The sequence below is a fragment of the Zonotrichia leucophrys genome, chromosome 1, assembly GCF_028769735.1.
Source record: "Zonotrichia leucophrys gambelii isolate GWCS_2022_RI chromosome 1, RI_Zleu_2.0, whole genome shotgun sequence".
Taxonomy (NCBI): Eukaryota; Metazoa; Chordata; class Aves; order Passeriformes; family Passerellidae; genus Zonotrichia; species Zonotrichia leucophrys.
In genome coordinates, this window is record NC_088169.1 from 97,484,857 (window position 1) to 97,555,883 (window position 71,027).

Consider the following 71,027-nt stretch of genomic DNA (forward strand, 5'->3'; position numbering starts at 1 on the left):
TATTACGACGCGCGCCGGACGCAAGACTCCCCAAAAGGGCATGCGTACCCCTGAAGATTTCAGACCTCCTTTTATCCCCTTCCAAATGCATATGCATACAGTTTCACAATAAGTTCATACATATTCATCTTGCATGACACTTAGCACTAATTCTTCTTTATCGGAGGAATTCCTAGGTCGGGGGCAGATTGACCTCGTGGTTTTTCTGTTTTTCTTTCTCTGTCTCCTCGCTGTCTCTGGAACGCGGCCTCTCCTTCAGCTTTAGCTCCACAGACCCTTCACCTCTCCCAGACACTTCACCTACTCTGTCTCATGTGCACTGAACACTGAGAGATCACAGCAAGAAAAACCTCCAAAGGGCATTTGTCACAAAGCAGGGAATGATGTAAGATGGCCCCACGTACTGATTCTTGCTTGTTTTAGTTTCAATGAACAGTGAGTTTCATGAAGAAGGAATTTTTCTCAGTATATTTTTAAAGGATTCTTTTAAAAATAAAATAAAAACAACTAAAACAAACCCTGGGTTGAAAATGCTTTTGGAGTGTGTACAGTAATTGCTTTTGTGCTTTCTTTTCCAAGAACATGAGAAACCTCATTTCAAATTCTGAGGTAGTTTTAATAATTAAAGAACCACTGATTTTTCCCAAGGGATCATTTGTGTGCACCGGCTAGAGTGTCACTGAAACACAAGTTTTTCCTTTTGTCATTTGACAGACAGAGGCACATGGAAGAGAAAACACAGTCAAATAAAAATAAAAATTAAAAACAAAAATCTGTTCTGTTAAATACCACATAGGGAAGACCAAATAATCAGATCAAACAAAGGGCAGCCTCTGGCACAATTGCAGGAACTTCTGTACTCAGTAAGTGGTATTTGACTTTATAGGAAGAATTAATACATTTAATGTTGAGCTGGTTTGGTTAGGTTTTAATGCATAAATTATGACATTCCTTAGCACTTCAATGGATACTAACTTCCCTGGAACAATCTCTAAGTCCCCCAGAAATAGGTGTATGCTGCTTTTGCTGTTATTACATGCCTATTTTCATGTAACTTTCTATTGTTTCACATTTGCTGCACATCTAAACACAAACGTAAGGTTAGCTCTAGCTGTTTTTATCATAGTGGTTGTTCAGGTAAGCATTAACATGGTAATATGTTAATGCTCAAGCATACAGAATTAGATGTCTATTTAAAATGTTCTCTCCTAAAATTTTCTCACCCTGTATACTGATCTTAAAATTGTAAACATGGTGATTAAATTTTACCGTATCTCATTTCTCAGTGAAAAGTTTTCTTGTAATTATAGACACTGGCTATATGTTTTAACATCTTCATTTTTAAACCTGTTGGTAGTTCAGAGCAAGATATGGATTTTTTTTTTTCTCCCATTGACAGAGGCTGTGTGAAATTCCAAATTCAGAAACACGTTTGGTGTGTCAGCAAGTGCTTTGGAAAAAGGCATTCATTTGCTAAACCACAAATATTTCCACTCATCTTTTAGTTCACAAATGATGATGGAGCTCATCTTCTGTAATGGTAATTTTATTACGGTGATTGGATCAACTCAGGATTAAAGCCTCTTAGATTTGTCAGTAACCTCTGCAGGTCATGCTTTTGACAAGGGTACCAGTTACATTGTTTATGGAAAGGTTTGATTCCATTAGAACAGCTCCATTTTAGAGATAGTTACTCATTGCACTTTGTTACCTTTTTTTATTCAGAACAAAAAATTAACTTTTCTTCAATTAGATTGTTCTCACATGCCCTCAAGCATCAAAAAGATAGAACCACTTTTATTTCACATGGCTGAAAACTCCACCCACACACACATCTTGAAAGATTAAAGACAGGGGAAGGGTATATGTGTGAACTAAGAAAATATCTTTGCCTTAAATAGAGACCAGGCCTCTCTTACTACAGATTTCATTCTTTATGGAAAAGGATAAGAATGGTAATGCATATACAATTGGAAAAAAACGTGGTGTTAGGGCTCCTAAAATTCACCTTGCCCCACATTTCTGTGTTGTGCTAGAACAAATAGAATGTCAGAGAGTACTAAATAAAGCTGTATGTTAATACAAGTCTAAATTATCAGGAACAGCATGAGTAATGCTTTTAGTTAAACTGGCTGGGATAAAAATGTCTTGATGCTGTCTTCATGCTTTAGGATGCACATATTGATCACGCAAAAATTTATCCCCTCCCAGCCCATTCTTCCTCCTTTCAGTGTAACTTTATGGAGTATGAGCATGACTGTTTGCATTCTGGTTTGTTTGTTTGTTTGCTTTTCCCCATTGTTGACTCCAGCTGAAGATTACAGGAAATATTGGTTTAACCTGATAAAATAATGCCTAGTCATATTAGCAGCAAGTAGTAGAGAGGCATCATGTGGCCACATGTGAACTGATTAGGCTTTTATTGGTTTTCTGATTTCCTGAAAAAGAGGTGTGTCAGATCTGTCTTAACAAGATTAACCTGTCATTAACCCAAGTGCTAAGAAAAAGAAAATGGCTTGCCAGCCAATAAGCTGTTAATAGAAAACTAATTTTTTTTTCCTATAGCAGTTAATCAGTGAAATGTAAAAGCACCCAGTTTCACTCACATTTTTCTACAAAAACTGCAAGCAGGGTGTTGCACCTGAAAATGGTGCTTTAAAGAGATGCCTCTCTCTTGAAAGCTATCCACTTAAACCAGAACTGTGAACTGGGATTTTTTAGCATGGAGTTATGTTAATTCATTTTCCAGAAATGTAATTTAAGATCTCCTCCATGCACCCCAGGCACAGAAGTGCAAGTCACACGTGGAAAGTCTTCTAACAATTTCAAGGCTTTTTCAAAAGGAAACATATTCTGCAATGTGACACAGAGAAGGAGACATCCCAGAGATTGATTTCAGATTGTGAAGGCATTCAACATGCATGTTTTTAAGGTAAAAATACCTCCAGCCTAGCTTGGCTGCTATGTAATTTTGCAGGTACCTCTTCCCAATCTCAAGGAAATCACCCATTTTGTGAACCATGGATGCAGCTAAAATTGATGTGAAAAACAGTGGTCCAGAAATTATCTGTGTGAGGAATTTCTTTAAAATGCCAGAGCAGTTCTATGGTAACAAATTGCAACAAAATTGAACACAGGGGTGATGCTAAACCTCCTGCTGCTTAAAGAAACATCTTTTAAACTGGTGTTTTATTGTGCTGTACTACCACTACAGGTTGAAAGCATTTGTGCAAAAATAGTAATTTATCATGGTTCTTGTAAACCATGACAAAAGGCTGTGCTGTGGCAGGAAAAGTAACATGGATGGACTTTCAATGTCTTAAAGCCATAATACTCTTAATATGGTGACCAAGCACTCTAAATCCCTGGCTTGGGATATCATTTGCCTTAATTACTTGTGGATCATCTGTCTTAAAGTGATGACTTGTTCTTGAAAACATAAGGTTGGTGATGCAGTGAAAGCCAACTGGCAAATCTGACATATAACTTCAATTAATATTTTCTTACAAGTAGTTACACAAATATAAACAACGTAGAAAAATGTAAAACCCTCTAAATAGCAGGTTTATCTTTTCATCTCTCTCTTTCCCCTCCTTTCCAAATTAAAAAAAAAAAGGTTAAAAAAAAGAGAAAAGTATTGATATAGTATATGAGGGCGAAAGACATTTAATACATATTAACATATGTATTAATAACATATGTATTAATATGTATACTTAATATATATTAACTTCTATTGGAAGAATGGAAATGGAAATTTTGATAGCCAAAGGCCAATATCCAAAATTATGAAGAAATGCAGGGCAAAGCATAAGAAGAAGTTAAATCAGGTAAAGCTTAGATGGTATGAGCAGGTTATATTCATTGATTTGTTGTAGTATTGGGATTTTTAGAGCACAAGGAGTATTTAAAAAAAAAAACCCTAATGTCATTTTTTAACTGAAAAAAAGAAATCTGCACCAATTTCTGGCAATTTTGGTGGAGAAAGAGAAGAACTTTCAAATCAAGGAGTAATAGCAGTATATATGGATAGCAGGTTTACATTAGGAATTAGCAATTAATTTAAGAGCAGAACATTCCTGAGTTGATTGAAAGCAAAATAATTCCATTAAGCTAAATGTCAGTAAAGCTGAGTGCTTGTAGTACACAACTGTTTCTCATAAGGGATCCAAAGTTTGGCACTGAGCAAGGCACCAAGGCTGTGTTACACCTATTATCAGACCTTGGAATTTATCCATTTTGGGGTGATATCACAGGAAACTGTTTAGGTTGCAGTCCTTTTGGTCAAGATGAACCATTGTTGTGTTAGTTTTGTTTACATTTTGTTCCATGTTTTTCCTTCAATTGAATACTTGACTATATGCAAATAAATTAATTTTTAAGGGGGAGCATGCATGATAGAATTGCAGCATAAATTAGTATCATCCAGCCCGATTCTTGCAGATCATACCAAATGTTACCAATTAAATTTCCCACCACTGTATCCTTTCTGTAATAGATGGCCTGTTCTCCTGATGTGGAAACAAAAGTTGAGTCTGTACACAGTACTTGGTGCTGTGGAGAGCGCAAAGACATCTTGAGGACACTTTTTTGTATTACACTAATTGGTTTTTTAATTGAGCAAGCATTCACCAAAACACAAGTTATACCCACCCTGCATCATTCAATCTTAATCTGTCTTTAATTCCTGCTTAAATACTATTCTGGTTGTCCTATAAATGATGAATAGCTATAAACTCACCCCAAATGGCTATGCTTTAAACATTAACTTCTCAAAATTACTGCATCATTCTCCCCAGGTATGCCATCCCCACAATGCTTATATTTTGTGATGCCGTGGGAGTTTCTTTTAGCTCTTTATCACTGCCTCAGTTTGTTACACCTCTTGCACTGCCATCTTCCATTCCTTGCCTGGTTCTCTGTACAGAGTCTTTCTCTCATTTTTATGTTTTAAGCCACACAAACTCTGGCATTTTGGCATAATAAAATAAGGTAGTAATTTTTACTACTATTAAGCCCAGACTCTTTGTGAAAACTGGCCTGGGTTTTCTTAAGTTCCTGGATATCTGGCAATTTCACATGCACTGAGATCAGTCATTTAATCTGTCACATTGAATAATGTAGGATAGGTTCGATGGATAGTTTGCAGAATACGTATTATTCCTGTTTCAGAACTAGCTGAAATGTCTGATAATCATTATACCATGCTTTACCTCATTTTTACGTGTTCAGATAGGTAGCTTATTACTTTTAACGCTTCTCAGTGTGCCTGAGTGGTGACAGTAATAGCTTCAGCACTGCTTTCTATTTGTAGGAATGTGTTGTTAAGAACTGGAGTAAGTTACATCTGTCCTGATCCTTTCCTTCCTTGGAAAGCATGACATTGCTTCCTTTCCTCATCCCTTTAATCATCTGTTGGGCCTGGTTGGCAGTAGCTGCATCAACACACTCAATGGCACAGCTAAGCCTTCTCAAAACTGGATTGAAAACTCACTGTGGCCACCAGAGAGAAACAGGAGCAGTAATTGCTCTTCCTCTTGCTGGGCCCTTTTCATCCCCTGATAGCACCCTGCTCTTCAGGAGCTCGCTCCCAGTTTTCTTTTCTTTAATTCTGGGGGATTTGAGGTGAGTTTGGTGCTGGATTTGGTTCTCTGTTGTTGTGTTTGGGGTTTTTTGGTGGGGGGCAGAGTGTTTTTTTGGTTGGGTTTTTGGGGTTTTTTGGGGCTTGTTTGTTTGTTTGGTGGGGGTTTTTGGTTGGTTGGTTGGTTTTTTTCTTTAAGGTAGAAGTTTGCCTGTCTTGTTTTGTGAATTAATTATTCTTGACTTTCCTTGACTTCTACACCACACATCTATCTCCATGATTGACTTTTGTAACCAGTCTGATTTCATTGTGTTGATAATCAACTTTCTCTTATGGCAAAAAATGTTTCAATACTGTACAAAGACACCACATAAAACTGACTTTCTGGGGCATCTCTACTGATTAGCAGCAGTGCACGTGGACAGAAGATAATCAATGCCAATTATGCTGTGAAAAAGAATCTACTATTCTCAGATGGTAACTCCTATCCCCTCTATAATAAAGGCCTGCTACTAGCCCTGTTACAAATCCCTTTTCTTCTGAAATTTGTAACAGTTCTCTAAGATAAAGTTTTGTATAATAAACCTAATATCCAAGAGCAAGTGTGAAATTACCCACTCACTTTTCGGTAGGGAATTAAACAGGGCAGTTGAAGCAGTTCTGCGCTCTACAGAAACGATGGGAAATTGTACGCCATAGGTATCTCAGATCAAACACGATTTTCAGCTTCTGTCTCCAATAGACAGCCTGCACTCCACTGACTGCTGCAAAACCAGTCTTGTTTCTGCTTCTTCCTTTTGGACTTTGCATGTCCAAGGGCAGAATGAGCAAAGAGACTGACCTGGCACTGGGAGGTTCAAGCTGCTTCTCTCAGATTTTCACAGCAGCTGTGAACACCCTCATTAGTTCAACCACATCTCTTAGATGTCTCTATATCTGCTTATGATGTTATTTAGTAACCATCAGCAGACAGATATATTTAAGATAAATCAGTCAAAGCACTTGCAAAATGTTTAATCTTTTTCACCAGATCTAGTAAAATGCTTTGTGTGTACTTACATATATATATATATATATATATTTCTTTGTTCTATATTGTGGCCAGCAACTGGGTATCCACCAGCCACTCTCTCACGCCCTCACCATGTCCATCCCCCAGAAGCTCAAGGAGAGACTAGGAAGAGAAAAAGTGAGAAAAATTTGTGGTTCAAGATAAAGACAGTGTCATAATCTGTTTTATGATAACAATGAGCTGGTGTTTGAAATGGTATTGATTGAAATGGGAAATAACGAATACACAAGTATTTATAGCTCAGCTCCACCATTTTAAACCCATTAACATCAGTGGCCCTGCTTCTGATGAAAATGGAAGCAAAGGTGAAGTAGGATGCAGTTGCACTTGATGAACCAGTAGCATCTGACTCTTGTTAGCTACAACTTTGTTTTTAATCAAAGGTAAGGTAAGTTAACACAAAGAAAACCTGAATTTATGGCATTTTATAAACTTTGCTTCAAGAGGAGTCTGAAGACTTATTTTGGAACAAGGCTTTTCCTAGATTTGAGTGTTATTTTAACTGAGTCTTATGCATGGGATTTTGCCTTCTATACCCACTGAAATGATTATTTTATTCTTTTAAAAATTTAAATCACAAGTGCAGTCAATGTTGAAAACCTAATAATAATTCTACACGCCACATTTTTTCTGTAAATAAATGCCTTTTGATATAAATTATATCTATAGAGTTCTTGTTTATTCTTATTCTTCTTCATTTGCTGGTAATTCATTTTATAAGTATTGGGTTAAGACAATAAATCTGACATTGTTGATGGAAAACAGCCTCAACTATTTTCAGAAAAAAGAGTTTAAAAGCAGTGATTAAACACCTATTTTCTACACTTTTTTTGAAAAAAAAAAAAAAAAAAGGTTATTTCTAAGACCCTGCTACTCACCTAGTGTGTTAAAATCTAGGACTTGTCCAAGGCCTCAGATCCCTTAATCATGCTTAGTTTCAGTGGTACATTTTTAGCACGTAGTTAGAACAATATAATTGCTACTTTATGCAGCTGCAAGAAAATGTAGCTGCTTAACTCCAGTGTGCCAAACGCAACACGCAGTCTTGCAAGGCTTGGAGCAACATCTGCTCTCATAAATTTGCTATAATAAGGCTCCCTAGGCCAGACTGTTAGATGTCTGACCCTACTCTTGTCACAGTGTTAAATGCAATGTAGCATTCAGCCAACTATCTTGTTCTTTTTTGAATATCCATCATCTGTGTGTAAAGACATGTAGACTGTGGCTGTGCAGAGGTAAGATAAATGGAAAAGGCACTTCAGTAACACTAATGCAGGTGCTAAAATAGTATTATATCACAATGAGGCAGTATCTGGACAAATAATTTTCCTGTAGTACCTCAATTATTTATCTTTATGGTATTTTGAACATTTTCGATTAAGCTTATTTCTCAAATAATGTAGTATTTCTGAAGATGGCAACAGTCAGAATATTAGGGTGGTACTGAAATACTAGATGTTTTAGTATAAAATATCCAGCACTTTTTTAAAATCCAAAATACAGAACACTAGGTGTTTTTTAAAAGTTTTTGTCTGTTTAACTTTATTTTTGTGCAAAAGTGCCTACTCATGAATAGTCAATGATGAATTTTGTTAATTGTTTGATTTTGCATGTTTAAGTTAATTCATTTCTAAAGTTTCACTCCACTTCTTATTTGCCCTTTAGTAAAATTTACAACTCTAATTCACTCGTCTCCCTGCTAGAAAAGCACCTATCTCCTGCTGGATGAAACAGTATGTTGAAGGATGACTTCTGCTCATCCCTGACTGATACTGAACTCCTTTGGGCAAAACAAACTATTTAATCTACATTTATCCAGCTTGCACTGTGTGTTTTACACTCTACCCTGCACAGCTAGGCTGTCAAGGATTCCATGCTTTTCCAAGGAATATATACTCTTGTTCCCAAAGCACAAGCAAACTTTTAATACCTGAGCTATTTTCACCCCACTTCTTCCAAACTCTTCCAACCCTTTCTCTTCTGGAGAAGTATTAGTACCACCATCGTTTGGAACGGCTCAAACCTACTTGAATTTAGCAAGTTTTCTGTCAGCTCTTTGCTTTCACTTGGTTGTTATGCCTAATTTTGTTCTGCCTGGCTGAAGTGGCTGGGATAGTCATCCCTTGCTCCCTGCTTTCTGGACCAGGCATGCTTTAGGGTTGTGCTGCAGGGTCGGAGAAAACCAGAGTTCCCCAGCACAGAGCCCTGGGAAGAGAACTGTCAGCCCAATGGAGGTTTCACCTGATTCCAGAGCCCTGACTCAAAAATAAGGATGGCATGGTCTCCCTGATTTCAAGTTTTATTTTGACACCAACTGCGGTAGCTGTAGCCTGTCAACAGCTAAGAAGCCATAAGAGCTGCTGAGGAAGAGAACCTCTAACTGTTGTGTTGTGTTGGTTTGTTCCGTTCCCCCTCTGTGTTAAAATGGTTCTGCCCTGGTTCTCCCTCCCCTCCCAGTTACTGCCAGTCACCCCAGTTGTTATCACAACCATTGTATCCATTTTGAATCCCTCTCCGATTTCCCTGGTACCCCAATGTAACCCTTCTTCTACCCCACCCCGGTGCTCTGCCAGTCACTCCCTGCCACCACCTTTTTCTCCAGAAGCTTCTGTCTGGAGCTCGGAGCGATTGGTTCAGAGGCCGGGGCTCCACCCTCGAGTTGTTTTCATTAGTCTTTCCTATATGTCAATCCTATGTACCCCACACCCCCGTGGATTCCCATTCACCTCCGACCTGGTTTCGCCCCTGTACTCCCTGCCCTTTATAAGTTCATGTAACCCTTCGCTCTCTCTCTTTGTTTGTTGGCCTCTTGCGATCCCTGTTAAGGCCTGGACTTGCCCCAAAGGGAGAGCACTCTCTTATTCCTGTCTCCCGCAGCCTGCTTTGGGCCTCGTCCGCGCCTGGCAAGGCCTGCAGCCATAGCGCTGGGTGCTCACCTGAGGCGCTGACCCGAAGCCCGGCTGTCGGGCTAAGTGCCCCCCGTGCTGCCAGCGGTTGCTGGCTGGCTAGCCTAGGCCATTCTGTCGAGCCCAACCACTGCATCTAACTTTGAGTTCTTCTTCTTCTTGTCTTTGCTTATTTAGTATACTGACGAAGTCTGTACCATATGGAAGCTGGTGCCATGACAGATTCATGGGATCTTGGGGTCCTCCTCTTGCATGTCTAGGAGAACACTGGAAATGCCAATCTCTCATCCAAGACAAGCTTGCTTATGCAAATATTTTAGAAATCCTGCTGTGCCCACCTTGTGTGCAGATTGTTTGCAATAATGTTCCAGTCTGCTTCAGAGCCTTGTGGGCAAATTTGAGCACTGTGAAAAATATCCAGAACATACTAAACCTCTGACCAAGTTTCTACCAGTCTAGGACATGTGCCCTACAATTTTACTCTAACCAGAAATTCTCAGGCACTCAGTGATGACTCTGGAATGTGATTTTGTAACACTATGCTTGGGTCAGAGTTAGTTTTGAGGGCTTGGCTGTTGTTTGTTTCTATAGGAGCAGTGCTGTTCATCCGTGTGAGCAGTGATGTTAATAAGGGAACTGAGAGATTCCTCCCTTCGCATGCTGAATTCCTATTTTACAGCATTATATAACTCTAATCCCTTTTCAGCACTTAGCAGGATGAAAGTGGTAGGTATTTGGCACTTGTCCTGTCGCTATCTCTATAGTGTACTGGTGGATTTAGCAGGGTGAAGTGAGGATTTTCATCTCTTACTGCCTCTTATGTACATCTCTGAAGCCAGTAATAGTCATCCCTCCTGTGGGTATTCAGGTGTTTAAGGGACAGAAGACTGTTCCTTTTTCTGGACAGTGAGTTGAATAAGCTGTAAGTAGTTTGTCCTTGGATGAGGGAGGAAATATTTAGTTTAGTGCTGAACTCAGCACTCGGGAAGTTGTGTAAATTTAATATGTAAGTTTTTGGCACGTGTTGCATTTCTACCAGATTTGGTGGAGGAATGCGGATTTGAGAGTATAGCTTTGAAACATTGCATTTAGAATTTAAAATGGGTGCATTGTGGCAGCAGCACTGTCTAAATTGTCTTTGTTACTCTCACTTTTTACTGCATTTTTAATTTGGCTTGTGATGCACTACATGTTTTACATAGGCATTGTCATGGTTTGAGCCTGGCACAGAGCCAGTGCCCCCCATGAAAATGCCCTCACCCTGGTGTCTGCTGTGAGATGTGACCAGGAATAAGCAAAACAGGCTTTAGCTTAAACATAAAGAACAATTTATTACCTAAACTACAGGAAAATAGGGAAAAACTATAAGGAAAAGAAAAAAATTGAAAACCTTACAAAAAAACCACTTTCCTCCTCCCCACTACCTGACTTTCTCAATCCGATACATTCTCCCAAATCACCAACTGCCCAGCCTGGCACCACACTTTAGTATACTCAAACTTCAGTTCATGAAGAGGAAAGGAGTCCTTCTTGTTCCATAGGCTTCCCCTGGAAACACACTGAAACCTCGTGTGCTTCCCTGTCATTTCGGCACCGCCCAGAAAAAGGTCCTTTTGCCGCTTGTGACATCTTCCTTCCATGCCCAGTGCTCTCACCACTGTGCATGGCCAGAGCTGCTTTTAGGGTTGTCTTTCAAGGATGCCTTGTCTCACTCCAAAAAGGCACAGTCTCTGCTTTGGGACATCTGTCCCCCCCATATTTTTCCAACCCCCTGGGGCCGGGGGTCCTCACGAGGAACCCTCCTGGTTCTGAGCCACTGCTTCCCCCTAAGTGCAGTCTCTGTGTCACAGGAACGAACTGAGTCCATGGCCACAAGAAAAGTCCAGCCAGAAGGCCACTCCAAATCATCTCTCCCCATTCAATCATCTCCACGTTCTTCGGGCCAGGTCCTTGTCTCATCTCATCTCTTATCTCCCTTCTTATTCAGCTTCGAGGAGGATTAGCATTTTTTGCAAGGCCCCAATCATGAAAGAAAGGGGTTAAAACTTTCAGTCTCTGTCTGTCCCGGAGCTGCGGCACTCCCATACACGCTGCCGCTCCGGCCGGGAACTCTTCCCCCCCACTTTCTCCTCCTGGGCCGGCTGCTATCACATTCGGTGTCGCCGGCTCTCTCTCTCCCTCCTGGGGGGTGATGGCTGCCCGAGGGTTGACTCCCTGGGATCTTCCACCCTTCCATCCTCGAGGGCCTTCTCACCTCCCATCTCTGTCCAGGCCCAGGGCCTACCACGTGGCTGCCCCTCCCCCGCCCAGCAGCAGCGGCTGGACAGGGGAGGGAGATCCGACTTCTTCGCCTCAACGTCCCAAGAGAACCTCCCAGGGCCAGAGCCCCCCTTTTTAACCCCTGTGTATTCTCGGAGGTGTGTCCAAACCCCACTGGCTACACCAGGTGTCAGTATCAAACTCCGAACATCCATTGGTTTGACCACAGCATCCCAGAATTCCCACTTCTTCCTGGTCAAACCACCACAGGCATAAATACCAAATTGACTCACTTGGCAGATTTGTCTCATAAGACTGTCTGGTCTGTAGTAAAAAGCAAAGTGTTAAGTTAGGTTCTGAAGACAGAAGCAGTAAGTTTTAGATGTATTTAGCCCATTTACTCCTTGTAAAGGGAGTAAAGGGGCCCTACTGCTCCTTGAAAAAAAGGAGCAGTATAATAACTTCTTAATTAAAGATTATCAACTTGTGAAATAAAAAAGTGGAGATATGAAGAAGTTTTAAATGTAGTAATGAGTAAAATCGTGACATTTCTGTTCCAGTGAATATAGCTGCTGTGGCCAGCTATTTCATTAAGATTGTTAATATAATGACTCTAAGTTATTTTCTGAGGAAGAAAAACAGTTTCTTAATTAGAAAAAAAACGTTGAAGTCACTCAAAAACATCTTAGTAATTTTGACAGAGGAAAAACTGCTGTGTTTTGTTTTGTTATTCAGTAAATGCAGTTTGTAGAAAAGTGAGAGCACGCTGCAATTGAACTGTCAGATTCTCTGTCATGCAATAAGCAGACTCTTCAAATGTGTGTTATAAGCATGATACGGCAGCCTTGTCATTATTAAGTGCCTGAAACTGAGCAGATGCCCAATAAAATTGCCAGAAACAGCAGTGGTTCCCTAAGGTGACTTTTCTGCCAATAGGGAAAAATGCACTAAACCAAGCCTTTCAACACAATTCTGTGGGGAAAAACAACAACCTTTAGGCCAGAAGCAAAGGCATCTGAAGTGCTACCAGTGTCAGACTCGTTGCAGGTAACACTAAGTTTGCACGAAGGTGATTTCCCCTGCTCTCAGAGTGCAATGGCATAATAATTCAGCGTGTAAGGCAAGGTCTCGCACAAGCTTGCAATACAGTTTCTAGGAGTGTTTAGCCTCTCTTTGTCATTTTGGTTGCACTTCATTTATTGAAATGACATCATTGACTGCTTTGCATCCGTCTTAAGGCATTCAGTAATTCAATCAGAGTTATTAGGCAATGCAGATTAGACAACATGGATATTCTGTCTGAACGAAGTTCCTCCTTCACCCCTTTTCTCTGCTGTTACTCCTACTCTCCTTGCTGAACTCACAACTACTATGCAAGCAGAGCCTTGCGTAAATACACCCTAAAAAGTCCAGTGGGAGCTGCTGCAGCCCCACAGCAGAAGGCAGCTCTTCATCACCCCTTCCAAAGATGGAGACAGAGCTGTGGGAGGGGACCTCATCCCCAGGATGACAAGTGACTAAGTCACATGTCAGATCTGCACACACTCTGGCACCAGCATGGTTTTACTGCTTTCAAATCTCTTTCTGTGCTGCAGCTTCTTATCTGAAATGAAGGAATTGTTGAAACATGAAGTCTTTCCATCATTGAAGTAAAATTAAAGTAAAAAAGCTTTCTGCACTACTGGCACTGTGTGGAAGACACATTGATGGTGTCAGATAGTACAGATCCAGTGTGAAGACACATGGCATAGCAAAAAGAGTTGGCCTGCTGTCCAGTTCTTTAATTTTAATCACAGCACATTATACACTATAGTGCCCAGATGGTTTGGTTTCACTTTATACAGCTGGTTGAAAAAAACCCAGAATTAATTATCATCAAATTGAGAAGTTTTCAGCTACTTAAAAGTGTACTAAATTAGAAACTGCCCATTAAGGACATTTTCTGCTACATCTTCTGGTGGAATGGTGTGCACTGATGACTTGTAAGCACTTTGTATGTATGATTTTAATCTTTCTCCATAAAAGCCCTGACCAAGTTAAAAGAAGTTAAAGCCTTGTGGAATATAAAAGCATTGGTTTCATTTGTTGCACAGTTTGTTTCCCTCCACTGTATGAGGGCATAGCTGCATTACAAAGTTCTTAGTGAGATGCTCTGACTGAGTGACCATGGCATGACTTTCCTGGTCTTGGTGCTTTGGAAATCTTTATTACTGATGTGTATTTGCTTTTATTGTCATTGAACTTTTCAGAGATCTGCTGTTGCTTTTTTCCAAACATAGAGAGAGAGAACTGTTAAGAGAACAGTTTTCCTGTACACCTGGAGAGGATCTTACATCTATGTTTACAGTCTGGGAACCAACAGCTACTTGATTGTATTCACTGAGAATGCAGAGCTCCTGTTTCATGGGAAACCATGGTGACCCTGACTGTGGCGTTGTCACAATTTTTCCAGTGAGTTCTATAAGGGAAGTGAGTGGTTTCTCCTGTCTTTCCATGCAGTCAGGGTCTGATTTTGTCCCCATCCTCAGCTGCACTAACACTGTGGCTGAAGCAACGTACAGGATGCTGGGGGGCTGCAGAGTGGCCTTGATGAGGAGGGCTGGGGATACCCCTTGCTGAGCATAGCCTGTTCCTGCTCATTCCTTGTGGGCTGACCACAAGGCACAGCTGAACCCTGCAGCCACAATGGCAGTGCCATGTGAGAAAGGGCCAAATGCTGCACAGGGAGTGAGGAGAGAGGGGAGGGTGCGAAAAATAGACCTGCAGACACCAAAGTCAGAAGAGGAGATGTTCTAGGTGTCCAAGCAGAGATTCTCCCTGCAGGCATCCACACTGGAGCCCATGGAAAGGACCGCATTGTGGCAGGTGGACATGCCCTGAAGGAGCCATGGTCCATGGAAAACCCATGCTGGAACAGGTTGATCCTGAAGAGCTGTAGCCCATGGGAAGGAGCCACCCTGCAGGAAAGGAAGAGAATGCAGAGGAAGGAGAGGCAAAGAGGAGCTGTTATGAACTTACCACAGTCCCCATTCCCTGCACTACTTGGAAGGAGGGAGTAGAGGCGTCAGGAAGGAGACAGTGAAGTTGAGCATGTCAAAAAGAGGGACTTTGGGGAAGGTTTTGTTTTGTCTTTCTTTCTCTGTTTGGTACTTTACTTTAATGGAGCAGAAACTAAATTAATTTTCTCCAAGTCAGGTCTGTTTTCCTCATGAGAGTAATTGGTAAGCAAACTCCCTCTCTTTAGCTTGACCCTTGAGCTTTTTCATTTTCTTTTCTCCCCGGTCCTGCTGAGTAGGTGGAATGAGAGCAGTTGGGTGGTATCTGTCAGCTGGCCACAGACAACCCACCATAATCACCGCAGAAATTGTTACGCTTGAGGAGTCACTCTGGCTAAGTACAGCTACTCAGCTGGATTATTTTTACCACTCCAAGTTACATGTGCTTAGTTGTCATGTTTTGCCTCTGTGGACAAATTGCCACCCGATTGTTTTACAACTGTGCAGATAGACAATGAACTCAGAAGACAGCACTGCAACACCGTTCAGAGAAGCTGCAGCTCACTCTGTTCCCATTAATAAATTGCTTTCCTGCAACTTCTGCAAACTGCTAATTCAATTTAGAATTAAAAGCTTTCAAATACCTTTAAGGTGAAAAATAAAGATCAGATATTTGCATGCAAAGTTTGAACTGCTTCCCTATCAAGGACTCAGGAATTTTTTTTCAGAGACCTTTACTACAGTACTGCAGACTTACTATTTTTAAATACTCCAAGGTCATCTTTAAGGCATAAGAGGACAAATCAACTATCATTATTCACCTGCTGATGATAAAGAGTTAATTTGCTCAGCTAGGGTTTCTATACCCTCCTGAATCTAATTACTGTTCTCCCTCTAATAGTTCAGTTGTTTCTTCTTTACAAATTTTTTTTATTCCTTTTATACACACACAATACCTTGTGAATGTAAATGCTAATTATTTTTCTTTCTAATTAAGATTCCTCCCGAACAGTTAAAATCATGCTATGTCCAGGTAAAAAAAATTCTTTAAAAATGTGCTACTGAATGGGTGTTACAATGCTTTGTGGATGCTCTTTCCAAGCAAAAGAGTATGATTTTATTTGTATTCTTGAATTTATTAACAAAACTGTATTTAATACTTCAAGGAGGTTTCTTAAATTATGTGAAGTAGACAAACAGGTCAAGCCTAATTCAGAAAACCTGAGCATGGCTTTAGCTTTCAGTTGTTGTTGCAAATTATTTTGGCAGTCAAAACTAGCAAAAGAGTAATGAAGACAAAATTTATTTTACTTAACTGGTTTTTGTGATTTTTTTTTTTCTTATTTGGGGCGGAGGTTGAATACATTAATTTCATTGCTAACAGCCTGGAAAATTGGTTTCAAACTCATTAATGCAAAGCAAGGACTAATTTTCAGTAACTCTTCACACTGAGAGGAATTGCTCTAAGAGGTGTATCTTCTGTTTTAGACAAATCAAATCAACATGGTGGTTTTTAAGAACTGTGATAAAAGAAAAACTAAAGGGTCTATTAAAGGGTCTGTTAAAGGGTCTTAGTTTAACAGTTGAGGGGAACCTACCTAGTTTCATAAACAGAATATGAAATGCCCACTACTTAAGCTAAAAAGTACATTTCTTTTCATGAAATTAAACTTTCAGACAGCTTCAGAACCCCAATCTGGTTCCCCCCCCCTTAGTTTCTTTTCAAATTGTGATTGCAAGTTTGAGCCAAATTTTTCACAGCTTAGAGTTCAATTGATTTGCTCTTAATAGTGAATGCTGATATTATTACCTGTTCCATGATGATAAAAGCACTTTAAAAATGAAAAAAATAAGTCTGTAATAGATCAGCAAAAATGTCTGGAAACAATGATCTTTGCATTCTAAACGCTAACAGATTTCCTTGCGTTTATTTTAATTGCACGTGTTGATTACGCTCATTAGGCACATACATTCCTCCTCTGAATACACTGGGGTTGTGCCTTCTTACTCATAGAGCCCAGCTTCTCAGTGAAAATTCTCTAATGTGTATTTTTATCAGTTTCTCAGACTAAAACACAAAGCAATACTCTTTGTCAATACTCAGTTAAAAGAACACTCGAATAAATGTTGTGCCTGCTGGTATTTTTTCATATCTTAAAGTTTGTCAAGAATTGCAGCAGCCAGGAACTACCTTGAGATTGCTGTGGCAGCATGAGACAACTTTAGAGCACAGTCAGAGCTGCATAGCACAGTAGTGACGAATTTCCTCTTGAGGAACATAAACTATAAAAGATTGAAAGACCTTTATGCATCTCTTTTTTTAAATTAAATTCCATGCTGGTGTTATTTTTGTGCATTTTCTCTCAGGATGTAATATCAAATGCTAATAGTAAGATAAAAATATATTATTTTCCTTTTTGTTTTCTTTGTCCTATCCCATTATTATACTTTGCTCTCAACTCTTCAGGGTCCTTCTAACAAAAAAATACAGGACTAACAAAAGTTACCAGATTCTTTCAGTCTGAACTCACTAATGTAAAAAATTGGCATCATGGCTGGCGAAAGGTTTTGGGTATGGTGCAAAATAAGTTACTGGAATCACACAAGTCCATTCTGCATCAGTTGCTGCTGAGCATGCATGAACCACGGAAGGACCTTACAGGCCACTCTTGCATGTCCTCTGTTGGGAATTGTTAACCATGCTGAGTTACCTGCTTGTCATTCTCTACATGCTGAAGAATATTTATAGGAGTTCTCAGTAGTTCTCACTAGACATATATTTTAAAGGGACTTTTGGGTTGCCTATATTCCAGATATAAAACAAAATGGTCTGTTTAGATTTAAAAGATCTCATACTGTTTAAAAATGAAAGAGAAAAATTCTATCCATCACCATATCCACAAAGCAGACTCTGCTTGCAAACTGCAGCAAAGCTGTGAACTGCCAACATAGCTTTTCAAGGAAAACTTAATAGTCTGAGGGGAAAGATGGCAGAATTACTGAAGTCCCTTCACAGGGTATATTACATTAAATTACATTTAATTTTGAAATATTTCTTGTTATTTAACAAAAGAAGCAAAATGTGGCTGATTCTGGGCTTCCAGAGTTAGTAGCATGTTTGGTTATAAGCACAGATGCACACAGATACCCATCTCTGGGTTTTTCATAGGGAGGCATCTTCTGCTGCACTGGATTTGAACATGCTCATGTTTCCCACTGAATCCATGAGGTTTATGAGAGAATCTGGTGCTTTGTGTGCCATGAATTCCTCTGCCTCTTCACCTTGCACTAATTTTGCCACTTAGATAATCCCTGACTCTATCCCAGGGAGGGACTGACAGATTACATGCAAATTGCTATCAAGTCAAATTGTAATGTATTAAATGTCAGAATTCATTTAAAGGTGGTGCAAGCATGTTATATATGTTCTTCAAATTGAGTTTATATAATCACTTACCAAATATTATTTGTTAAATTGTTTCATTAATTTCATTTGGTGAATTTTAAGATATTTATTTCCTTCTGAAGAAGAAAAGTTTTTTTATCCTATCTCTTTTTTTCTACTTAGGTAGAGGAAAGGGGATGATTGCCTTTTTTTTTTCTTTTTTCTTTTTTTTTTTTTTTAATACAGAGTAGTGTGTGTTGTGTAAGAGTCCCAGAAAGATTATGCTGTCACCTTAATACCTTGTAAAGGGCTTTAGTAGCATTAGAATATTACTTAAGTAACCTTAACAACAATTCAGAACCAACTTACAAAACCAATTTTAAAAGGCATCTAATGAAGTTTGAGAACCACAAGAAATTATTATTAATTATAAAAAGAGAAGAGGAAGAATTAAAGTTTAATTGCCATCTGGTCATCTCAGGGTAGGCTATCACAACAATTTGTTCTCTTACTAGTTGATATCAGTAGAACCTTGCTGTCCCTTTATGCTTCATGACTTTGATAGCAGACAGATTTCTGCATAAGTAGTTCTGTCATATAAGAAAACACATACAGGACCTAAAACAATAACAAGGCATACAGCTTTATTATTGTGTAATCAGGCTTGTGTATTTTCACATACAAGCACACTATGAAGCTTACAAGCAAATTAAATCAGAAAATGTCCTAATAAAGAAGCATTAAACCTGTGTGGAAAAATTATAGGAAGATGCAAAGAGAAGCTGTAGAGAAAATATAATTTACAGTAATGCTTTTATGGTAAATATGCAATTTGCAAATAAACCTGTTTATTTACAAATAAACCTGGGTACAGTGCAGGTTTGCCTGCATTGTACCCAGACATCCATCTAAGACATATTTCGGAACACCATAATTTTTCCAGAATGATTGATCTTTAGTCAGTCAGTCAGTCTGACCACCAGCTGGATAAAGGTAAGCCAATTAAACACTCTCTGGGTCATGTCTGGTGTAAAAATAGCCACACTTCCCTAGACAGGTCTAAGATACTCAGGTCAGCTCTCCTGTGTCTGCTCTCCTGTCTCTGGCAAAAGCCCGGAGATATGCCAAGGGAACAGGCACCCCTCAGCCACCCTCTCTGCTTCCAGCAGCCTATGGCCACTCATTCAATGAAGAGATTCAACAAATGAGTTAAATGGGCTTTTCCTGCCTGAAATTAGCTGGGTTTTTTAAACTCGTATTTACTTTTAGCCCCCCATACCACCTTGTGCTAATCAGTTCTAAATTATAATTGCACTAACATTCTTCTTTTTTTTTTTTGGTTTTTTTTTAAGAAATCTAATTCTTTCTCAAATTGTTTTGCAGGAATGTTTGAAAGAAGTCCAGAAAGGCTGCCTTGAGGTTAAAGGAAAATAAGATTTTCATTTCAGGGACCTGTGGGTTTTAGATCTACAGATGAGATCATTGCCTGTCACTGTAGTAAGGGGGTCAGATAAAACTTTTAAATGGTGCTGTCTTCCTACATATGTATCCTTCCTATGTATCTTTAAGTCCAAATGTTTTATTCCTGTGGCTTGCAGAGACTGATAGTGCTAATATATAGCAATGAGAGAGACTTAGTGTGAATTTTGCTTTGGGGAAAAGCTGGGGTCAGAGTTTAGTCTCTTGAAGCTTCTCCCTATAATAGATGTGGATTTCTGTGTACTGATATTGTTGTTCTCATCGTCTGCAATTCTTAAGTGTCAAATGCTTCATTTAACTTTCCCCTATATTTTATAGCATCATCCGTAGAAAACTTGAAATTTCCTAGATACAGCCTATCACACCCTTAAGGCTTTTTACTTCATAACCTGTGTTAGTAGCCTTGAGTCCCCATCATCACATATGAAGGTCTAAGAACCATCTGCAACAGGGCTAGGAGGTTCCAGGTGACATTTCCAGGTGGTTCTTGACAATCATATTCAGAGGCAAATAAGCACATGCCTATTTGAAAGAACCACTGCTCAATAGTGGTTCTGGGTTTCAATAGTGACAATGGGTTTCCATGTGTGTAACCATTGATACTGGGTTTAAGTAATTGGAACTAAATTTTGTTTTTTACTGTAATCATAAGTTCAGTTTTTTCTTTTCAGGCCTCACATTTCTGGCAGAATTTAATACATAATTTTTTTCATTCCTTCTTGGAGCACCTTGCATTCAGCCCTTTGACAGGTGTTGGTTTTCTTTTCCATCTGCCTTTCCTCGCTTTTGTATTACCTTGCTTGCAGATCGACAGAGTGAGTTCCCTACCTCTACATTCTCCCTCATTCCACTTCTGGGCTTTTGTTGGAGGGTAGTACACATGAAAAAATGTACTCCCCAGCTAACGTGGATGTGGACATGCAGTAGGTCTGAGAAAATTGGGCTTTAAATAGAGAAGTAACTTTTCCTCAGAGTGAAAGTGAGGATATTAAATGGCTAAAAAAACCAGTGTTGCCAGCCTAGCCCTTCTAATCTGTGTGCACTTCATCACTATAATCCCTTAGTAAAGCTATTCTGGCAGGAACATGGCCAAGAACTCCTTGAAAAGCAGCTTCTTCTCCTACTTGCACCTAATTCTGGCTTCCATGTTTCCATTTTAGTCTGGTTCATTGCACTGCTTCTTGAAGTCTTCTCATGTTTCCTTTTAATTATTTTAAATAATGAGCTTTGCTGATAAGCATGTAACACTTGTTCATATGCTTATTTTTTCAAACATTCCACATTAAAATTTGATGGGTTTTTTCAGATTCATTGATTATCATAGAGTTATTTAAATAAAATGTAGATTTTTTCTGACATTTTTACCTTGTCAGAAGGACAATAACAACAGAGTTCAGAGAGTCTTCCATGTCATCTGAAGGAAATATTTTTTTGCACATTTTCAAGGACTGAGATAGCTTATTTCTTAATATTCCCATTTATGCTGTTGCTTTTTTCAGAAGAAAGTTTGAAAATGAATATGTACAAAATAATTGTCTATGGCTTCTGAAACCTGTGGTTCAAAGCTTTGATTTTTTTTTCCTTTGAACACTGCTGTTATTTTGGGAGGGCAAGGGAGCGGGGCAAAAGAATATTGAGTAACATTTGAGTTTTTTAAAACTTCCCTTTTCATTGAACAAGAAATTTGGTAAATACACACTTGGAAAATTCTGTTTTGGCATTTCCAATTCCTAACTATTGAAATTTAAATTTTATGAAAAACAATAAAAGACTGAAGATTGCTATTTTAAGCTACCTTTCTTTTGCTTGCTGTTCTTTGTTATTTAAAGTATTAATATTTAGATTATAAATTTAGATTATTGTTTTAATATTGCATTCTTTGCCTGCTAGGGATATTTTGAAGTGACATATTTATAAATACCACTTCACATGTTTCGGATTCCAGTTCTATTCAGTATTTCATAAAGAAAATCCCTGCTGCTTCTCAGTATTGAAGGTCTTGATCTTATAACTGACAGGATGTTAGTGGGCAGCTATTTTTGCTCTGGGGAGACCATTAAAAGTGATGCAAGGAATGAGTAGAGATTAGAAAAAAAAATCACATTTTAATAATAACTACAGTTTATGTCTCTGTTGAAGTCTTCCAGGCATCCATGTGCACTTTTTTCTCCCTCCTCAGCAGCATTGCCTTGACTAGCTGCAGACTCTGGCTTATGCAACATAGGAGCAAATTTGTGCTGAAAGTCTGTTCCAGCAATAGTCCATCTTGTTGCCCTTTTACACTGAAGGCTGGTACCTGTTTCTGAAAAATATCTTGCAGTTCTGATCTTACATAAGTAGAACATCACAGCTCTTTATTTGCCTAAAAGTACTGGAGGACCACATGCCACCTGCGTGGCGTGGCCCTAAACCTTGTGTATCAGAGGCAGCCTGCCCAGCTGGCTCTGCCACCAGTGCCCACCCCATGGAGGCACCCCCACAATCTCTGCCACCAGTGCCCACCCCATGGAGGCACCCCCACAATGCTCATCACTCCTGGCACCTGAAAACCAGCACTCAGGATATGTCCAACAGTAACTAGCATTCAGTTCCTTCGCTGTCTTGAGACCAAATTTGTCTCTCCTGACTGGTGACACTGCTTTTGCAGCTGAGCAGGCAGGAGCCTTGGCCAGAGGAAGATTGATCTCACGCAGCTGCACAGCACTTGAGGGCCATGGGACTGTGCCCTGCTCTCCAGAGCAAAGCTGCTCAGGTGGTATTCAGCTTCCCCGGGTGAGACATCACTGCAGGGCCACTGCTGAGACCACCATCTTGGCAGCAGCCTTAGGTGTAACAGCTGTATTTTCATGTTCCACCAGTTTAGTTTAATTCCACTGTATGCCATAGTATCTGCTGTAGGGCTTAAATGCTGTAAACCTGTACATTGCTATGTACTGCAATACAGCACAGCCATTATGACACTACAAGTTTCCACAAACAATTTTGAAGCAGCTAAGCAGCAGTCCTGCACCCCCCCATACTGCTGGCCACCCTTTTCCACATTCACTTTTTCTGTTCTCTTGTAAAACCCACTATTGTGACACCAGGCAATGCAAAAATGTAGGCAATGTTTTCTAAAGCTAACTATATTTATTGGTATTCAATCTTATTGCAAGCTTTTCCCTGGATCTGTTCTAACACTTGTCCCCAAGTGCAACCACAAACTCTTCTGCTGGCCTGAGGGGAGGGAAGGGAAAGGATGGGATTGAAAGAGCAATGGCAGTGGGGGAGCAATTTTCAAGACAACATTGGCTTACAGGAGACTCAGTTGCTAGTAGAACTGCTGTCTAAAGACAACAAGTTTTTTGTGCTTAGTGTACAGCTACTTTCAGTTTTTTCAGGTTATCCAAGTCAAATTGTGTTGCAGTTTTGACCTGTAAGGTAAGATTTGTATCACCATATATACAGAAATAATAAAAATGAAAAGTCAGCTGCACAAAATGTATACAAGTATTAAAATGGTTCTAAGTTTTTGTTAAAACTTTATAAATTGTAAAAATGAAGGTTTAGAAACTACCCTCAAAGTTCCTGTGTGTTGCTTTTTCAATATTCATCCAGTTTAAACACCTTTAGCACCACAGATGCCAGTACAAGATGAGAACTGGTATAATCAGTTCATCTGAGGCTCTGCAGACTGACTGTGCACAAAGACTCTAATTAGCTGCTAAAACCACAGGGTACTAAAACCGGGTGCCAGTAATCTTTCTAGGGTGCTATATTTACTTAGTCTATCTTGGTAGTGATCTGTAAGAGGTTTAAAGTAGCTCTCAAAGGCAGAGTTGGTGTTTGAATGATCATTGTTGGGAAGGAAGAATCAACATTTGGATGAATTAGTACTGAAAAAGATTACCTGGTATGTTTGATGCAATGGGTGCTGCTGGATCAGCAGATGACATTAATGCTATGGAAATTCATCACTGGTACACAAAGTTTATGAAGGAATGCCCATCTGGACAGCTTTGCCTGCATGAATTTAAACATGTCCTAGATCTACATGGACTTACTCCTGAAGCTAACAACTACGTTGAACAAGTATTTCACACATTTGACATGAATAAGGTAAGAATTCATTCTTGACTTCTGGGCTTTTTTGTGGCTGTATCATTTGATGCACGTGTCTCAGGGAGCTGCAAGCTCCCTGCTCAGAGGTAATGGAAGCGATTCAATAGAAAACTCCAAGCAGATAACCAAGAATGGCTGGCAGACAATGCTGAATGCTTTGTTCCCAGTACATTTAGCCAATTTGAAAGTTTCTTACAGTCATTCTAATACATGCTAATGGTTTCTCATCTTTGAAAACCAGGTTTTTATCGTTATTTTCAGTGTGCATTAATAATTGAATTTTTTATTTATATAGCTGCTTGAAAAATCTTTCTAAGGCAGTGAGTGTTCAGCTGGATCCATAGGTATTAATGTTTTCAGTTTATGCAACACAGACACAACAAGATTCCTTCTGTCGCGGGATTCATTCTGAACACCTTCTGTGGCCTAATTCGGTATCAGTCAGTCCCCCTTTTCCAAAGGCACATCTGTTTGGTTTTGATCCATCATCCCGGTTTTGATCCATCATCCCAGTTTTAATGTTTAACATCCTAGGTCCTGCTAAGGATCTGTCCAGCAGCTGTTAGATGCATTGCTGTCTTATGTTATTGCATGGCAGCCTTCATACAGGTTCTCCTGGCCACGAGACTCACCCAGAGTTATTTTCCCCTTAAGCCACAGTAACACTTTCTACCAAATGTGACAAAAGCAGTGAAGAGTCACCTGTAATCCCTGAAGGAGTCACAGAAATTAGGTTTAGGCTGAATTGTCAATAATACAAACTAAGTTTTTAGCTAATAGAACATATCGCCCCATCTTGGTATAAAAAAATACTAAAAAAAAATAAAGCATTAATGTTCTCTACCCACATTTTTTATCTCATTGAGTTCAGAGATACAGAATTATGTAATTAATTATACTTATTCCAGAAAATGCTGAGAGTATAAGGTACTTTGTGTGTTTTTACATGCAACAGTGCCTCTATTACATGATTTTCTTGTGTTTCCATACACATCTCCACTCCCAATTCAGCTTGCTTTTTTGGAATTATGTAATTCTTCCATAATCCTCAAGGACTCTTCCTATAAAATGGTCTTCCCACTGCCAGTTACCAGATGGTTAAACATACTGAAATTTGATTAAGTAGTGTCACCTACCTCAATAAATGTGCTAATTACAGATGATGAGCAAACTTCCAGTTTGCCTGACTGGCAGAAATTGTTAATTTGGTGTGCTCTTTTGAATTAAAAATTTGATGCATTAAGTTTTCCAGAAAAGCTTTATGAATGCTAACGTTCCTGGATAGCGCACATGGACAGTGTCTGAGCTCACATAAGAGCTTTTCCAGTTTAGGTTGTTTGAGCATTTCCAGTTTGTTTAGGCATTAATGTTTAAGCATTTTTGCACTGCAAAAAGCCCTTGACACTTCAGTGATCTTGAAAAGTGGGGGGAGCTTTGGGTGTTGGGGATTTTGGCTTTTTATTTTGTGGAGGAACATCTTCTTGGTGTTGGTATTTTAGAAGTTCCTACATGCCTTTCTCCCACTACAACTAGCTTATTACCCATGGGGCAGTTTGCTCAATTCATCTGAGGAATATTAAGATGTATGCCTTAAACTTCTCAGGTTATATACAGATCAGTTAGACTCCTGCTACCAATCAGTCTCTCATCCCTTTCTCTGGTATCTCCAGAACTTTTTAATCAATTGGTATATTTCCACCGAGTTTCATAGAGTAGGCATTTCAGTTAATCACTTCCTAATGTTTTCATAAAATTTGGCAGCTGGGTAGCAGGGACACACCCAGAATGAATGCCTCATTCGTGCAGAATTAAGCTTTTATTCATTGTTTAAGGCAACAGTTGGCTGACAAAATGATCAGGCACTTGTTTTCTTTTGCCTAGAGAAAATACAGGATTGAGCTGGGGTACCAGCGTTTGGTGTTTTGGGAGACAAAAGACATAGTTTGTATGGATCAAGCCTTTTGTTTTGCTATTCCCAGAAGGGTTTTTTTTAATTAATATACCATGTTAGACAGAAAAAGATGCCTCAGTTTTTTATCAGTTTGGAACTCTTCCACCCATTTTAATGAAATTTAACAATGATTTGGCCTTTAGGGCTTCATAAAATCCACTGTAAAACTCCTTTTGCTAGGCTTAAAACCTCATTATTTAATAATGTGCTCCCACTAAATATCTGATGTTTATTTCCTATTCTGCAAGATGCTGTAACAGACCTCTACTAGCTACTGCTAATCTGAGGAATGGATTTTATTGTGTACTTTCTTAATTGAGCTGTTGCTCAGCTGCAGCGGTAGGACCAGGCAAAGTTATTTAGAAGGCAGAACAGGAATGGCACATTTAGAATTGTCAGTTAAATAAGATTGTATAGTCTATATCCATTTGGAGATGGAAATAAGATGAAGAATGGGGCTTGCATTGCCAGAAAAACGGCTGGCAAGTTTTAATCCCTGCCCAATCTATTTGTATAATTTAGTAGTTGGAAAGGCTTAAACACTTAGGAAAATGAATCAAGTGAACCAGAATATTTTATTAGAATGTTTTATGTTCTTCCTTTAAATACTAATTAAAAGGTCTTTTAAGGTTTTTATTAAATGGCAAGAGTATACCTACATTATTCAGATACAACACATAGTATCTAGATAAGATGTAGCTCAGTTTTATTCTTCTCTTGCCTTGAATAAAGTCTTGTGAAAGCCTCATTGAAAACCCTGTGGCAAACGAGAACCAGGATCTCTCAAACAACGTGCCAGGATTTCATAAGTTTCTTCTTTGGCATTTACACTGCATCTGTTTAGTTAGACATGATGTGTATATTTATCTGCTGTAATTTATGTTTTCTGTGAAGTCATTCTGTGGGGCTTCAGGCTGGCTTAGGGGACTGCTTCACATAAAAAGCAGAATGAGCTCTGTTCATTCCAGCTTGCCCAGAGAAATGCATGTGTGAGTTCCATGGCTTGGCATGGCTTTCTCAGTAACAGTATCCTCATAGTATTTTTGGTCATTCCGACTGCATCAACATTTCTAAAGAGAGCATGGCTCAGGCAGAGTACAATGGAAAAGAATTTGTCTTCTCGATTCTGGTCTTAATGCAGAAGTCCAGCTCAAGACTCCTTTCCTTGCTTAGCAGAGACAAGGAATCTTCGAGATGACTCAGCCCTTTCCAAGTTAGATGAACCAAGTCTCTCTGCCCTGCCTCATACATCAAAGGAAAAACAACTTACCTGAGTCAATGGAAACTAAGTCTTGCTTAACAGATTTTTTTTAAATCAGTTTATGAAAAAATCCTACACGTAAATCAAGGTTCTGAAGTGGCATAACACGTACAGATGTAAAAAGCCATAATGCCATTTTATTTTGACATTGAAAATTGCACCATTAGTTTTCTTTTGTTTTCTTCACCCTGTCCCGTCCAAACACACTCTGCCCTGAATTCTGCATATTAATTTTCTCTCATCGAGGATCAAATTTTCTCTGCTGCCATGGTGGTGGTAAAAATCACTGTCAGATCTATGACATTAGTGGATGAGGAAAAGAATTTGAGATTAAATTTCTTGCAGCATGCATGCATTTAGATTTTAGGAAGTGAGATTCCAAGCAAACAACAAACTTATGTGCAGGCAAGCTTCTCCCTGAACCTGAAATTGCTGAAGATGACTCTGTCAGCTTCCAGTTTCTATGATAACAAAAGTGCTATGCTTTAAATATTCAAATTTCTATCACTTAATTAACTGAAAACTCATCACTAAGCCTGTGAACAGAACATGGGTGTTAAGTGGATTATACAAATGAAGTAATATGATTACTTTTTAGTGTCTCCCCATGGCCTTGCTGTTTCAGAATTATATACATAAAGACACGTTGCTAGTTGTTTTTAACCTTGGGATTATATTAGGAAAACTACTTATACCATGCTTGGTTTAGATGGGATGTTAAATCAAAGTATGTACTTTTAATTGGACAGCCATGTGTTTTCTGTAATAAGTTCCCTTCCCAAATTTCACTTGCTCTGATTTATACCCTTTCTTCAGGTACTGTCATGTGAACTTCACCCATGTTTGTATTTAAATAACCTGATGTTTTCTGTGAGACATTTCTGTGAGATCTGAACATTTTTTCCTGATGCTAACAATGGTGTATTGTCTATTTCAAATCTAGCAAGAGTACCAAGGCTGCAAACCTGACACAAGCTCTTATACAACATAAGCATAAATGTTTTGTCTTCAAGAGAGTCCCTGCAGAAGCACCTGAGAACATGCCAAGGTCACTCCAGACAAAGAGAAGGACCCACCTATTGACAAGCTCTTAAAAAATCTCCTAAACGAGTTTGTTTCCTTGTAGGTGGGGATGGATGAGAGCCTTAAAACCCTCAGGTTTTCCCCTTTCACTACTGGTAGGTTGTGTGAATATTTTTGTCTTCACAAAATCTTTTTCAAAATTATTTTTCCCACCATTTCTAAAGTAAATTCTGTTCAGAGCTGCATTTTCAGACAGTTACAATGAACCTTTTCTGGTTTTCTTCTTTGTTTTATCATTACATTTTTATTCTTATTTAGAAAGCTTGTAAAAGACTTATGCAGCTGTTTTACTTCCCTATTCACCTCTTATAAAGAACAAATTTTAAAGCTAGGTGGTGGAAGGATATTTTTGCATAGATCAGAAAGATTTTTTTACTTCAAGAAGATAAATGGAAAGAATTTATGAGTGCAGTCAAAAAAAAAAACCAGGAATAAACAGGAATAAATAGAAAACAGCTTTTGAGGGGAGAGAGGAAACAAGTGAAATGTAAAAAAAAAGTAAAATTTACAAAATAGAGGCACAAGTATAAAGAGATTGGGAATAAATGTTCAAGGAGTGGAAGGAGGAAATAGTGCCTCACCCCTTCTTTGTACATTAATTGAAAACCTTGTGGAACTGAAATGCCAGCTATAGAGAAAAAGTGTTGAAAAGATTGTTAAAATCTTAACCAGAGATTCATTCTCCATCAGAAAGAGAGCTGACAGTTGGACAGAAACAACACGCAGGAATAAATGTGCTCGTTTGCTCACTGCAGTGAGAGAGGGCTGGCAGTGGCAGCCTCAGCATCCAGCCCCTGGAGGTGTCTCTCCACAAAGGCTCTCCAGTGTCCCAGAGAAGCGCTGGAACAGGGATTACTGAGCCCAGAAATACCAGGGCGCTCTTCAGCAAGAACACGAGCGCTTGTCTTGCGAGCCCGGGCCACTAGGAGATGCCAGCGGCTCAGCATCTGCTCACCCCGGGAAAAGGCTTCAGGCAGCAGGAAGGAAAACGTCTCCAATCAAAACAACGGCCCCTGATAAGGGAAGACAGCCTCGTCTTTGAATTAGATGTTTGCTGATGACTATTGGTTTGGCTTTCCTTTTTCCAAAATGCTTAACTCAGGGGATTCTATTGCTATAAAGAAAATAATTTAAATATAAAATTCAAATTTCTTGCAAATAGCTGTGCTGTGTAGGCAGATAAAAACAGGAAACCAGGATTTAGAGTTGTTTAAGGATCTATATGTAGCATTATTAACTGGAAAAATCCAATTTGTCTAAGTTGAAAGCCTTCACAAAAACAGCCTGTGGCATCAAAACATTGCTGGGGGTGAGAGTGTGTTTGGATCTATTACCATTAACATGAAGATTTCTGGAGATCCCCCATCTATTTCATCAGCATGGAAAAGTTCCATGATTTTTTTCTTCTTAGTTGTCCCAGTTGGAGCCAGGACATTTCATTGGCCTCTCAGATTTTCCCTGGATGTGAGGACTCTTTCATTTAATTTCTAATAAGACCAGTGAAAAGCAGCAGGTTAGCAATAGCAGGCATCGTTAGTCCCACGTGCAGTTGCCTGGAAAGAATTCTTTACAAGTGAGTTTAGGAAAACCAATGAATTCACAATAGCTATTAAAAGAAAGTATTCCTGACTTACTCTCCTGACAAAGGAGGATGCACCTCTTCGGCAGCTAGAAACTTTGATGAAAATAACAGCTTCAGCAGTGGGTCTTCATTGTAACTTATGAACTAAAAAATGGAAAATGTAAAATTGGTATCTCAGAGCACTTCCCATAATCATTGAAACTAAAGGAACGGCACTACAAATGCTTCTGTGGAAAGGGTAAGACTTGTTATTTCATTATGCTTGGTTGGCTGGTTATTTATAGGTACAGGCACACTGTAGCATGTGTGGCTAACAACACCCACAAAATTACATCTGTAACAGGTTTAATGACCAAAATAACCCTCTTAGACTGGGCTCTGCACAACTAAGATAAGCACAGTTGACTTTCTCATCACCAAGATATGTTTCACTGAGCTATAATCCTAATCTCCATGTCAGGAATAATGAAGCAGTACTACAAAAAGAAATCGGATCTAATAGGCTGAAGTATTGCTTTACAGATGTATTGCTTTAATGGTCACTGCCTTCTTTATCAGTTTTAAAGCTATACATTTTATTGCTTGTGCAACTGTGGTAGGAAGCATACAAGTAATGTGGCTGTGAACTAGCAAAGTTGGGCCAGTGCATGACCAGTGTTCTCAATGAGAGAATAATTCAGCAATTGTGTGTCCCACAATGGTGCCAGGGTTTAAACACCACAGAAAGCAGCAATGACCTCTCTTTTCCCCATCCATCCCCACTCTTGAGTTTGTAAGAATTTGTGAGTCCTCAGGCTAGGGTGTTGTGTCCTACTAGAAATTGGTCTCATTGGGGCAAAATCTTTCTGGTTTATAAAGGAGAGAAGTACAGCCCTTAAAAGCAAGCTACATTCTGATGAAGATAAAAGAAAAAAGGTCAGCTTGGTCATCCTCCTTGTATCATGCATAGAAGAAACTCAGAAGAAGCTTTTAGAAGCTAAACACTGATTCAAATTGTTAGAAAACTGTTGAGTAATCCATAGGGAGAAGACGGTGATGGTTGGGTCCTAATAGTTTGGGTCTTAAAAATCAAAAAAAGCAAACAACGAAAAAAGGAAAAACCCTTAACAGTGAAAGCCTTCAGAGGTAAATTTTCTGACTAGGATAGGTCATTTCAGCTCTTCTGGGAGGACAGCCTTCTCTCTCCAAAATGTTATGTCTTGTCCATTTGGGCTGTCTAGGTAGTCTTTCTGAAAACACCTCAACCAGATGTGCTTGAGCTGGGAGGTTGGTTGCATGTACCTTAAGAGACATAAATGGACTCTGAAGTTGGCTACAGATGATTAGTGGCCACATGCCTATGGGGAGCTGGAAGGTACTAGAGGGACATGGCAGGATAGGGGGAAGAAAACCTGCCTACTGCCAAGGTATCACTGTTTTCACAATACCCAAGAGAAAGAGAAGGTCATCGTTATTATTTTAGTTTTCTGCTTTTTTTATATTTCAAGTTAGTTCTTGATCACCCTGCTGGGAAGTCTTGTTTTGTTGTTGTTAGGAAAAATTAATCCACAAACATCAGAGGTTTATGTCCAAAAAGGAGACAGAGGAGTCCTTTTACTTTATTCAGATAAAAGCAGAAATCATGGGGCATTCCCCTGGGGTCTCTCAAATTTTTGGAGGATGCAGCCTCACTTTTTATGCTAATTCCCCAGCCGTGTTTCCCTTTCCTCTTTCCCATTGGCTGAGGTACTTGAGAGGCTCAGACTTCCCAAAACACCTGATACCGAAGATTTCTCTCTAACGTATAACCCTCCCTTTTAATTTTTAATTCTTACGGAATTTAGGGGTTTTCCCCATTGTTTCTTTCATCTTTCAATGTCCAATTTAATTTATCAGCAATCCTAAAGTTTATTTGTAAAAGCAAGTATCTTTTTCCATTCATCAATCAGTGGAATCCTTCCTATTGTTTCTTTTATCTCCCATTGCTAGTTTTACCTACCAGCAGACCCACAGCTTATTTGTAAAGACAAGTCTGCCATTTCTCTCATTGTGATGTGGGTTTTTATTTTTGAAGGCTCAACTGCTATTTTCAACCACTGTCAAAAAACTACCTTTTTCATTTGTAAAGAAATCTAAATTATATGATCCCTTCTAAAACTAAGAACTTGTAAACCATTTTCAGAGGAGAACTAAGGAATCTGATCTTTTTTTCTCATGGTTCCCTACAGAGACAGTTTTGCTTTAACCTTATTGTGCATTTTCTGTGTGCCTGTGTTGTTGCATTGATTGTCCTTGAACCAAAAATCTTTATTATGGAACTAGCATTTTCAGTGTCTGTAGTCCCACTTTTGTCTGTTTATATGTTTTGTTTATTCCCAAGATGTTGTACAGGTTTCAGAAAGGTTCTTGGCATCTCAAGAGATTCTGTAATTTTATCTTCACTTTTAAGAATCAGCTTTGTTTGGTACAGACAGCTCATCGGGAATTGTTTCACTGTGTTGTCTATATACAAAGTAGTCTCTACACCCATTGTTTCAGCATTCCTTGATATGTCTTTGCTATATTAATTTATTCTGTTTGGCTCCACATTGTTACCAATTTTCTATTTTTATTTATAAATAGAAATGCTCCAATGCCCTTGACTTCTGGAACAGATGATTTCTATAGAATTTCTACTGTCTCAGCACATGCTTTGTCTGTAGCTCATTAAGGGCTGTCAGACTATGCAGAGGGTTATAAATTTTCGTCTTTTTGTGCCCCATAAAACTCACCTTTCTTTTTATGTCAGATGCTATATCAACCAAATTATACCGTTCTAGTCCCCTGCTAGAGGTGAGGGATGCTGTGAGACTGAACTGTAAATCAGATTATTTTTTACCCAGGCATTTTTGCTGTCTTTACAGGTGTTTTAGTTATTCCTATTAAGCTAAAGGGATTCTGAAAAAAGGTATTACTTTAAAAGCATTCCAACCTTGACTTAGCATTCTCTTGTAAGTCTTTTGCCAGACTAACACAAAGTTGGACTTCTAAGGCCTTTCTTTAAGGCAGTGCAGCAGTCTCTCATGTGCCTCAGTCACTGTGGGCACACTTCCCCAAGACTTGCTATTTGGAAGCAACAAACAGGAGTAATGTATGATTTTTTCAGGAGGAGAAGAGAGGAGGAAGGGTAGAGGGATCAGTTTCCTGTGCCTAGATCCCAAGTTTCCTGTGCCTAGAATGAAATCCAGTGACCAGTGTCTGTACAGCATCATGTGAAGATATGGAAGGGAACTGTTATTGCCCAGGAGAAAGAGAAAAAAGAGGAAGGATGACTAGCACTGGGTGACTTATTGATGGATGGTTCTTATTTTCAGCCTGCTTGTCTTGTTCCTGACACTGTTGTCTTGGTTTCATCTGGGATAGAGTTAATTTTCTTCCTAGTATCTGATACAATATTGTATTTTTTATTTAGTAGGAGTAATATTAATAACACACTGATGCTTTGGTTGTTGCTGTGTAGTGTTTATCCTAAGTCAAGGACTTTTCAGTGTCTCATGCTCTGCCATTGAGGAGGTGCATAAGAAGCTGGGAGGGATCACAGCCAAGATAGCTGACCCAAACTGGCCAAAGTTTGGGTGATACTCCATACCATGGAATGTCATGCTAAATACATAAACTAAGGGGAGCTGGGAGGGGCCAATTGCAGAGACGGACTGGGCATCTCTTAGAGGTTGGTGAGTAATGTAGTGTACACCACTGGTTTGTCTTGGGTTTTATTCCTCTCCTGCATTATTATTATTAGTTACTATATTATTTTATTTCAATTATTAAACTATTCCTATCTAAACTCACTAGTTCTACCAGGTTTTTTCCTATTCTTCTCTCCATCCCACCAGGGGCAGGGGTGAGTGAGAGCACAGCTTCCTACAGCACTCAGTTGCCACTTGAGGTTAACACACGATACCTGTCTTTGCTGTTTGACACAATCACTGGTCATTTCTTTAAGAGCAGGACAGGATGGCTGAAGAAGAAAGTTCAGAATTGTCATCAGAATGTCCATCCCCAAGAGGTTGGTCTGCTTTCCTTTCACCTCCCTTGTCCTTGCATCCCCTTCATTCACTCTCAGTGTTCTATCCAGCATACACCTGCAGATGAAATGCCTACACAGGGTGTGTTCCCATTCTCTCTCACTCACTGGGATCACACAGCAGGTCCAGGGCTGGGATGTGGTCTCTGCAGGAAAGGCAACACACTGACTATCCACTTTGCTCTATGTTCTTTGCCTATTGAACCAGTTTGGGCTAAAGTGATGGCAATGTCTGTGTCTTTCTGTTTGGTCTTCAGAGGTTCATTGGCACCTGAGAAGTGTCCAAGGTTTCTTACTCAAATGCCATATTTAGAAGTATATGATAATAAACTTGTTGATGTCCTTGTGGAGAGAGCTGAAGCACAGACCATTAGGAGTATGGGAGTCCTTCTCAAAAACTGACCTGATCTGTAACATTGATTGTTCTCTGACTGAATTCAGACTGGAGGATGGTTGCCATTTTTCATGGGCATTCACCACCTCACTGTGGACTGTGCTCTTAAACTCCCCTGATTATAAATGAAAAGGATGAGTGGCAGTGTCTTGTTTCTGTATCACTAACATCCTATATATTTACATCGTTATTTATACTCCTCATTTCTTTGTCCTATAGTAACACCCCTGAGCTGCTGATCTCCTTGTGTAAAAGCTAATCAGTACAGAAGTATTACTGATACCTAACCCCTTCCCTGAGCCTATGGAGGAAGAAGGAATTCAGCTCCTTAAAGCTGTAAAATAAAAAGCAGGACTACAGCACTGAGAAAGAGCAAACCTATTATTAATTTTCTTACCAGACTAAGCTGATTCCTGTTAAGGAAGTTACTGTAAAACATTCCTTTTCCACTCAAATTCTGTTACAAGGATGCTGACCAAAACCATGTCTGGAATTCCATGCTGAGAGGGAAGAAATAGGATATGATTTGCACACAAATACAAGATCCCACACAGCATACTTATGATAAAAGGTACATCAAGGAGGAATCCAAAGGGCTCAATTTTTAGAAAGGCTTAATCCACTTACAGCAAAGAGGATGTAATTACAGGTATTGCTGTTTGCACTCTCAACTTTTCCATCCTTATTTGCAGCAAAAATTATAGATATTCCTAACAACTATTCCAGAATTAGACTCTTGTGTGTTGTTAATGGTTTGCACATAATTCAAAATCACTTTTATAATATCCTCTTTATTTTTTTAATAACAGGCATGTTTGTAGTCAATGGAAGCATGGTGAACTATAATTTGACCATGGTGCTCTTTGCCACAATTTGAAATCCCATCTATTTTAGACTTGGGCATTAAAGGTAATCTCATGAGTAGAGATAGGCACTACATAAAAATAGAAACTTATGCTGTAAGATGTTTAACGTAGCCATTTAAAAGCCATATTAACCTGAGCTGTGGTCATGAGCAAGACTTTGAACCTGGGAGATACAAATGTGAACAGACAAAAAGGGACACTTACTGTGCAACAACATGGGCGCCCAAGAATCTGTACCAGATCCCCCTGCACAGATGCACCATTATTACAGCAAATTTATGAGAGAATGTCCATCTGGGCTGCTTAGTCTGCATGAATTCAAGAAACTTTTGGACCTTCAAGGGCTGGATCCACAGGGAGACCTATACATTAAACGAGTGTTTGATATCTTTGATCTGAACCAGGTAAACCTTCTTTTCTTTTTGGTTTTTTTTTTTTTTTTTATCTCATACTATTGCTTTGTTTGTGAGTTGTAGTCAGCAGGCTCTTTTTTGTGCTATCCTCCCAAAACTGCTCTTATGGACAGGTTTGCCATTAAAGGTGCACTAGAAGAGAAAAAGTGAGACTGTGCTTTGAGGGTTTGGATTAGGACTTTGTTAGTACTTTCTGGGGACACTTAAAAAATTTCAGGAAACCATTCTTAAAAAGAGAGGTAATTTCCAGATCACTGGAAATTACAAATAGAAATTATTTTTGTATTTATTGCTTATCCCGTGCTTGTATATAAGCATATGAAAACATTGGTGTGCTCAAAGTTAATAAGTTCTTACAACAATGTTAGACAAAGGGGGAAATAGGGTCTGCACGTAATTGAAGACGAAGTGCAGTGTATATAAATAGATTTGAATGGATTTTCTCAGAGTACTATATTGAACTTGGGGCAGAGGTGAAAACAACTCAGTTGAGGAGTTCATACTCAGTATACAAGTCACAAGACCAAATATTACTGAATGAAGAGGTTCAGAAGTTTCTCCAGGCTATACTTCTAATTTACCCTTTTTTCTGCTGCAATAACTGCTTATGATTGCAATCAGCTCTCTGCAATGTAGCTGGCTCCCAGACAGACAAGATAAATTTTCCTTAGTAGTACAGACAAGGCTGAAGACACGGTCATCTGGTACTTCTGTGCAGCACCCCTTTCTGGGTCTGTCTTGAGCACTGCCTCATGTTTGTAAGGTCCTGGAGCCCTCCACTCATTGTGATGCTGAGTGGCCTGGGGCACATGCTCTGCAGTACTGTGAAACCTTCAAATTTGTTGAGACCTTCAGATTCTAGATTAATGTAAAAGTGAGGAGAGTGGAATCAAAGCAGGTTAGAGAAAGAGCACTTGCTTGCCCTTTGCTGTGGCAGTGGCCAAAGACACCTAAAATAGGAATAATCTGCTAATTGCTACTACTCTATTTGGTGTTACAGAGTTGTGTCACTCTTGCACAGGCTGTCATCCCTTGTACACAAAGTTGTTAAATAAACTGCCAGACACTAAAACTACTGCTTTTATGAGAAGTAGAGGGAGGACAGATGCTTGGGGGGACGTAACACGCATTTTAAATGTAGACAGGAGGTATGTATGGTGTCAAAACAGAGAGGCATGAAAACTGCACCAGGACTGACAGCTGGAGAACACACTGCATTTTGAGCACGGCAGGATCACTGTCCTGAAAGATCTCAGCTGCCTCATCTGTGTCACTGAACTGCCTCTTTTACTCTTTGCCAACTTTCTTGCTACATCTTTCTGAACTTTTGTCTTCCTCAGATGTGCTAAGATCAATACAGGCTAAAGAATGGGGTAATGACCAGAGTAATGACCAGGAATTCAGTCTCACAGGAAAACTAGTTCATCACCCATCTTATTGCTGACCATCACACCCTTCAGGAGCACATCCCTGGGGGACTGTGGGGTATGGCTGTATAGTCACCACAGGAGAAAGCATTCCCCCCTGCTGTCTTCTCCCTTGTCTGTATTTTGTAATTCTTGGGGTCACATATACCAGACCACTGAGGGGTGTCCTGTTTGATTACACAAATTGGGTAGGTTGGAATGCAGTCCCTTCACCAGAGAAGGTCATGTGTGTCCAGATGGTGTCTTAGCATAGCACCCTCTACCAGTCCCTACAGATATTCTTTCTTTTCAGGTGTTTCATAACTAGTTTTTGTAAAAATTTCAGCTTTCCACATAATGTGGAGTTGAATAGCAAGGACATCCCAACATGTAGATCAGTTTCCAAGCAAAAAGAAAAATGAGGAACTAAACCCCCAGAAAACAGAGTAGAGAAATAGGTATTAAACAGTAGAGTAGCTGGGAATCAAGCTAAAGTGCAGCAAAGCTCAGAAATCTATGCTGATCTATAGCCTGTGAGTATTTGTAAAGGTATATTAGATATTGAGAGGATCCAACTTCCTAGGGAAAGATGTCAGGCAAGCGAAACTAAAACTGGCATATTTGAGACCAACAGATATTTTTATTCAGAAAAAAATAAAAACGAGCAATTTAAGATGCAAGATTTATATCCTGTGCCCATGGCAATTTTTTACAGAGCTTTACAGATTTGCTGTATTTTAATTTCTATTCAGAATAATGATTGTATTACTTTTCTTTTTCTAGCATTGTTAAAAGCACTCTGTTTTCATAAATTTAATTTTTATTTATTGCCATGATGAATCGCCACTATATTTAAGGAATACTTTTAGAAACAAGAAGCATTGATCAAATGTTTTTCAAATACACAGCTGTGATGTTTTTTATGTGATTAAGCTGAGAAAAACGTGGCAACCACCAGCTTCTTAGGGCAGGAAGAAAGGAATGTTGTATGTTGTTGATGAAGTAAAATAAGAGGATCTCTTTATCCCATATATTTGCTTTTTGTCCTAAAGCTTTCTACAGATCTTTCTCTGCCCCAGGATTTTTGGCAAAAATGTAGGATTTCATCCGGAGAAGTTTTTAGTTAAGTATAGATGCGTGAAGAGCAGTCAGTGGGTGGCTGACTGGGGGTATCACACTATGGGCTCTGAAATGGCAGCTGTTATTGTACAAATAAGGGGCCTGTGACATTATGTCAGAACATTTAGGCACTGTGCTATATTAAACAGATGAGAATCATTCATCTTCAAGGCACAGAAGTTATTGGTTGTAAGTGCATAATGCACAAATTCAGAAGTAATTTGGTCATTTTTGCTTGCATTCAGTTCCTTTGGTACTTTAACGGCTTCTGTGGTGTAAAGATCAAAATTTTGCTTCTTTTTCTGCCACATTCTTTCAGCGATGGAGAGAGACACGGGGAGACTGACTTAGTGACTGGAATTCTGATGGTGATCAGAGTTTGATTTTATTGTGGGATACAAAAGCTTATATACTATTTCAGGGAGAATAGTAATGTGTACTACAGTGATTAGGTTAAAATCACATGCACAAATGTATGCATATAACAACATCTCTTGCTTGCAGAGTTTAATGAGATTTTCTTTCTCCGGTAAACCTGTCAGATTGAATCTTCTTGCAATCCAGGTCTAATTTTCAAAGTTCTTTTTCTTTTTGCCAAAGCATCCTGTTATCAAATCTCTTGTGTTAACCAGGTCCAAAATCTGTAGTCTGTCTTGGGTCTCCTAACATCCCAATAACATTCTTTTCTGGCTTTTGTTTCCTAATCAAGGGGTTACTTTCCCAGTGACTGGCGGAGTATACAAAACTTCTTGATAGAAATTATTTCCTTTGTCTTAAAAGTATTCTTCATACAAAAGTGCTGTTATAAATAGGTGGTTGGCAAACTTGAACCTCCTCCCATGCTTCCCCCAGCTTTTATAGACTTTTTATAGATATATGACCTGATTTTTTTCCTGCTCTAACCATGGTTTAATAGTGGACTTTTACAGTTTAAAATTGTTATGACTTCTATTGCTGAAGATTATAAAAATCATATAGTTTAGGGACTAGTTTACAGTTGATCTAAATATAGAGAAACCCAATATGGAAGTCTTCTCAGCATAAAATGCATTTTTCACATGTAGGCTTCCGTTTTCTCAAAATAGGAATCTACTCAGAAAGCTCTGCTAAAGAGTTAGTCCTGTGATTAATCTACAATTCAATTATAGCAGCCTAATGCCTTGAGTTAATCTGAGGACATCCATGTCTGAAGGTATTTAACATAGATCAAGATGGTAAAAAACACTCTTGAAAGGTGCATAGATTTTCTCCTCTGTGTTTCATGTGTGCCAGTGTAAAACCTCTAGCATGTAAGGTGTGGCATGTAGGATGTAGGATGTAACTACAGTAGTGAATTTCACCTTCTCATCAGCTTTGCTGCTTCCAGCTGAAGCCTGTTACAGACACTCTTCACTCTCTTAATATTTCCAGCAAAAACCCTAAATTTCCAGTTAACTCAAAATAGTTTAAAAAGAATAACAGCAGCATGGTAAGATTTTTTTGACAATTTATGATAGATTGAAAGCTCATTTAAAACTCATTACATTCAAGTCATCCATACAAATATCAACAGGAATAGTTGCAAGCCAAATCTTATAATTCCCCGCTTTTCTCTAGGTTAGAGATAAAAAAGTAGCTCAGCTCCTCACTCACAGAAATTAATGGCTAGTGAACAAATGACAGGGAAGGGGACATCTTCACAGAGTAATTTAATGCCACGTGGAAGATTGTGGTCTCCTCTGGTCTCAGCAGCAGGCAAATCGTTTCATGCCAATGAGGCAATGGTGCTGTGGCTGTTTGGCTCCCTGGGCTCAGTTATCCCCCATGCTAATGTGTGTACAGGTACATCTGTGAGGTGAGGTACAGGCACAGCTGTGAGATGCAGGCACAGCTGTGAGATGCAGGCACACCTGTAAGGTACAGGCACACCCGTGAGGTACAGGCACACCTGTGAGGTACAGGTATATGTGTGAGGTGCAGTTACAGCTATCAGTACTGCACAGCTATTTGTGACTCTGGCTCACCAGAGTGCCCCTGCTCAATGCATAAAGGCCATTTCCAGGCGGGGCCTCTTTCTGTGCAATGTTAGTAACAAAGGCTCTGTCTGAAAGCCTTTCTTCTCAAGAACATATTTAATAAGCACTAGTGTGGCTCTTGGGCAGACCACCAGTGGTTTCAGAACTAAATGGCACCAGGAACACAGGTATCTTTTTAATTTTTTAAAAAATATATCTATAGATTTTTAGGGGGGGAATATCATGTGACAGTTTTTTCTGGCCTTCCTCACCCTTTGTGGAATGCTTTGCTTATAATTAAATATACAAACAAGCAAACAAATAAATATGCTAATGAAGTTTGAAAGCTGTTCTTCATCGTTCTTAACAGCATTGAAAAATAAAGGTGCTGAACATCCAGAACTGTAATTGCAAAATTCACTTTCCTTGAGATTCTCACAAGGAGTGCAGATGGTAGCATTTCAGCAAACATTTTGTTTGATGACTCATACATTAATACTTGTAAGCATTATTTATATAATGGCATTGGCAGGCACATGCAAACACATTTAATTCTTCCTACTTTTTTTCCTTCCCTTGTGTGTCAGTCCACTCATAACTGGCAGTCCTAGTTCATGAATCCTAATGATGAATTTTAGAGAGGAAACAGTTATGTTCACCTAAAATATCTCAGTAGTTGCCAGGTATACTGATGTATATTTGGTTTTCAGTGAGAATATATTTCAGTGCTATTACATCCATCAAAACGATGTTTCACTGGTGTTAAAGGAGAAAACATATAGAAAAATAATGTGTGGTGTATCCATAATACATTGCAAGTGTTATTTGCTCTTAGGCAGAAAATAAGGACAAATTCTACAGTCAGCACTGCTACTATGCAACACTTGTTCTGAAATATCTTCTTTCTTTAAATCAGAAAATCACTGCCATTCATTTCTCATTAGCTTGCAGATAGGTTTTGCCACCATGAAAAATAAAAATTGATTGATTTATTGATTGATTGATTGAGTTCTTATGACCTCTGAAGGACAAAATTTGCAGAGCCATTTAACAAGTGAAGCAATGGACTGAAAATGGGATGTTGCTGTTGTAGTTCTCTTACTGCTTCTTTTGGCATTATTGAAACTAGCTACAGGAATAAGTGTATGTTGCTTTGTAAGAAAATTGGATTTTAAAAGGTAGAATTACTGTGACAAGTAAAGAAGATTAATAGGTATTTGGCACTGAGGTAAAATTATACAAGTTCAAGGACTTTCTGTTAAAATTTAGAAAGCATTGGACAGACCACGTCAGAGAACAATAATTTCTGCTACTTCTTATGCAGAGATAAAGTTGGTATATGCACAAAAACGGACACTCCACAGCAGTTTTAGAAATCTTTAGATAAGGATCCACCAGCTGATGTCAATCCTTAATCATTTTTCTACTTTGTGTTTTTCATTTAAAATGTAAAGTAGTTCTCTGATAGAGTTCATCTGACATCATTATGCAGATTAGAATTATAAAAAAAGATTTTAAAATGAATCCATTTAAAATATAAAGAAGAAGGATGTTTGATGTAGAACAGATAATAAGAAATGCAAAAATATGTTACTTCAATAGAACTTTGTTGTGTGTAGGGATGACTACATAGCACTGTAAACTAAATCTCAAGTTAAATTCTTTTTTTCCTCTTCTCCTTTTTTTTTCCTGAATCATAACTGTTTCCCTTCACTCCTTATACTTTGAACAAAGCTAAGAAGTGTTGGGAGGCAGACCACCTTTCCTTTTTTTCTCATCCTAGCTCCTTCCCCACTGTCCTGCTGTGTCTTTATAATTCAAATTATCATGTAGACTTTTCAGCATCTGATTTTGTGTTCTGGATATAAATAGATGTTATCTTCCTTTGGTTATAGGGACATGAATGTGGTTAGCCAAGTACATCTTTAGTATTGTAATAGAAGGAAATGAGAGTCATTTGGCCATGAAATTCTCTATTAAAGCAGTGGTTGCACCTTATATTCCATGAAAAGCATACAAATGTCCACAGAAAGGTGTCATAGTTTTCAGAAGTCTTTTGCTGCTTATTGTAATTTAGTCTTCATTTGACTTTCAGCTGTTATTTTCCTTCCACTTTTTCCACCTTGAGAATTGTGAGAGAGAGAAGAATGTTATTTTCCTCTCTATGAAGCATCTAGTCTAAGATTCTAGTGAAGATATTATTTTATTAAAGACTGCAGGGCCAAACAGAGCAATTGTTACCAAGCATGATGTGTTGGCTGTGTTCCACATGATCATAGAAGCTATGAAGAGCTCTTAAAGGATTAAAAATATGGGTGCTAGAGAGCAATGCTTCAAAAACTACCAGGAACCTAAATATTAAGCATTTCCACTTCTTGTGGGATTAACTACAATGGCTCAGGATAACTTTGTTGACTGTCCTTTCCTGGAAAATATAATTTTGAGATGGGCTTCCTTTCCCAGACTGTCTTGCTCTGCTGTGTGCTCAGAACAGCAATGGCTGTTGTGGAATGGCAGCTGTGATATGAACTGTCATATCTTAGCCCCTTTGCTACATCCTTATATGTTCGCAGGCATTACCAGAACTGACAACAAAACTGAGTGCAATAGTTAATAGAAAGTAAGGATGATAATCAAAGAAACATCTTCCTAAACTTTCCTGAACTACTTTCCTCTTTTGTGTCATGAGTCTCTGAATAATTGAGCAAACATAAGTTCAGCAACACACATAACTTTAGGGACATTTTCAGCCTGAAATTACTCCTTGGACCCTTTTCTTATCCTACTCTAACCAACCAGCTTAGGTAAATCAACAAAGTTGCATCAGAAACACCTGCATGACACTATGGGGCCACTAACCATATAAACTGTTATTACATTGAGGCAGGATGCTTTATGTTATTCTTTTCCATGGTTCTTGTATTGGCCCAGCACTTCCGCTTTGCCCAGAGAAGTCTAACTCTTGCTTTTTCTGATTTTGAAGATCATGTCACTCTCATAAATGTTTCCACAACAAGAAAACCCTAGAAAGCATATTTTTCTTTTATGACAGTCATTGCTATCACATTGTAGTCAGTAATAAAAGTCTGTATGTGAAAAACTTAATCAGCTTCTAAACCAAGGGCTAGAAGAAAATAAGACTCTAGGTATGTCTTAGACAGAAAGAATTCTTCTGTCAGAAGTAACAAAAATCTACAGCTTTTACCTCCTCATATATTTGGAGTTTTTGAAGGTGACATGTAAAAATCCTGTTCCCATTGGTTTCAGACACAATCCAACAAAAGCAACAAAGCCAAATCATTTGCTTTTCCTTAATTTGGAGTAATGTTGCATAAAATTATCTCAAATGTAAAGTAACTAGCTTGATTACTGTAAATTAGGAAGTTAAATTATGCTTTGCTGTGTTCAAGGCATTATAGTTACCTAATTTTTCTCAGTATGCTTAAGTGCCTTTGAAAGGTGCAGTGCCCTGATAAAAAATTCCACGTTCTATGAATATTTCACCAATTTCCAAATACTACTTTATTTATTTACGGACTATACTAAAGAATGCCTGTATTCTCCTTCTAAACTGTCTCCCAAAATTTTTACATTCAATTTTATATATTGGTTCCCAAAAAAAGCATTCTGTAATATTGTAAATACTTCACACAGTTATTGGTGCAATTTCATAATCTTGTTTTCTGTTGGTTTGTCACGGGGCACACTGCTGTGATAGTAAAAACTTACGCTAGGATAATTTGTCATTACCAGCTAAAAGTCTACATCATTAAATCATCACTTGCTTAATGCAAGTACAGTTGAATTCTTGACTGAAAGATTTAACATTATGAGTTTTAAGTTATGAGCTAAAAGTTTAAGACCAGAGGTAACTCCCCAGTAGTGACACAGCCCCATCAAGCATGGGAGACCAATTCTTTACATGGGACATTAAAGAAATGCCTGTCTCTGATCTCTCTACAGCACTGCAGAATTCAGTGGCCTTCTTTGTTCTGTTCTTGGTTTATTGGGTTTTTTTTCCATTTCCAAAAGAGTAATCTGAGTTTGCAATAAATGTTTCTCTTTAAAATCTAAATTTTAAAATATTCAAGTAGGTAAGTGTTACAGATTAATAGTCCATTGACTTTTCCTTGCATCATACAGCCTTGATTTGTAACTGGTTTGGATTAGGTTAGGGTTTCTTTGAAATTTTCATTTAAGTGAAAACAAATTAGCATGTATTCTGCAGCTGTCATTGAGTTTAAGAAGCATTTGGAGCATGCCATTACCAGGTAACACTGTAATTTTGTCATGTTATGTGAATAGGCAATGGAGATTGACTTTGGACAATTAATCATAATTACTTTTAAGCATTACTTTAAAAATTATTATGCAGATAAAGTGGAAATTAATTTTAATGGGAAACTGTTCAGGAAAGTGCTTCTATTATTCAGAGAAATTTTAAGATTTCTTTTAAGGCATAATTGTCTTTTTTTTCTATTTATTTATACATTAATTAAGAATAAACCAGTTATTATAGTAAGAGTCTACTATTATAATACAAGTAGTTTAGACAATGATAGTATATGCATGTAACTTTTAGGAGCTTTCATACATCCCTTGAGATTCACAGAGCATTATATAGAATCACCCAAATCTGCCCAATAGAACATCTTTGCCACTAGAAAACATGTATGTCTTCAATGTACTTTTGTTGGGGGTTAGGATTTTTCCTTTTGTTTCTTTCTCTTATGGAATTTTGTCCCATCTGTTGGTAAGAGACAGACTAACGACTGGTACCTTGTAGGTGTAGAAGAAGGAATTACAAGTGACCTTGCCCCTGATAACTCACAGTTATACTAACTACCAAAAGAAGAACAGTCTTGCTCTTAATGGGTCACAGCTGTGACTAATGGAGTGTGATAAAAGAGGTGGGCCCCTCTGATTAGGGGGAAGTATAGAGGAAGACCTTGAGAAGGTAGAGGTGCTCTGAAGAAGTAGTAATGATCCAGAAAGACACAATAAAGAATGAAATAAGGAAGAGAGTTTATACTGCAAAAGATTTGCTATGAATTTAGTCTGGGCCTCATAGAGCTGGAGCCTGCAGTCATAACTGAGCTAGGTAAAAGCCTGTAGTCAGAGGTGGCAAGGAAACACTTGCAGTCATATTCCAGCAGGATATAGCCAGCAGTCAGCCAGAAAAGCCAACAGCAGGAACATGCTGTAGTCAGAGTCAGGATGGCTAAGCACTAAAGAAAAATAAATTTCACACTGTTAAATGAGAGTCTGTGTCTTGGCTCATTTCTACCCCTAATGAAAGGTCGGCTGTTAACAGAGAGACAAGAGAAATGGCCAAGGTGGAGGAGTTCCTGGAAGGGATGGACAGCATGGCAAGGTCAGGTGCACAGGGCAAATGTTGTGGGCCCTGGAAGAGCTAGGGCTATCTCAACACAGCATCTTCATTGCAACAATTAATGCCATGGACAACCAAGAGGCAGTGGGTTCCACTGCCATCAGGCTCAGTGTTAGAGAGTATTGTCAATGGCCCAATGCAGGCTTATGTCTCTGCTTTGATTTAGGGCCTTTAAGACATTAGGGAAGTGAGGAAGAACAGCGTGGTACCCGTGCGAGTCACAGTCCCCAGTATCAGAGCCTGATGTGCCCCAGCTAGGCAGAGGGAATACTCCCCATGAGCTGAGGTTCTTCCTGTGTGACCACAGGGAAGATGTGGGAGGGTGGGATGGGAAACCCACTTCTGTCCTGGCAGCGGGGGTGTGTGAATTCAAAGAGGAAAAAACTCTTACTGACAGAGTTCAACTAAAGTGAAGGCAGCCTCAGTCTCCTGTTACCAAGCTTCCAGGTATAAGAGAAGGGAGGATGATCTGTTGGATCCCCTTGAAGATACCTCTATCATGTATGCCCAGGAAGAAAATAATAACCAGGGTTAGAGGGGCCCTGCCTCTTATCCAGGGAGAGGCATCGGAAAACTGGATCTTCTGGATGGTGTGGATCTGATGGTCTGGCACATCACAACCACAAAATACAATGCCTTAGTTGATACTGATACTGATCAGGGTACTGCAGTGTACCCTGATACCATCGGGACATGTGGGGGCAGAACCTGTTTCCATTGCTGGGATGACGGGGGGATTACAGCAATTGATCCTGTTGGAAGCCAAGGTGAACCTGACTGGAAAAGAGTGGAAGAAACATCCTATTGTGACTGGCCCAGAGGCCCCGTGTATTCTGGGCATAGACTTCCTCCAGAATGGCTATTACAGAGACCCAAAGAGACTCAGATGGGCTTTTGGCATAGCTGCTGTAGAGGCAGAGAACATTAGCAGTTGAACACTTTGCCTGGACTATCAGAGAATCCTTCTGCAGTTGGACTTCTGAAAGTGGAGGAAAAATTAGTACCAACTGCCACCTTGACAGTACACTGCTGTCAGTACCAGATGAATTGAGATGCCGTGATCCCCATCCACAAAATGATCCGTGAGCTGGAGAGCCAAGGGGTGGTCAGCAAAACCCACTCACCTTTCAACAGCCCCACTTGGCCTGTGCACAAGTCTGACAGAGAATGGAGATTGCCTGTGGACTATCATGGCTTTAATGAAGTGCCTCCACCACTGAGCGCTGCTGTGCATGCTGGAACTCCAGTACAAGCTGGAGTCCAAGGGAGCGAAGTGGTACGCCACTATTGACATTGCTGACACGTTTTTCTCCATTCCTCTGACAACAGAATGCAGGCCTCAGTTGGCTTTCACCTGGAGAGGAGTGCAGTACACCTGGAACCGATTGCCCTAGGGGTAGAAACACAGTCCTACCTTCTGCCATGGACTGATCCAGAGCACACTGGAAAAGGGTGAGGCTCTGGTACATCTGCAATACATCAATGACATCATTTTGTGAGGGAACACGGCAATGGAAGTATTTGAGAAAGGAGAAAGGATCATCCAGATTCTTCTGGAAGCCAGCTTTGCCACCAAAAAGAGTAAAGGTAAGTGACCTGCTCAAGAGATCTGGTTTCTGGGAGTGAAGTGGCAAAATGGATGGCATCAGATTCCCACCGATATCATCAATAAGATCACCCCAATGTCTCTGCCAACCACCAAGAAGGAAATGCAAGCTTGCCTAGGTGCCATAGGCTTTTGAAGAATGCACATTCCTGAGTACAGTCAGATCGTGAGCCCTCTTTACCTGGTCACCCACAAGAAGAACAATTGCCACTGGGGCCCTGATCTGCAACAAGCCTTTGCACAGATCAAGCAGGAGATTGCTCATGCAGTAGCCCTTGGCCCAGTCACGATGAGACCAGAGGTGAAGAACGTGCTCTACTCTGCAGCCGGGAACAGTGGCTTGTCCTGGAGCCTTTGGCAGAAGGTGCCTGGGGAGACTCGAGGCCAACCACTGGGATTCTGGAGCCGAAGGTACAGAGGGTCTGAAGCCAGCACTGCTGTAATAAAACAAACTTCTGTTGTAATAATTTGTCATTACCAACTAAAGGCCTTAATTATCATAAAATCATCACTTGCTTACTGCAAGTACAGTTAGAATTCTTGACTGTAGGATTTAACACTATGAGTTTTGAGTTATGGTCTAATTTTAGACCACGTGAGGAAGATGTGACTCTGCTGGCGCCACAGCGCCCCCTGCAGCTGTGGGGAATCATTGCACCTGCCCTGCCCAGCTGGGAGCCGACAGCGCCCCTGCCGGCTGTGGGCATCACTACACCGAAGAGGAAAGTGCCTGGGGCCGAGAGATGGCTGCGCCTGGGACTCTGGCTCTGTTTGTTGTTGTTTGCCTTGTTGTACACACTAGTAAAGAACTGTTATTCCTTTTCCCACACCTCTGCCTGAAAGCTCCTTAATTTCAAAGTTATAGTAATTAGGAGGGAAGGGCGTCATATTTCCTCCCACTTTCCTTGGGAGACATCTTTCTTTCAAACCAAGACAACTTTTTCTGGAGGTTTGTCCTGCTACGTTTTTGAATTTGTCAAACAAGAAAGATCTGCTAGGATTATCAGTTTCCTGGAAAATGTGTTAAGATGTCACAGCTGCATTTTTCAGTTTTTTTCCTGTCTTGCCTACTGCTTTAATTTGGAAAAGATGTTCCTAAAAGCACAAGCAAAGGCTCAAAATTAGGAGTGCAGAGAACTAAACCTCAGCAACCAGGAGAGGATGGCAGAGGGCTAGGTCTTTACAGTACAGCCTTCCTGGGCAGAAGCCCCAGCCTGGTGACTTCCTTGTCTTCTCCAGAAGACAATTTTTAAAAGAAAATTGTCTATGATGGCAAGGAGTTAGGGGGTAGTTGTTAATTTTAAAGAAATGCAATTGTTTGTCATCTTAACATTTTGGATTTCGCCAGGCTTTACCAGGGTAGCCTGCAATTCTGAGATCCAGGACATATAGCTGGCTCTGTATTTCCAACTCCTCCAATGCAAATGTCCTGGTAATTTTTAAGTCCCCAAACCTTGGAGGTCCTCTTCATCTGGGCACAGCAGAACCTTGTGTAACAGCCTGGTCAATACAGCCTCATCCCTTTACGTAATCATGAGAATACACTGATTACAAAACCGCTTAACAATCTGCAGCTCCTAATTCCCTGCTTTGTTGTTCATCCTTATTTAATAATGTTTCCTTGCTGAGGTCTCCCCCGCCCCATGACAAATGCCAGCTCTGTTTACTTACAAAACTTGTGAGTCTGGCCAAGCCCAAACTGCAATATCAGATCCTAGGGAAGTATCAAAGTAACAGAGTTACAAGTAGCTCTTTATTTCTTCAGTAATTGCAGCTGCAACCTCTGAGGAACAAATGAAAGTGCTCAGAAGCAAAAACAAACTGAGGATGGTTGGACTCAATGATCTTTGTGGTCTTTTCCACGATTCTGTAATTCTGTGATTCCATGAAACGCGGGAAGAAGAAATGGAGTGAAATGAATCCTCCTTTAGGTTTCTGAGGTCAGAGAAAGCAGTGCTACATTTGTAATTGGATCTAGAAAGAAAGAAAGAAGCACATAGGATTAGCTATAAATTTCACAGTTATTCTGAGCTGTTTGACCCATGCCTCCTCCCTCTCCCTTAAGAGGTTTTAAGGACTATTCTGAAAGACAGGCAGTTGGGAAAGAAGGTGGCTTAATGACCTAAGCCCTAGATTTGAATTACTTGCACCATTTATATTTGCACACTTGTTAATCCTGATAAACAATTTGAGCTATTCTCCTGCTGTCAGATTGAGTTTAGAGATTTTTAAGGAACCAATTTTGGAAACAAGTCACTGTTTATTGTGTATAAACTCTTGGTGGAGCCCACGGTGGTTCAAGTAAAATGATAAGCTCACTCACCATAGGGTTTTCAGGGACAGAAATTGTTCCTTTCCACAAGCCTGGCCACAGCATGAGGTATGAGATGGCTGACTATCCCTATAGGGGATCCCTGTCACTGCTAGAAAATCACTCTCAGGGAAGAGCCAGGCAGCCAAAACACCAAGTTCAGATCACTCTGGCATAGCCTTGGATAACCGTGCTGTTTCAGGTCAGCTGTGTATTCATAGCTGACATGTCAATTATTTTTAATCTCTACTACAGTTTAAAGTCCTAAGAGTTTTTTAGGGATCTGTGAAGATTAGCAGTGCTGTTCTGGAAGCCAATAATGCCCTCCTACAGCTCCAGGGCTGGAGTATTAATGGCCCTTGTATAATGTGGCAGTCCCGCCCTGCCCAGCTTTGTCCCCGGGGACACACATCTGTGTCCTCACCAAATAATGGTGAGCAGCCTCCAGTAAAGGTTCAACTGACAGCCTGAAGCAAAAATCTCTCATAAAAGGACGAAATTAAATTCCTTTTTCCTCAGGATATCCAGTAGCTAATGAAAAACTGAATGGGCTCTGAGCCTTAGGCACTCACAAATGATAGTGCCCTGAGGACCAATTTCATACCATCAGCAAGCTCTACCTGCATTTTTGGAGCCTCTTTCTCTCTTTGTTGTGTGAATCAATCTGTTGCAAGAGGCTTAAAAAATCACTCATCAACAAAAGCAAAACAAGTTACAAAAGCACAGTATCAAAGGGCACAAACACAGGCATGACCCGAAAGTGTCCTTAAACTTCTAGTTCAGCCAGTCAAGCTGTTAAAAGACTAAAAATAGATCTACACCTTTATTAAGCCTACTATGTATAGAAATACTGGAGACTTTGAGGCATGTAAAAGAAGTTCTGAACCCATTCTTTTGGTATGTCTCCAGCCCACTCCTCAGAACCACATGAGGAGAGTTCTGTTCCTCTATTTTACACACACGCAGAAGGGTAAAATGGGTAAAAAATGGGTAAAAAGGGTAAAATGACTCCACGTGCCCCTTCCTGCTCATTTGTTCATTTGGGCAGGGGAGGGTGCAGGACTGCACCATCCCTACAGGTGCCCCAGGCAATGTGCTGCAGGCAAGGAAGGCAGAGCCAGCACAATGCAGACATGGAAAAGAAACCTTCACACACCCAAATTTGTCTTGTATCCTAACATGATGAATAAGCGAATTTCACCAGTATTAATTCCATTTAATAAAAATATTACAAATATTTGACAATTACAGAGTTAAACACCAAAAGTAAATAATTTGTAACTTCCACCACTGGTAGTCAGCTCTGCTTATTATGATGTTGGGCATTATTTAAAAAATTATTTTATTATTCTTACAGTAGCTGTTTGTTTGTAAATTAATGACTTCCTAACAGGCAACAGATACATTGCTGTGCATGCTGCAGAGAGGTATTTTATAGAGCCCAGAGACACATAAGGACCTACCTAGATACTTGTACTGAGATTGATTATAGAACAGCAGATGGGTAAATCAGCGCAGCAGTACTCTTTTAATAACATCATAACACATTTATCGCATTATTTGTTGTACTCACAGAACCACAGGATGATCTTCTTAGGTTACTGTTATTATGTTTTTCACTGTTTAATGTAGTATTTTGAGATGCTACTGTAAAAAGTGCAATATTTCTCTTTATCTCAGAAAGATCTGTATATGTGCAACAAGATCACTGTAGCCTTCTTTATCCCATAAATGTCTTTTTTTTACCTACAATGTATGTTTTTTGGTGTAGAAAGGAAAACATTATATTTCTCATCAATACTTTTATGAAATGCTTCTGGTTGCACATCAAGTAGACAAACATGTCTAAGTCTTCTCAGTATTTTTGTTCCTGAGAAATAGAAAAGGACTGCTCGCTACCATGTCACCAGTAGTGTTCCCATAACTGCAGAAAGTGGCAAGGGCTTTCCTGACAACTACAGTTTCTCCCACGTGTTTTTCAGAGGTGGGAGTTTTTTCATCCTGGCCTTCAGTCCCTTCCTATTTGGGACAGGCCATATAATCTACCAGATGAGAATTACATGCCCAAACACATTAGACTGGTTATTACACTGTCCAGATTCCTGATGTTTTGTCAGAGCAACAACAGTGACACCAAGATGCAGAAAGAAAGCAAACAAAATTATATTTTCCAAAATCCCAAGTGAAATGTAAGGGAGTAAGAAGAAAATTAATCTGCTCATGGATATACAGCAATCCTTAAATTAATCTGTAGTTGCAATAAGCAGTATGAAATGCAATAAAAAAGCAGCAATGTAAAATGCATTTAACCACATTCTTATAGATATATCAAATCAGATGATGGAAATGCAATCAGCAAAATACATTTTGACCTCCAGTAAAATACTTTATGAGATCCTTCTTGAAATAATACTTGCAAAATAGAAATTAAAGCCACTGTGCCAAAAAGAAGATTAAGTTTGTAGTGCGTGATGTGACATTCTTGGTTAAGCATCTGCTTTTAACACTGGGCCTAATTTTGTTTGAAAATTATATGCAGTTACTGTCAAATTTTATTTAATCTTAAACAGTGGTTGAATGGTGTCTTTGCTGCATTTGCTTGTGATTGGAATTACAGTAAAACAAGCAACTACTAGAGATCCTGCAGAGGGTCTGTGAGGCAATGGTCAGTGTGCACGGCTTATGCACACACCATTACTGCATGAAGGCTGAATCCAGTGTGTTTGAATACATTGGATTTATCTCTTAGGTGCCACTTTGATGATCAGCCTTGCACAGAAATCGAAACAAGCACTACAAGGGTCTCCCAGGAGCTCTGACCCTGATCAGTATCGTGAGGGCACAAATGTGAGGAATCTAAGAGGAGAATGAACAAAAGAAAAAAATAGAAGATGGACTCCTATTTCAAAAAATGTATCCAATCTTTGAGAACCTACATTCACTTCCACAATCAATTGTGAAGATGTGTGGGGATGCTGTTAGGAAAATTAATCCACAAACATTAGAGGTTTATGTCCAAAAAGGACACAGAGGAATCCTTTTACTTTATTCAAATAAAGGGAGAGGCCATGGGGCATTCCCCTGGGGTCTCTCAAATTTTTGGAGGATGCAGCCTCACTTTTTATCCTAATATCCAGCCGCGTTTCCCTTTTCTCTTTCCCATTGGCTGAGGTACTTGAGAGGCTCAGACTTCCCAAAACACCTGATACCGAAGATTTCTCGCTAACGTATAACCCTCCCTTTTAATTTTTAATTCTTATGGAATTTAGGGGTTTTTTTTCTCATTGTTTCTTTCATCTTTCAATGTCCAATTTAATTTATCACCAACCCTAAAGTTTATTTGTAAAAGAAAATATCTTTTTCCATTCTTCAATCAGTGGAATCCTTCCCACTGTTTCTTTTATCTCCCAGTGCTAGTTTTACCTACCAGCAGGCCCACAGCTTGTTTGTAAAGACAAATCTGCCATTCCTCTCAATGCTTTAGGCATTTTGATTTGTTTTCAATGGAAGGTTGATCAGAAGAGCTCTCAATTTTAGTATATTCTAGCCCTTATAAATTCCTGTTTGTTGTCATTCTTTGCATGCTCACATGTTCAGTTCCTTGTCACAAAAATATACTGATAGGAGGTCTTCAGAAGACATGTAAGGTGTGGCACTTAGGGACACAGTATGTGATGTACTTGGTATCTGTGCATTAACTGTTGGACCTAGTGACTTTGAGGGTCTTCTCCAACCTAAATTACTTTAGGATTCTGATTTTGGCAATGAGTTGCAGTGCATCCTTACCAATCTTCTTTTCCTGTAGTACAATATTGAGGGACTGATTAATGCCTGTAAACCTCAACTGGCAAGATGTCTGTTGATATATGGCAATAAAACTAAGTAACATGCTAAACCTACTGAATACTCATCCAACCTTCTCTTTTCAGTCAAAGGCCATCTGAAACTGACAAGTCTTTCCAAGATTTTCTGAGCAATTGGATTCTGACCAATTGGATTTTGATCACAAGATTAAATTTACCAGTTCTTAATTCTTTTTGTATGCACATGAGAAACAGTTGGAGCAAGTAGGATCCAAATTCAGCGACTGCTTCTTCCATCCTAACCACATCTAAACACATTCTGTGTCTACAGAAACAGAAGAACCTCACTATGGAGGCCTGTCCTTGACAGGCTTCTATCAGAAGCTTGAGCAAAGCAGTAAGAAAATTATTCTGAAGTCCATCTGAAATGCTGTCTCCCTATGAATATCCCCAATTCTCAATATTTAGGGTTTGGTTTATGCCTTGAAGGCTTTGTAAAATGTTTATCAGAGCGACTTGATTTTTATTTGGATAAACCACAGTACTTAGGGTTCATGCCAGAGTATTGGTTACAATTTTAAAACACTTATTACATGATCCCTGAGATGAACAGCACCTGGAACAGCACTGGAAATCATACATAGTTCTGCAGTATAGATGTAAACAACTCCACTCTAGATATCTCATTAGTACCAAACCAGATATCCCAAACTCCTCTTTTCCACATGTCAGACTGTCACAAAACTGTTTATTTTCCTTTTAAAAACTGTCAATAACAATTGCTCAGAACAGATTTGCCCCTCACCTCCACAACACCCGGATTTCAGGGGAGAACAAAACTGTCCTTCCTATAATACCTCTTCCTATAGCTCTTACAGTTGAGCGCATCCTTTTATTCTTTTTTCATACCACAGAAAATTTCTATATTAAGATGCTTCATAAATCAATGTGTATTGTAGGGACTTTGATGACCTGTTCCTGTACAATTGCCAGAAAGAACAGAAAACCAGTGTTATTAAATAGATGTGTTTTTTTCTCTCCCTCTCTCTCTTAGGACGGATTTATAGACTTCTTGGAGTTCATAGCTGCAATAAATTTGGTTATACGAGGAAAAATTGACCAAAAATTGAAATGGTATTTCAAGCTATATGATGCTGATGGAAATGGATGCATTGACAAAAAAGAGCTATTAAGCATATTCAGGGTAAGTAAGTTATGACCAATAGCAAGAGCATTTGATATAGTGCGTTGCCCTGAAACAGTGGTTCATCATGTGCTGTAAATGGATTGTCAGTACTTTATCTAATGTTTTATGGTTTTAAAACCAGAATTAACAGTGGCTACTAGTGATACTCCTGACATTAGTTTCTTCCTTATTGAACATGTCTAAGTAACATTTTACTTTAAACCATAGTTCTACAGATAAAGTACTTTACTGAAAGTGAAATGTTGTAGAAACAGTAGAGACATTACTGTGATAAACTGTACTATAAGGCAGGGCAAGACAGTAGCAGCATAATGAACAAAACAGATGGCTACAAGTACATGTGCCAGTCTATTGTGGAAAACTGGCTTCTCAAACTGATCTTGCAGCAAGAAAAAAAAAATATCAATAAAATATTACAATATTTTAATTTTTTGAAAGGCTTTTAGATTTTTTTACTACAAACACCATTACCTCCATTTCAAAACTAAATCATGGAAATATAATTTTACTATTAAATCGCGCAGTGATATTTGGATAAAAATACTTCCAAAATTTTCCAGAAAATGGGTCCACTTCAAACCCATAAAACCAAAGAAGTACAATTCTTTCTTTAAAATTATCTTCATAGTTTTCAACTTGCTCTAATGAAATAACATTATCCTCTTCAGCAGCTGCTGTCATCCAAAAGTTATGTTAAGGCTCCTTACAAATATATATGGCTCAATACTGTGCCCTAAATATACAGGACTCACTACAGATCAAAGTTTTGCTGCAGGGAGCATCGAACCTAAATAAAGTTTTAATGCCATAACAAACAAGGAATGTACTTTTCCTGGATTCTGCATTACTGCTGGTGCCAAGCCAGTCGCTGTTAGAGACTTTAAATAGCTGCTGCCAAAACTGAAAGGAGCTGGAGCCAGATGGAGCTACCAGGTCAAACAAATAAAGCTGATCACCTAAAGAGCAGCTTTCTAAAGATAGAAGTAGAGGCTGAATCTTCCAGATTTCTCCTTTGAGACTAATGAAATCTGTCTTTCACAAATATTCTCCAATAATTTTCACCCAGAGCCAATAAGTCGACAGTGTTTTGTCTGGGGCTTTATCCAAAGTGAGAATTAAAATTAAAATCCTTCCAATGTAAAGAATATTTATTTTTTAACTTACCTGATTTTAAAACCAGTTTATACCTTTGTGTGTTTCCATCTCTTTTGCAGTATAAGAACTTTAAGTTAAACATGCTTAAATCATTGACCTAGACTAATTAAAAATGGTGGGCCCAAAAAGAAAAAAGAACAAACAGGCTCACAGCCATTAAGGGGTGACCAGCTTATAATAAGCATCAGTAAACAAGGGCTTGTCCAAAAAGATGTGTAATGTCTGAGACATTAATTTAGAAATACAGAAGTGCTATTAAAATGAAATCTCTCTCTACAGCTATGCAAACTATGGACCAACATACCACTGCCAAACTCCTTCCAGATAACCATGCACCCTTTCCATGCCCAGTATTTACTATTTAAGGGGCTTCTGTGGTAGTCAGTGACACAAACACTTCAAGAACCACTGATTTACTCTTGGCACTGCAATAAATTTAACTGTGGAAGGGATATAACTTTCTACTTAAGACTGCGGGTCAGATATACAAAACACCAGAAGTACCTAAAGTATGAATTGGTAATAGAAACAAGTTTATGTAACTATTTTTGTAAAATTATTGCTGCTTTTTGAAATAGACAGGAAGTTGGGGCATTTGGAGGGGGCATTTTAATGATTTTATTTGGTCAAGAATCCTAGATCAGTGAATAGATTAATAGATTGTTTTAAAATATGAGGTCTAATATAATATTTGGAAAGAGACACCAAAAGAAGCAAGTGGCACATACAGTGACTTATCTTACACAACACAGTTCACCTCAAGATAATTCAAGTGCAGAAAAAAAAATTCTATAGTGTGCCCATTATATAATGCATATGCATGTTTATATATATGCATATATTTTCCCAGTCAATGGGACACAATTTTGCGAAAACATACATTTATACCTTTACTCCAAATATTGAGTCCTTTTGCCACAAAAAAACCCCCAAAAAACCAAACCAAACCAAAACAAAAAAACCCACCAAACCAAACAAACAAACAAACAAAAGTAAAAAAGTAGAGGAGTTTCTTTTGGTTTTCTTAATTTCTCTGGAGGACAAGTTAACTGCCAACTTCAGGATGGCCAGTCTGACTTTATTGGTGATTACTAAATTAAACACGTCTTAATAGAAATATTACTTAGGCTTTCTCTGCATGTGCTTTCAGATGGGAAAAACAATACTGCATTTAAATCACACAGACCAAAGGGCACTCTCTGAAGGCATGGAACTCTCTAGGGCCAGATAAAAATGCTGATGTAGAATCGAAAGTTAATTACAGAGGAGAGGTGCCACAGGGTTCTTCAGACCTTCAGAAATATGCAAATTAGTGTGTAATCTCTAGGCTGTGTTATGTTAATTAAATTTCCAGTCCTTATTACTGACGATTTACTTGAAGTAACTATTTATTTAGTGATTTTTGAAAGGGTTTGTGAACTAAAGAGTTGCACTTCAAGTACTGCTTCTGACAGTGTATTGTATCACAACTTGATGGGAAAAACTCTGAAAGAACTTTCTGTGTTTCTGCCCTCAGGCAATCCAGGCTATTAATGGCTACACCAACATGAGTGCTGAAGAGTTCACAAACATGATATTTCAGAAGATAGATGTGAACAATGACGGTAAGAATCTAGGTTTTGTTGGCATTGGCAGGGACTCTTCTGCAAGAAGGGATTTGAACATGCAGCTGAAGGATGACTGGTTTAGATAACTGAAAGCCTCCTGCTTTGCCCTTCTTTTAACTGAAAGCCTCCTGCTCTTCTTTGCCCTTATTTTACTTCAGTTTCACAGTGAAGTCAACTGACAAAGGAATTACATGCAGTAATTACATGCAGTAAAAACAGCTCCTGCACTGTTCATCCAAAATGCTGGTTCTCAGGTTGCATAGCAAATGAAAATGTAATTGGCAGTGGGGGAGTAATATATTTGTGTTGGCACAATCTATTTTAAATTCTTAAAAAAAAACCAAATAGGATGAATGGTTTTACATGTTCTAGCATGTTCTAAAGACTGGTGAGCATATTGGATGTTCCTTAAAGGCTGACTTTCAATGCATGCTAAGATACATGCTCCTGGTTTTTCCTCAAGATACTAAATTAAGCCAATTGGTCTTGCATTTGGAAACCATGATTTCATTTCACTGCTTCAGAGTTGTTTCTAATTGAAAATTTATTACAGATTAATGTCCTCCCTCATACTTCTAATCATGAAGATAATCCTTCCACTGGCAACTATGTTTTACAGCAATTGCTGCAATCATTGGTAAATTTGGAACATTAGGAAAGCTAAAAAGAGCAAAGTCAGGTCACAGACAGGAATTTGAGGCAGTTTGGCAGAGAGGGGCATTTTTATGGTCTTATTTAGTGTATTGAAGTTACTCATTTTTAAAGAGTTGTTTGAAATATATAATCAGAGTATAAACAGTGGTCTTGTGATGCACTTGGAGGATGCCTTAGTGGAGGATTTTTTGACCCACCTCCTTGGCCCACTCTTTGGTGAAGACAAATTTTGAAAGAAGTGCAAATAACACAGTCAAAATCTAACCCAAATTATATGATTATTCACTGCTTTGACCATACATTCACTGGCAAGCAATAGTTGTATCTGAGCTAGACCATCATTAGTGTCATACATTTTAGCAAGGAAAATCCAAAGCATAACATACTGAGGATTATCTTCATAGTGGTTCCGTTTCAAACAGTTTTCCATAGTTCTTAGTTTTTAAATTGCTGGAAAGCAACAGGACTAGCTTCACCTGAGGAATAGGCCAAGTTTTACCAAATTTAGCTTCAACTATGCTACCTCCTGTAGCTTATTAAAAAAAAGTGCAAATAGACAAATAAATTGCAAAGTCCTTCCTTACATTAATATACAATAAATAATCCCATGGGTTGTAAGGAACAACTCTTAAAACACATCTCCAGTTGGTTTTGCAATTTATTTTCATTATCTCACAGAAATCTGAGGCCCATCACAGCAGAAGTGAGTCTGGGCCTGCCAGCGTAACCTCATCTGGCAACGGCAGTGTGGTCTGTATGCCTGCTATTGGCACATCAAAATGCACAGCTTGGGATCAGGAGGAGGGAATCCAAGACAAACTGCCCTGAATAAGCAGGAAAATGGAGCAGCATGTCTATGTGATGAGTCCAGGAACCCCATGCACCCAAAGACCTGAGTCAAAGGCAATACAGAGTGAAGGAGAGGGGAACTAAGAGCAGTGTCTGGGATAGGAGGAGAGTTCAGAGGAAGCGAGTGGATTAGTGACAAAGCAGGATGGTGCATGCAAGTGTACAGAGATGGCTTGTTCTGAGTCTGCTTGTGGAATGATTATATAGGCTGTTGTTGAAAAAAGAAGAACAAACTTCCTCAGGGCTCTGCATGCCAGCTCTTGGAGAGGGTCTTAGTACTTTCATTGAAGCCTAAGAACCAGGACTTCTGTCAAATGAGGACCTTCCTCTTTATATGAGCCTTTCACCAGTGTAGCAAGGACAATGTGACTAAACAGAAAGCAAACTTTACTGACTATTGCTAGAAAGTGTTTTTCACATTTTTTAAATGCTGATAGTTTTCCTTTTTCATGTCAGATGAAAAGGCTGCCATGGACAAAAAACAAGACATAAAAAACCAAAAAAACCAAACAAACAAACAAAACACAAACAAAACAAAACAAAAACCAAACCAACCAACAAAAAAAAAAAAAAAAAAAAAAAAAAAAAAAAAAAAAACTCCAAACCTACAGGGACTACTTAAACATGAAAACAGCCAAAAGTTAGCACACTAAGCATTCACCAGACATACACATGACTAAAACTGCTGCTCCCTGGGGCCTTAACTCATCCAGCTATTTTCCTCTTCGCCTGGCCCTTGTCATTTCTAATTTTACAGAGAAATCATTCATTGTTGTGAATTTAACAAGAAACTTTAAACCATTCTCAGAGGAAACAATCTGGCTCTTCTTGTTAAACCAAGATTTATTTCTCCTCTTAAGGTAAAACAGTATCACTAGAATAACCTCTAGACAGAGAACTATGGACATGTCTGTGTACTATGCAAATAGACAGATGCCTAGAACTGTTGTTGACTGGGAAAAGAGCAGGGAAAGAGGAGGAATATTAAACAATATCCCTACTCTTCAATAAAAGAGATTTTATTGTTGTCTTGAAACTTCGAAGTTATTAGCTGATTTTGACATGACCCCAAAAAAATCACACTCTAAATGGCCATTTCAGTTCCTTGAAAGAATTTATATATCAAACCACTTTGCTGATTTTTTTTCCTTTCATCTCATAATGATTCTAAATAATCCTAGTAGTCAACACGGGGACTATGACCACTGATCCTTAGCAAATCACACCCTAATCTCTTTTAAAATCAGCTCTAATATAAATTCCAGTTAGCTCAGTGAGAAGTGGCCAGTACATCCAAATTCAGCCCTGATACATGCTTCATTAGAGCTCCTTTACCACATTTATGTGCACTTACAATTATTTCAGACTTCAGTGAAAGCTATGTTTGACCTGTTTTAACAGAAAAACAAGTGAGTGAGGATCTGACTGATGCAAAGTGAGAAATCATTAGCAAATACTCTACCTGCATTTTTCTATCAGCAACTTTCATAAGGGATTCAATCGGGTGTGAGTGGTCTTTTGTTCACTAGAGAGAGCGCTGCGTTTCTAAGCTTCTAAAGACTATCTGACTTTCTTTTAGGGGAACTGACTTTAGAAGAGTTTATCAATGGTGTGGAAAAAGACGAGGACCTAATGGAATTAATTACGAAAAGTTTTGACCTTTCCAACGTACTCAAAGTCATACAGAACGGCAGGAGAAACAGCGTCTGAAGGATCCAGTCATGGATGTGGTCTCTGTCTCATAATTTCAAGGAAGATGATATTCGTTGTATTCAGAGAGGCTGATGTTGTCAAAGCCTGCCCAGGCAATACTGAGCAGCCTTCTCCAGGAGCAACAATTTTCAGTCTTTCTATATCTCATTTTATTTTCTTTATTCTTTCCCTTGCTAATGACTGTGGCAGCCACAGGAAAAAAAAAAAACTGAAAAAACCCCAACAACTTATGCCTGCATAAAATAGAAAAGATACTTGATGCTTGATGTAAAAGTCTCTGTGATCCAGATCTCTATGAACATGTTGTGGTCAAAACCTGGCTGGCTAGCTGCTCACTCTAGTGGGATGGGAAAGAGAATTGGAAGAGCAAAAGTGAGATAACTTGTGGGCTGAGATAAAGACAGTTTAAAATGGAAAGAAAATGCGAGCAGGCAAAGCAAAGCAAGGAATTCATTCAGCATTTCCCACAGGCAGGAAGATGTTCAAACATCTCCATGGAAAGCACGGATCCATCAAGCATAAGGGTGACTTGAGAAGACAAATGCTGTCACTTTGAACATCCTCTCCCTTCCTTCTTCTCACTCAGCTTTACATGCAGAACATGACTCCACACAGTGTGGGACATCCCTGTGGCCATTTGGGGATGGGCTGTCCTGGCTGTGTCCCCTCGCAGCTCCTTGGCACCCCCAGCCCACTCAGTGCTGGGTGGGGTGAGAGGCAGAAAAGGACTTGTCACTGTGCAAGTGCTTCTCAGCAGTAATGAAAACATCTTTGTGTTATCAATATAGTTTTGGTCACAAATCCAAAACACAGTCTCATACCAGGTACTATGAAGAAAATTACCACTATCCAAACTGAAAACAGCACGATCTCTTCTGTTCAGACTAATCGATAAAATAATGGAAATTATGTAAACTGCAACTTTTCTAAAAGACACAGAGTTAATAATTTTTTTCTTTTAATAATGTGTTCTTTAACCTACTATCTAAAGTGTGGGCACAAACTTTTAGGTAGGACTGTGTTCTATCCAGATTAATTAAGAACAAAGCCTGCTTTGTATTAACCTAACATTTGCTCTAATCAGTTCTCAAAATTGGATTAAGTTCTCTGGGAAACACTTCAGCTAGCTTAATATTCCCAAGATGTGTATCCTCCTTAACATGCTCTCTACTACTCTTGATTTTATTACATGTGTTAATTAAAATAATGTGGTATTTTGATGTCTTTTCCAGGGCTCAGCCACTGTTCTTTTAAATTAAGCTTTTATTAAAATGTTGGAATTAAATTTTGTTGTCTTTGTAAAGCAAAATTAGAAGTTCAGAGAGTAGCAAAACTCAAATCATTTTGCAAGCGCTGCCAGAGATTTGTGTCTTTTGATTTTATGTCCTCCCTTTGCAAAAAAATTGTTTTTACTGGGCTCTTTGCCAGGGCTGTATGAAACAAAAGGTAAGAGATATAGGGTCACTCGTACTTCTGCAAAACAGACTGCCTTTCCCTGACTAATTTAGGTGTCTTTGCCCTTCCAAATACCTCGGTGAAAGCTTTTAGCAATGGAGTCTTTCTGAGATTTCTACCTCCTGTCAAACTGGCTTGCAATTGTCTCTGAAGGTGGTAGCCAGGACTGCAGGGAAGGCATCTGCAGGTGGCATGATCACATATTCTTCAGTTTTTTTAGGAAAGCAGGCTCAAAGCACAACCTTACTTTGTAAATAACAAGACTAATTCTATGAACTGTAATGGAATGGCATGAAATGTGTGCAAAGGGAAAACTATAGCTCTTTCTGGTTCTATCTGGTTCTCAAGTCTGTAACAAGTTTTATCAAATTACTATATTATATCATAGGACTAAGTTTTCCTTGAGTGACAATGCCTTGCAAGAATTACACTAATATTAATTACTGTTAAAAACATCAGAATTAAGCAAAATAATTTGTGGAAGGATTGGTGCAAGTTGAACAAAACAGTTATTAAGACTTCAATATGAAAGAGTTTTTCTTCAAAATTCACTCCAAATCCATGTCCAGTTGCACATGAAATGTACTACTCCATCATCTACAGTTATTATCCCAGGTTCTGGTTGATCAATGGAATATAGAAAGAATATGCAACATGAATCACTTGACATTACAAACAATTCTGACATTATAGATCTGACATTTGAATCTTTTACATCCTTAATAAAAAAAATATGTATGAGATTGCTGGTGTTTTGAATTTTATGTTTTTGTATTTATTCATCTTTGACACACACATGTGTCACTGTCAGCTTTCTCACATCCAGACTTCAGAAAATCACTGTTCTTAGTCTGATGCTTTTGTATTTAAAACCTATGAGGGTCTTTCAGAATTGGCTTTACAATATTTAAAATAAAATGGTACGATCTAAGCAGCTTGGGCGTATGGAATCAGCTGTATTTGGGATTTTTTTGTTATAAACTAATGAAGTGATAGACTTGCCAAAATAGCTACTGAGAAAAATGCTAATCCCTTGGTTTTAAAATTTTAAAACTTTGATAGTAATAAAATGGTTATAAAAATAGTAATACAATTAGAGTAATAATAATTTGGACAATTTGAATTAGGACAATATGAGACAATAAAAACAAAGAGTTACAGATGTCTGGGTACCTTTTTCTGGGCAGCACAAGCGCAAAAAAGGACACCTGTTAACAAAGGATTAACCCTTAAAAACAATAGTCTGTTGCATATTCATACATCTCATACATGATGCATAAATTCCATTCAAATACAGGATTCTGTCTGGTCATCGTCAGCTTCTTCCGCATAAGCCTAACAGCGTCATCCTGGCTGTGTGAGGCGGGAAAAAGTTAGTTTCTCCTGATAATGGAGGAATAAATTCTCTTTTTCTGAAAGATTTAGGTGCCCTGTGACTGCTGTCTCAGCACAAGTCCTTTCTTCAGAAAAAAAGTATCCTACATAGTATAGTTTCTATTTTAACATTTTGTTATAACCTAAAACTATATTTACCACACTACTTAAGAGAATTAATACAGCATTACTTTCTAACACAACACATAATATTCGTTTTAGTATTTGCAAAAAGCCAATCATAAAATATGCATTTTTCACACTATTATACACTATACACTGACTCTTTTTTTTATAAGTGGATTTTTTAAAGAGTATTTCCAGTTAAATTTGCCTAATTTTTCTGCATAATTGTAATTATATGAAGTGAATTACCAATTCTGGAAGAGTTCTGTTTGCATTATAAAACAATGTATGTAAGGAAATTCTTGGTCATATTTTTCTAGATTAAATTAGGAAGGTGTAGCTGAAATGCTCATTTCCTACACTAATTTGAAAGTATTTAGCAGAAGCCTGTGTAATTAAGATGCAAGTATAGGTGTATTTTAATGTAAACACTGTGTCACATCATTTCAAAAATTATCTGTCTACATTAACTCCACATGTTGGCAACTATACATAAGATTCTACACAATATTTTTTTCTAAGTTGATTAACATACATTTCTTTGGACAAGTTAAACACAATTCGATCTCAAGTAGCTGTTTTAGATAAATGCATTATGGCCATAACTTCTATCTAAACTTGTCAGCTGCCCATCAAGTGTATCAGTAAAATCAGGTAACACATGGAAAACCTGTCAAGTGTGACCCCTCCTCCCAAAATATTGTCCTGAAACAACATGAAGCTGCAGCTCATCATTTTGGAGGCAATTTGTAGTCACAAAGGTATACTGCAAATTGACCTGACCATCAGAATGCTTGATTGAATTGCTGGTTGAATGGTCAGCAGAAAAGGAAAAAGAAAGCCCAGTGTTAGTGCATGTTATATACACACCTTAGCAAACACTTCTGTGGTTCAGGGCATTGCTGACCTGATGATCCTGAGGCCCGCAAGGTGCTTTTGCTTAGAAGCCCTGCATGAGAGAAAAGGTTCTTCACCCAGAGGGTGATTGGTCACTGGAACAGGCTCCCCAGGGCAGTGGTCACAGCCCCAAGGCTGCTAGGGCTCAAGCAGCGCTTGGACAATGCTCTCAGGCACAGGGTGTGACTCCTGGAGGTGGTGCTGGGCAGGGCCAGCAGCTGGACTTCATACTTGGATGGATGAAAAGTGACATCTCCTGCTTAGGCCCACACTGATTTTTGTCTTACAGCAGCCCTGTGACAGAAGAGTCAGCCATTAAAGGTAACTTAATTACTCTAAAGGTGTTGCTGTATCACTGCTTAATTTTTATTTTCACCTCCTCTGCAGTAGAATCATAGAAGTGTTTGGGTTGAAAGGAACATTAAAGATCACCTAGTTCCAAATCCCCTGCCATGGGCAGGGAACTTTCCACTGGACCAGTTTACTCAGAGCCTCATCCAGCCTGATCTTGGACACCTCCAAGGACAGGTAGTCCACAACCTGCAAGACAATTCAAGACATCTTGCTAAGCAGTTTTTACTGTGCTTAAAAGCAACACTGTATTGAAACAATAACTTTTGAGTTCCAAAGAACAATCTGGCTCCAGTTTGAAATTAAGGCCTGAATTTTTTGTCACCTTTCAAGCTGCACTGTTTACAGAAACTCATGTCCTGTGCAGAATACTGGAGACGCTGGGAGGGAGGACTGGGTAGAACTGACATGGTAGGACATGACATAGAACAACCAAAAATCATAAAGGAAAAGAAAGGTGAAGAAACCTTAAAAGGAAAAGGAGGTAGCAAAGATCAGGCCTCACCAAAGGATTATCATGATGTGACAACCTCTGTCCCTAAGGACATATTCTAAAGGTAAGTCTAAATGTCAGAGTAGGGAAAAGAGGAAAAGGAAGAAGAGACTGAGTCTATGGAAGGGCACATTCATGTTCTGTACCTCAGACAATACCTGACAACAAGTGCATAGCAAAAAGCGAAATATATGGTACTTTATCTGAGGGGTCTGTCTGAAATTTGGCTTTCCTTGCTGCCCTAATAGAACCAAAATCTTTTCCAACAATGCACTGAAGGTAAAGCTCAAAAGAGATGAGACATGTTAGGCTGTCATCTCTTTATCATCTCCTGTGCAAAGGTACAAACATAAATAGTCTTCTGAAATTTTCTAGCATTCAGAAAAAAATCAGATTAGCACTGTTACAAACAGAGAATCTGAAATAGTGATAATCTGCCCAGCAGTTTATTCCGCACTGGTACTGCACCTGATTTCTCCAGTACCAAGGGAACTGACCACTCAAGATGTCTTCTGTTTATTCACTGAGAATGTTCAGCAGCTCAATAAAATAAAGGCACTTTCATTGTTTCACTCTAGATTACTTTCATTAGCTGTGCAAGTTAGCAAGGTAGCAACTGATGTGTTGGCATGGAGAGTTTTCCATGGTGTGGAAAACTGCTATTTATTTAGGAAACACAGTAAATTCTTCCTCACAAGTTCCTTCTGAATGGCATTTGGTAGCTGAGTGTAAGCAACTGACATAAAGAAAAATGGTAGTATTTTAGATCTCCTATCCCATGAACCATCTAGTCACTTGCATATACATAGCTATTACAGATGTCTTAAATTTCACCTTTCCTGGAAAACTCAAAGTACACTCAGAATGATAAATGAATATGAAATTGTAGTCCATTTGTGGTCCCATATAAGTCAATGATGCCATTGATTGCAAACCAGAACAGAATTTTTTCACTAACATCTAAATATATCAAATCCTTGATTTATTCAGACTCTTATTAACCTTTCGTGTAGCACTCATTAAACTTTTATTAACCTTTTATGTATTTCAGTGGGTTACTGGTGAAGGATGTAGGGAAGGAATGAAAGAAGTATTTTGAAAACATTTTTTAAAACAGGTGATGTATTAAAATCATTATAATTTTCCTTTTAAAGGCCAATGACATATGAAAAGGGATGACACAGTTTTGAGGGTATCAAAAGAGACTAAACTCCCATCAGGCTTCAGGGACAGCTTTTCTTTCTTACCGTCCATTTACATGCCCCTTCCATCTTTGTTCCTAAAGCAATAAAAAGTATGTGGGTTGTTTTCTTTTTTTGTTTTACACTTGCAGCATACCCCCAGCACTTAGCTTTACAGGTCCTGGACAATATTGGAAGAGTTTGCACCTTTTCTTCTATTTTTTATTTAAATTGCAAATATTTGACAAATTGCTTCTATCATGGAAGATTTCAAACCCCTCCAATTTAAAATACAGATTACTATTAAAAAGCTGCTAACAAAAGGAATAGTTGAACATTGCAACTAAATATGTTTTTATTGTTCTTATTGTACTAAGGGTGCTCATATCAAAAGAGAAACTTTTTTTCCCTTGTCCTCATTTATTTTCTAATTAGGTCAGTCTTCCCTTTCATATGCTGTTCACCGGCTCAGCCTCTAATGGCCATGTCAGTTAGCAATCAGATTCTAGAGAAAAATATAATAATTTAGTCATTTTCTAAGTCATGAAAAAATACACAAAAATACATAAAAAATCCAACATGATTTTTAACAATCAGTCCATTTTTTTCATTATTTAAGATGGTGAGATTGCCAAGTACACAAATTAGGAACCGCTTTTTCTTAGATCATCAGTGGAAAGAGGAAGTTCTTGTAGTGGTAGGTCAGCACATGAGACCCACCATCTTAAGAAGCTTAATTATAAAGAAAAGACAAGCAAAATAAATGCAGTCTTGCTCCCCAAAAAGGGTAGCTCCCAGAAACATGTTCTGTCTGCCAGGGTTAATAAATGCCTCTGTAGAACACAATTATAAATCTTAATTTGCTATTTTCTGGTGGTTTTGTTTGTTGTAGAAAGCACATTTGTTCCCAGTCAGATTCACGATGTGTTCTGCTGTCCCCTTCACAGCCTCCTCTTTAGACAAGTGCCAAATGCTGCCGCACCCTTGGAGAGAAGCGAGATGTGCGCAATAGGCAAGAACCAGTTGCCAGGACTAAAGGGAAGTGCTAATCAATGGTCTTAAAACAGACAAAAGGAGGATGGAGCTGCAAGAAATTACCTTCCCGCAGGTATAAAACTTAGGGGGCAACATTCCAACAAATCACAGAATCACCCAATCATGGAATGGCTTGTATTGGAAGGGACCTCAAAGATCATCTGCTGACAGCCCCTCACCATGTGCAGGGATGCCTCCCACCAGACCAGGTTGTACATAGCCCCACCCAACCTGGTCTTGAAAACTTCCACTGACAGGGTGTTCACAGCTTCTCTGGACATTCCAGAGTCTCACCACCCGCACAGAAAAAAATTTCTTCCTAATATCCAATCTAAACCTGCCCTCTTTCAGTGTGAAGCCGTTCCCCCTTGTGCTGTCACTACCTGTCCTTGTAAAAAATCTCCCTTGATCTTTCTCATAGGCACCCTTCGGGTAGCAGAAAGCTGCAATTAAGTCACCTCAAAGCCTTCTCTTCTCTAGGCTGAACAATCCCAATTCCCTCAGCCTTTCCCCTGGAAGACAGGATCCATCCCTTTAATGATCTTGCTGACTCTCCTCTGGACTCACTGATTGTATCTTTTTTCCTGTTCTCTGTTTTGGTCTGCTTGTTGCTGAGGTGGGATTTTTCCTGCTGCAAATCCTTTCTGCTTTCTTCTACTTGTCCGAAGTACTACTGCAAGATCAAGGGAGAGGGAAACAAACCCTGAGAACAAGCAAGAGAGGACAGATAAAAATGGCTTTTTGGCATCTGGGGAGTAGCTTTGTGATAGAGAAAACTTTTTACTTACATATGTGCTACTCATGCTGCTTGGTTTAATTTCTTTCATTTCTGCTTAGCATTAACATTCAAGGCACACTAAGAAGAATCTTCCTTTTTACTGAAGAGATATAATCAAGCATCCTTTCCTATATATCTCAAACAGAGACATCTGGAAATGAGAGCCATGGTGCAAGGAGGCCTTGTGACACTACTCCAGTGACAAGGCTCTACTAATCACTGAGAAAAATTTCACATGTTGTGGTAATTTGCAATAAAAACTGCCACAGATGGTGTTAGTTAATTTCTGTGAAGTTTGTGAGATTAGTATTTGGCTACAAGTCTGTCTTCACATATCATATCTGTGATACTGAACAGAGCACAGAGATGGAGCAGCCCAAATAAGCAAAATTTTTCTTAAAGGAGATTTTGTTGAGACTCAGTATCACTACAACCTCCACAATAATCTGGGGACCAGATACAGTAAACTGTATAAATCCAGTTCTAACTTCCCCTCTATAAATAATCCCACTATATATCTGTAAATGATTTCCGATTGCCTGTTGTTTCTCCACACAGTCGTAGTCCATGTAATCCTTTAAAACACACAAGCAAAAGGTACAAGGCCTTCACCAGCAGCTCCTTTGCTCCCTCCCAGCACCCATCTCTTTGCTGAGACCCCCCACTTCACAGTATAAATCTGTTTTGGCCTTACCAGACATCCTTTAATCACAGAGGAATGTCTGAGCAAATAAACGTTAACCTCATGCATCATAAGAGTAAGGCAGAAAAAGCAATTCTTTTGCTTTCTTTCTGAATTATTTAATTGTGCCAAAAAGCAAACTGAATCTTTAACTGAGCATATTGGGTTAAGTTACAGGGAGCACAACATTCATCTTGTTAAAGCAGCATGATAAACAGACACACAGCTCAGAGTTACACAGTAGGCACTAGGCTGCATGATGGGAAGGACCACGGTGTAACAGTGTAGACTGGGAACATGTCCTCAAATGGGCATTTCCAAGCACAGGTTCTATTAGGAACCTGTACTGGCTTGTGTAGAGGGTGTACAGCTGGAGCTAGGGGAGCTGTACTATGAATCCATAAGTGTGAGAAGCAGGATTAGATAAGTGAATGTAGGCAAGGTGCCTCAGGACACCACAGCTCTGCAGAACCCTGTGCTCTGGACTTGCTACTTTGACTGTTTCCTTCCCAAATAAACCATGAGAATTACTTTACATCTTCTTGTTGGTTTTGTGTTGCTCATTGTTTGTTGTTTTTTTTCTCAAGTAGGAAGATGCTGTTCCTTCTTCTTGCCTTGAAAAGAGCCTACATTCATCCACACTTTGTCATCTGTTGATGGTTCAAGATTTTCAAGGCTTGAAAATCTTCCTGTTCCTCTTGACTTTGTTCCTAATTCTATCTACCTGCACCCAAGCTACCCCAAACAATGTATCACACGTTTTTATTTGCTACCTAGCACTTGCTTCCAGGTCTTTTATCCCTTATGATTTTTTTTACACTCCAATTTTTCAGCCACCTTCACATAGACACTATCTTAATTTTAAAGTATTCTTCCTGTATGACATTTCTTTCCACTTCCTTGAAGAGATCTCACAGAAGGCAACTGAAGGGTGGGGGCAGAAAGAGAAAGGAGAGAAATTCAGAACTCCAGGCACCAATGCAACTGTCCTTTGCATCTCAGAAGTGACAGGCCAGACAAAGACATATGAAGTCTATGACACGTTTAACTCCTCATTTTGCAGTTCACAGTCATCAGGAGTCAGAGAACCAAGACAATCAGGACACGTCTTGATGCCCACCGACCCTTTAGCCATAAATTCCTACAAGCTTTGCAAAAGCGGGAAGGCTTCACAGCACACTCTTTTTTGGTAGGATATAAGTCAATTTTACAACCCATAGGTGTACATACCATGTAACTCTGACTTATCCTGCTATACAAAAATACCTGAGAACAGTGCAGCATGTTTGAGGACTTTGTGATGTGTAGAGAAGGTGCCTGTGACCTGTGTAACCCTACTATCCTTGTTAATGCTGCAGTCTTGGTTATTTGGAAACCACTGAGATACCTCTACCCTGGCTACATTCACATCTCCCTTTGCAGGACAGATCCAGCAATACCTGAACTCCATAAAGACTGCCACAGATGTAAGAGAAGCTGAGGATTGCTTCTCGAAAGCGGAAGGGAAATAGTAGCTCAGACATAGCTCTTATTTTGTTTTTGTTCTCCACAGCAGTGAGCTTAGCTTAGGAAAGTCTGAGTCTTCACAACCAGAGCCCAGAAAGACAATTTCCTGTCTTCTCCTGGCAAACACTTCTGCTCTTTAACCCCATAGAGCCTCTATAATCAGACACTACCACAGCACTTGTGCCATTCTGAACACGGCCGTTCACTCCCTGAACAGAGTAGTTCGCTCAGCCAACTGTAAATGTTTATGAGCAGTTTTCTAATTAAGACATAGACACATCCTTATAATGAAACCAATCTTTTTTAGCTGAGGAATCATTGGAGTTTCATCTGATTTGAGGGACAATGAGACAGAGTAAAAATCCCCCAGAGTAGAAATCCATTTTGATTTAGGAGAAAGGTACATCTTTAAGCCGCAAGGCCAAGGCTAAAGGGAAAACTGCATCAATGGAAGACAAAGATAATGGGGGGAAGAGACAGGGGAGACAGGAAGACATAAAGAGAGACAGAAACTGCTGTTAAGAGCAAGTCAGCTTGACCTAGGAATTCTTTCTGATAAAGAAGAACTAGGGGCAAATGTCACGCGAAATTCATAAAAATGAATATGTATGAACCTATGGTGAAACTGTATGCATATGTATTTGAGAGGGAGATAAAAAGGGACCTGAAGTTCTCAGAGGTACGCATGCCTTTTTTGAGGACAGCAATCTCTGCATGCATCCGGCGCTGTAATAAACGTACCAGCTTTACAACTTTCACAAAGTTGTGGAGTACTTTTTCTTTTCTCCGCCAAACAACCACGCATATGCTGTTCAATCATGAAGACCAAATATTTATTCTGATCACTTCAAAAGTATCTTGTGGGCTAACACTGGCTTTCCCAGCCATTGTTAGACAGTTGCAAATGAGAAACATTCACAGCTTGTACACTTGGTGCAGAAAGCAGTGTATAAATCTCA

General features: G+C 39.0%; 1 protein-coding gene across 1 annotated transcript; it reads left to right on the plus strand.

The window, feature by feature from the left end:
• Nucleotides 1–23,572: 23,572 nt before the first annotated feature.
• Nucleotides 23,573–60,187, plus strand: GUCA1C (guanylate cyclase activator 1C). The gene is made up of 4 exons (XM_064703106.1): nt 23,573–23,776; nt 54,060–54,209; nt 56,884–56,971; nt 60,057–60,187. Exons 1-4 carry the CDS (start codon nt 23,573–23,575, stop codon nt 60,185–60,187), a joined length of 573 nt encoding a protein of 190 aa, XP_064559176.1.
• Nucleotides 60,188–71,027: the final 10,840 nt, after the last annotated feature.

Excerpts from the sequence above, each read along its gene's own strand:
- GUCA1C (XM_064703106.1), top strand. The coding sequence starts at position 23,573 with ATGTTTGATGCAATGGGTGCTGCTGGATCAGCAGATGACATTAATGCT. Across the intron at positions 54,210-56,883 it reads AGCTATTAAGCATATTCAGG|GCAATCCAGGCTATTAATGG; the intron begins GTAAGTAAGTTA and ends TTCTGCCCTCAG. Across the intron at positions 56,972-60,056 it reads GATAGATGTGAACAATGACG|GGGAACTGACTTTAGAAGAG; the intron begins GTAAGAATCTAG and ends ACTTTCTTTTAG.